The sequence below is a fragment of the Homalodisca vitripennis genome, chromosome 2, assembly GCF_021130785.1.
Source record: "Homalodisca vitripennis isolate AUS2020 chromosome 2, UT_GWSS_2.1, whole genome shotgun sequence".
In the NCBI taxonomy this organism is placed as follows: domain Eukaryota; kingdom Metazoa; phylum Arthropoda; class Insecta; order Hemiptera; family Cicadellidae; genus Homalodisca; species Homalodisca vitripennis.
This window is the reverse complement of record NC_060208.1, coordinates 176,620,054-176,680,509: the sequence shown is the minus strand read 5'-3', so window position 1 is coordinate 176,680,509 and position 60,456 is coordinate 176,620,054. Positions and strand designations below refer to the sequence as shown.

The window sequence follows — 60,456 nt, the reverse complement described above, 5'->3', positions numbered from 1 at the left end:
CTGTTAAATAAATAGCTCACAAACCATTACTATGACTTCCCAACCAATCCATATTCTTCCAGTTTAGTTATCAAATGTATATGACTAACTTTTCGTTTTAAACCTTAGAAAAGTATAAATAGATGACATCGAGCTGCACTGTTTCATTAAATACTTCCATGACGTCATTCTGTATGGATTACAAGGTTGCTGATAGTTGATTTCCCAGGAGAGAAACAAAACATGGGAGGCTAAATATTTTGAAAGAATGGTCTAAGCTGAATAAGGACTATTATGCTTTTCAAACAATTATGCCAACGCTGATTGCATGACTGCTGGTCTATATTTCACTACATCTTTTTTGAAACCAGACTTATGAATGTGAACCACTAAATTTTCAGTTCATCAAGAAATATGCCAAATTGAAGATACGCTTTAAAAAGTTGGGCAATAGAACCACATACCTATCAAGACTGCAATACTACAGTATAATAAGAGAAACATGTCTAGGCTATTGTTCTTAAAGCAATCTATTTCACCCTCAGTTTCAAAGACCTTATAACCTCCGTGAAAGATAAAATATTCAAAGAATTTTGTGTATTACAATTATGGGCAGGAGCAGTCACTGATGGAAAGGCAAACACTGTAGAGAAGAAGTGTGTAAAGAACTGGCTCATCTGTTCATTATCTGCTGTAGAAGAGTCACTTTATGTCAGTGAAGAGTATGTTACTTGTCTTCCAATATTGTTCACGAAGATCCAGAAATTCATGTGCAATATATCTTGGAGATAGTTAACGTAGTTGTTGAAACAAGCTACAGACAAGAGGCGACTATTACCTCTAACCCGTGAGAAATTCACGTAGTCTTGGCTTTCAAGGGTCTTTTTATAAAGTATGTGTAGCCTTTTCTCAATAACAAATTGAATTAGCTCTGCAGAAAACCAACATGGAAATCTGGAATTTCCCACTTTCCTACTGGGAGTATGAGAGAACGTAAGACTGCACTAAAAGACGTATCCTCATTTAACACTGAATCTACATGAGCAAACACAATATTTAAAAGTATACGTCTTGAATTAAACACCCGATTACATTGTATAGTTTTAAACCCATCAAACATCACGCGGATAAAACAGTAGAGGTTCACTGGATGCTGTCCAGTCAACATGAGGACTATTTTATATTAATATTAAAATCTCACACCAACACGACCTCTTTATACTGTTGAACGCTAACAACCTCTATTTGGGAGATTTGTCTCCAGGCAATGATCAATATTGGTCTTAAACGATTTACTTAAGGGAGTATAGACACACCTAACTAAGCAATTTACATCGCCTGTAAGATTTTAAGATATGTACAGAGATTGAGGCACCTGATTAGTAGAACTAAAGTTTTTGTCAATTACCACAACACCCCTCGTACGCTTTCCTCATAGCTAGTTTGGGTGGATCTGTAACATCTTTAAATGACACGATTATAGAAACCAACCATTGGAGTGTGGGATTCGCATCCACCAAAACCTCACTTGCCCAGGCATTTCTCATCTCGGGACTACTTTCTGCATTATTGAAAGAGGGAGCCTAATTAAGCCAACAGAGGGCTACTAGAGTATCATGCAATCCGCGGTGCAACACCGAGGCTGTCACCTTTCTTCTTATTTCTTGGTTTTCAACACTCCCTCTACATAAGCAGAGGCAATATTCCAAGTCTGTCTGCCAGAGACCATTTCCTGAAATATTGTGTCCGATGAGAGTTAGCTCTCAAGTCTCCTTCTATCGTTTTCCCACCATCTGCAGAAGAAGAACGTGTTGTTGGCGTCGTCGTGTTCCGCACCCCTATATAGGCATTCTAAGCGTTCAAACTTACCCGTGTTAAACAAGTACGCTTGAAAGTTTCCATAACCGGTGATGAACTGGTGAAGGTAGAAATTTACCTCCCCATGTTGTCGCTCCACCCATTCTCTCATGTCTTCAACCAGTCTGGCTGTCCAACGTCCTCACAGCTCTAGCAGCCATCGTTCCTGCCAGTCCCTCATGGTGTGTTCTCTAGCCTCGGTGCGAGTTACCACACCGTTCCCTTCGTATAGCCAAGCGGTAAATTATAAATTAATAATTAATTGCCGGGGAGGAGGAGGATAGGAAGCTCTTTCGAAAGCTAGCAGATAGATTGGGATGGACTCCACTACTACGAGTTCGGCCGGTTCGAAGACAGTTTGGTAAGCACTCGCGATCCGGAGGGCCGTTTTCTCTGTACTGCCACTACCTTTTGCCTGTAGGACACTTGACGTAGAGCGTCCGCCCAAATCTTGCACCCGTATAGGAACATGGAGTGCGTGACCGATATGAACAGCCGCCGCTTACTGACCGCCGGTGTTCATTTGTCGGATCAAAGAGGCGGCAACTACTACCACCTCGTTTGCCGCCTCAGGGATATAATCCCTGAACGTGAGCATGGTATCAAGCGTCATGCCAAAATATTTCACAGAATTTTTTGTCTCGATAATCTCATGGTCCTCCTTGACCTGGACGACGGTATCAATCCTTCTTCTGGTGAGAAGTACGATTTCTGAGATGTCTTCTCCGTCGCCAGAGTTAGGCCTTGCTCACCCACCCAGGCCAACACTCGCAGCAGAACTTGGTCGAGTAGCCATTGTGCTTCATCTTAGGTCCTCGCAGTTATGGTGTAGGTGTCTGTGATATCGAAATTATATAACGAGTTTATTTTGATCCTCTTCGTCTATAACTTTTTTGGATCTCTTCTGACAAACATGACTCCCGATTTCAGGTCAAAAGTTAAACAGACAATAGTCTGCCCTAATCTTATCTTACAACCAAAATCTCAGGTAAAGTAAATAAAGTTATAAGGTCAATGAAAACAAAGATCTTTACAGCAGGGGTTCTCAACTTTTCAGGTTTTATGCCTCCTTTAGTATATTGAAATTTGGTCACACCACCCCTCTACCACCATCACCTTTTGTGGTCAATGCAATAGTAAGATTTCAAATCATGTTTTTAAATAGGGGAAATTTTAGATCTGCATGTTTTAAAATTAAATGTTTAATAATGATTTTCATGAAATGTTTAATATTATCTCAAATACCTTTTTAAATAGTCTTTACCTACACTTATTACTGCCAGTAGCTTTTTTAAATAAAGAAATAAAGCACAGAAAGAAAATGATTTCATTTTATAAAACTTACAAAAGGTAGACAATAATGTTATTATGTCTATCACTTTGTAACTTTGTCCTAATATCTGATAAATAAATTTCCAATTTAATTTTTAAGTTAGACCATGGTACAAGATCTTTAAATTTGTTTATAAATTGCAGCAGTAGATGTATCAACAGTTTTCACATTTTCTATTCGACAATTTCCAAAAACAGCATTGCACATAACACAGTGAGGTAAATTATAACAGTTTTTATTTAAAAAGTTGAAAATGACAATGAATCCATATTTAATTTAATCACCATTACACAATCTTTTCTTTTGCAGTGATCTGGCCATTTTTAGGCCTACTACAGCAATACTCCTCTATCCCACCTTTTGTACTGGTCCAACAAACTGCAATATACTACACTAATAAACCTTGCAAGCATCAAGAATTACTCAATAAAAAGACTGATGAGCATTACTCCATATCCATATTTAATATAATCATCAGTATACAGTCTTTTCTTTTGCAATGATCTGGCTATTTTTAGACCTGCTACAACAGTACTCTACCCCACTTTTTGTGTACTGGTCCTTAAACTGCAATATACTACACTAATAAGCCATCAAGAATTACTCAATAAAAAAACTGATGAGCATTACTAGAATCACTCGCAAGCAGTATTCTTCCACCAATTTTTCCTATTATTGTAATACACTGACAACTCCCTCAAAAATCTTCTACGCTTCCAGAAGGAAAGTGATAATGTCGCCACCATTACACCAGTAAAAGTTTTGAATGTTATCTAATGTAAAAATAAATTATATATCTTATGCTATTTGGTGTTTTTAGCTGCAATAATACAGACCTATTCATGTGTGTAATAAATAAATAATATACTAAACTGTGTCATGCATTAATACGCAATATTTCTTTTTCATTTATCAATATAATGTTTGAATAAAAACAGAGTTATTATTCTTGACTTTAGTGAAACTTGTATTCAGATATCACACCATAAGACTATGGAATTTGTAAAATATAGAGGTTTTATTATAATGATAGATTACCACGTTTTGAGAAATAAAATCTATGTATTGTAATTTAAATGTTTTCAAATTCTATTGATTATATAGCACAAGTCTATAAATTGAATACAAAAATTTCGCTTTGTAAAAATACACATATTTTCACACAAACAAATATTTATATTAATTATTAAATATATTAATATTAATTAGAAATATACATGGTTGGATTAAAATAGAATTTTCACTCTTTAAAATTTAGTAAACAATTCGGTTATTACAAAAAAAAAAAAAAAAACAGTAATATTATTAATCTTTTTCTGAACACAACCAAAAACAGTATCCGGTCCCCAAAGGATCAATACATTTGTAATTTATTGTATTAAAAACAAAATGTGGTAAACTTAATTTTAGTACATAGGGAAGAGGAAGTTGTGTATCAATTAAGAAGTTAAGGTTATATATAAAACAAATGATTCACAAATAAAATTTTATTTAAAAACCTGTCAACACTTGATCAGTTAAGAATGTAATACAAAATGACCTAAATAATTCTAACTCTTACAATCAGATCTATACAATGTTGCACAAGTACGGTACAGTTGTGTACATACTTACTCAATGGTATTTACAAACATATCATTGTACACAACATGTGTTTAATTGACTAAGCAAGTTGTGCAATGTTAAAAGCAGTTTTCTAAAACACCATTCACTAAAAAAATAATCTAAAAAGTTACAACACATCTGTAAATCTATGGAACAACACTCTACACACATACATTACACACACACACACACTATCATACAACAATAAGGCAATTTAAACTATTTGTTCTCGATACAACTAAACCTTATTTAAATATATAATTTAAAAATTATTTATTGTATAAAAACAAAATAAATAAATAAAATATAAAAGTTAATAACATGTAATCACTTGGACGGAAATACATGACTATGAGAGATGATTTGGTAGTTAAGTATCAAAGCTTTTTATAGTTTGAACAAAGATAAAATTATACTTATTTAAACAATGTTGTAAATTTACCAACATGAGTATTAAAATTACAAAACAATCCCCTTTTCCCTTTATTAAAAATAGGCAACATGACCAATAAACAATGCTGATTCTTTCTATAGATTTGATTAAGAAGACAAGTGAAGATTCAACCATTGTGCTATGTAGTTTTGTAATAATGTTTTCGTACCATATCTCAAAACAAGCAAATTGTGTAAATCTGTTTGAACAAGAAATTTTTTAAGAGCTTTGTCCGAAATCATGGTAGGGAAATGGTTACTACGATTAAGTTCAAATATGAAACATTATAAAACTGTTTCCATTACAAATAAATGTCACCAATTATGATTTGGTATTATTTTCATTAAATCATACACCACAACTGCTAAGTAGAAAAACACAGTAATAGTATTTAAGGAAATATTTGTAAACTGTTATCAGAAACAATAAAAATATATTACTTTATTACTGTGTTAAACAATGAGATGGATTTTTCAAACTTATTCTATAATGATTATAAAATAAGTATTTAAATTATAACAATAACAAAATAACAGAAAATTCATATATTTGAACAAGGAATATTTAGTAAAACTAAAATTTAAAACATTACAATAAAAATCATCGCATTTTTGGTCCCTGACTTTTATTGCTTGGTTATCTTGATGAGGAAAAAACAAAGTAAAAAGATCATAAACACCCCAAATATTAAACAAATATCAATTCCAAAAAATAGTTAACTTATAATAATATCAGAAATATAAAACTTATATAAGGTATAAAAACTTACACTAAGTGAAATCAGGTATTGCAACATATAAAAGTACAAAATTTGGTAATGTTTCAAGTATGAATAATTAATTATGTACTGTGTTTATGACAATGAACAATTAAAACAAACATAAAAAACGGAAATACTGTAATGACTTGAGAACAGACAATTTTGAGGAGTTAGATTATTGTTACCAATGTGAAAAGTTTTAAAATTTGATACAATAGTCTAGAAAAAATTTAGTCTTGAGACATATGATGTAGACAATCACTTGTTTATAATATTATGTATAAGTATTTAGATAACTACATATTGCCTTCAAACCAGACCATTTTACATCAAATTTTCTTTTCCTTTCAGTGGCACATACAAAATAAACAATCAATTTAAAAAATGTTTCAAGGAAATAGTAGTAAAATTCAATTCTTACCTTATTTGGTCCTATACAGATCAAAGCAGATAATTTAAAATCTTTGATGACTTTTTTGTCTGAGATGATCGGAACTCGAAACACATCAAATTATAAATTAGGTTTTTAAAGAAAGGTCAATCTCTTTTTTAGCCGTATTCTGCCAATACTCAAGGGCCACTGGCCTGTGCTAGGATCCAACATTACATAGTACAAGGTCAACATTACTGATAAAAAGTGCTATCGGCATAGATAAGATTTAAACCACTACTTCTGAGATCCAAAATCCAATGCCTTCGACTATGTGGCCATCAGCTCTCACTTTCTCAACTATAGCAACTTTTTTCTGTAAACATGATGGAATTAATATAAAAGATGAATTTGTTTATAAACAAAGCTCAGAAGGGATGGGCCGATAAATGTGTAATTATTCTATGTTAGCAATGTTTCGTGTTCAGGATAAACACAATTCTGACAGTTCTATTACAATCTGCACACATATCTGATCACTGCTTTCACAACTTTTTTTCTTACATAAACTCAATTATGAGAATGTGCGAGAACTTAAATTCATGGGTGAAATCCAGTGCGCTCATATTTGCTCAGTCAAAACAATGTATGCACATAAAATCCAAGTAACAAGCATGGAGTTAAGAAATGATTTGATGAAATCCACCGGAGAAGAATTACTCAGCTCACAACCAGACTGAGGTTTGAAGTTAAAATAGCAACTTTAAATTTTAGTGGTCATTGTCAATGACGACCAATCATAGAAGAGCTGAATTTTACCATTCTATGATTAATATGAGGCTGCCACACGGATAAGTGGAGGAGACCAGTGTGTGAATTACATGCTGTAATCTGTTCTCTTTTTGTTGTTTAGCTGCTTTTATTTCTGTTAGCATGACACAGGAATACTGTGAAACAAATGATCTAGTCTTTAATGAAGACAAAACAAAGCAAAAGAACTTAGGATGACTAAAGATCTAGTATCGGAGCCGCCTAACATACTCATGACAGAATCAACAAAGTACCTTGGAATAATTCTGGATGACCCATGTTGGCCTCTCATGGAATTCTCATGTTGACTCGCTGTGCCAAAAACTCAGCGCTGCAATTTTCATGCTAAAACGGACCACTAGACCTCAGACATGGTGTAGTACTATGGGTTGGTTCTACAAGTTATAACATTCAAAGAGTTCTCGTCCTACAAAAACGTGCACTTAAGACCTATGATGGGGTGGTGCAGGATGAAAAAATCAGACAAGTGTTTAAGGACCTCAAGATCCTTACAACAATAGGGATCAACATTCACGAACTCATTCTTCATACTTCACTTCGGAACTAGAGCAGACTCGGGGATTCCATGAACATCATACCAGAAACACCCAAGACTACAACCTGCCAATACACAGGATGGAAATTTACGCGAAGAAGCTGTCTTATGCGGAAGCTAAGTTGTTTAATATGCTGCCTGCTGAAATGAAGAGAGGAGAGAATTTGACCCTGAAAAGAAGACTGTGTAACTAGCTGATTGAAGAACCGATCTACAGCTTGGATGAATTTATCAATCGTTGCTGGAACCAACGACTTATCTAATGGACTACATTCACAAGACCATTGGATAAATCTGATGACTTAATAATTTACAGTATTGTAATTTGTTGTTTATTGTGTACTGATAAAATTTGAATAAAGGAATTATGTATTGTTTATTAACTGAATACAATTTTTTTTTAAATCCACAAACTATGTTTACAAATAAAGCGTTAGTGTATATAAAATGTTATGGCAAATTGGTACTGAAGTACAAATGATATTTTTATTCCAGTGATAAAAGTCTATTATCCTGTGTCCACGTGAGCTGACCAACTGTAGGCAGGAGCAGGATCTTATAATAGGACCATAGAACCATAAAAATAAATGAGATATGTAAGATAGCTTTCATAGTTACACTAATATAAAATTTGTTTTACTTTTAAGAAGTGTAATTATATTTGTGCTACAATTTTGGGGGGATGACACCACATCACTTGAACCGAACAAAGAGAGCCCTAAATATAGGGCTCATAATGATGAGCAAATTTTAAATTCCACTGTTTTGAAATTTAACTAGAAATATAACAATTTCTGAACATGACAGTCTGAAAATGACTTTTATCTGCTATATTTTAACATCAAAGATGAGAGAATTAGAGGAAAATTACTACTACATGAGATCTGGAACACTCCACCCTGAATTAGGTTGATGTTTTAGTATTGGACTTCAAATAAATTAAGTTTTTAGCTTTATGAAATGGAATAGAAATGCTTTAAATATCTATTAAGTAGCTTGACAATCATGGTTAGGTATAAGTAAAAATATAAGTATTGTAATGTTACTTAAGTATGCAGATACTTAGATGCAGCAAACTATTCTCAAATTAATCTATCCACCAAAAATAGAGGTGTAAAAAACAAATCAATGCAAAACTACCATTAGTTTAGAAATTAAAATTAAATTAATTAACTTATTTTTAACATACTTATGATATTGCTATTATTAAAATAAAGTGAAAAACAAAGCTGAATGTTTAACTTTTCAGGCCCTGCCTATAAACTCTCTGTACAACAAGACCCAAGTCTATACATGATTCTAATCTAGCTGTAACATTTAAAAATATTTACTTATATTAGATTCAAACAGCCTATACATGTGCTTTGGAAATCTTTGTACGTTTCCAAATGGATATATCTTACACTTAATTACACTGTTTTTATTTATCAAAACTTATAATACAAACTGTATGAATGAGTTGCACTAAGATATAAAATAATACTTGCATTATTAGTAATACTATGAATAATATAAAAATCTAAATCATCTAAGTATATTTTGAGAAAGGATGCCTTGATGACAAGCAAATGTTTCTTTATAAAAATTATTCAAAGTGAGTAAAAAACATTATTCTATTGAGAAAATTAATTTATGTTTACAAGTAGATTCAACTACGGTTCATAAATTTTAAAATGTTCAACAGAAATATAGTATAAAAGTAAACAGAATATAGGGATGTGTGAGTTTAACTTATTCAGTTTAAGATAAGGTCAAATTTTTCAAGTACCTGTTAATTGAAATGTTTTGAGCCACATTTACATATATTATAATTAGTTAATGCTTTATTCAAGCTGGAGCAGACACAATCATAAAGCTTCTACGAGCTTCTGCTAACCAAACTTAATTTTTTCACACAAAGGAAAGCTCAGAATTCTATATTACATGAATGGAGATTGTTTGATTAATAAAATAAAATTACAGATTTCTCATTCTACATTATATCTGGCAATATGTGTTGTAAAATAAGTGTTGGCAGTTCATGTTTTTCGAAGCTTAAACACTTTTAAAGTATATCTTAATAGTTGGAAAGATCAAATGAAAAATAACTCAGATCTTCTAACACTCGCACATCCTTAGTAAAAACCATAGACATATATTAGTAGATTGTAATTACAGTTTAATATTTTTATTTTGCATTATGTACTAAAAAATTAGAAATGTCATTTAGACACAACTAAAAATCAATGCACTAGTTAAAGTGAATTTTTATACTCTTTAATAATGATCAATTTAAACTAAACTATTACTATTACAGAATTAACCTGGTCAACTGTTACATAACTTGTATTTAATCAAGCTTGTTTAAAATGTGAAGCAAATGGAAATTAAACGTCACAACCCTGTAAGAAATAAAAGTTACACAGACACACAAACTCATTCTGTACAATTTAAAAATATCGGATTGGTGGTCAGATCTGTACAAAGTGGTAAGCTCACTGGAGGAGAGAGTGAGCATGGGTTGTGAGCACCTTGGCATCATATCGGAACAGTGTTGAGTGTCGTGAACACAAGTGGTTTATGTGGCGTAGTTTGGTCACAAATGGTGGTGCCATGGCCAGAGGACAGCCAGTGCCACTGTGACCACCCAGACGGCGTATGAGACATGGAGCAGTGTGGCCACATTGTATATCGGACAGTAAGGGCACTGGCTACTGCCGCAGACCTCGCAGATGTTCAGCACGTATGTAGACGACGCGTCGAAGATGCTTTCATTGAATCGTTCTGGAACAGAACAGTTGGTGAAGACAGTACAGAACACAGTCAACGGTTGATGCTGATAATTAATGAAACTAATTTTATTGGATCAACAATAATTTAAGGATCAATTGTAAAAATAATAATTAAATAAGTATACTGGAATATTAACCCAGCCTTTTCTGGACAGCAAATAAATGATTCAATACTTCCAAACATTTACTTTTGTACTACACATTTATTTATTTGATGTGATTCTTTATTTTACTTCTCAATTAAGTAAATATTTAGTAACAATTAATTATTTTATTATACTCTATGAGCACTAGAACTGTTAGAAGTGAAGTGGTTAGCAATCTTGTTCCCAAAACCAGCAAAACTACTATCATGTACTGTCGGATAGACAGTATTAGTAGGATATTATTTGAAGTCAATGTCTTGGAACAATTATTGTCTACTTCAAAGACCTAGATAGTTTTTAAGTCATAGGTTATCCATATAGACACAGTTATGTACAAAACTATTTGATAATAGACTACAAGTAAACAAAAATTGTTAATTTACATTAAACCCAAAACTATTTACCTGGTGCATAATAATCGTAGACTCTGACAGGTAAGTATCTAGACATATTAGCCACAGGATACCATCTCTCGATTGTAAAGTTAACACATGTGTCCGTCTCATCCAACTGAAACAGATAATTATCTCATTGTTTTACAAACATAATAACCATAGACTCTGACAGGTAAGTATTTAGACATATTAGCCACAGGATACCATCTTTCGATTGTAAAGTTAACACATGTGTCCGTCTCATCCAACTGAAACAGATAATTATCTCATTGTTTTACAAACATAATAATCGTAGACTCTGACAGGTAAGTATCTAGACATATTAGCCACAGGATACCATCTCTCGATTGTAAAGTTAACACATGTGTTCGTCTCATCCAACTGAAACAGATAATTATCTCATTGATTTACTAACATAATAATCGTAGACTCTAACAGGTAAGTATCTAGACATATTAGCCACAGGATACCATCTCTCGATTGTAAAGTTAACACATGTGTCCGTCTCATCCAACTGAAACAGATAATTAACTCATTGATTTACAAACATAATAATCGTAGACTCTGACAGGTAAGTATCTTGACATATTAGCCACAGGATACCATCTCTCGATTATAAAGTTAACACATGTGTCCGGCTCATCCAAAGAAAGAGCTATATCCCACCTTTGTCAAGAGTTCTGCTGCGAAGCGGCTATGGTGTCGGTAGAGTAAATTGACAAAAACATACACATCCTGGGAGTGTACCGATCACCCAGAGAAAATACAAGGGCTAGTATAAATGTTCTGTCAAACATCCTAGACTACACACAAGCACACAATAAACACATAGTGCTGATCGGAGATATTAACATAGACAGGATGAAAAAAACCATAGGCAACACAATCTTAGAAACTGAACTGCACACACACAACATCAAAAGATTGCCCTTACTTGCCACCCGCATTACTCATGACACAGCCACCTCAATTGACTGTATATGCACCAACATACCTGAGTATAACATTGACACAGTCATTCTACAAACAGGACTTTCTGATCATACTGCTCAGATATGTCAGATAAACGGCTATGAAATAAACACTGCCGCAAACTTCCTACAAAAGACAATTCAGTCCAACCAACCTAGATAACTTGAAATCTCTTCTGATGAACAAAAAATGGGATACTATCAATCTTGCCCCTGATGCTGACACAGCTTACGATATCTTTCTGGAAGTCTTGAAATTATCCCTTGACATTGCTTGCCCCAAGAAGAAAAGTAATAGGAAAACAAACAAAAAAACTTTGTGCTATGACAATGAGACAAAATACCTCAAGGATATTTTCTTAAAGGCACTTTACAAATATGAAATGACAGGAAATATCCAAGATAAAGCAGTTATGGTGGAAAGGAAAAAAAATTATGACAACAAACTTAGAACCCTACGACAAAATGCAAACTCACACTTCATTGAGTCAGCTGCAAACAAAACCAAGGCCATAGGGACAGTCATTAACCATGAAAGAAAAGGACAATACAAAATCCCATCTCAATCCAGTATTATAATAAATGACAAAGTCGTGAATAACCCATCTGAAGTTGCAGAACATTTTAACACTTTCTTCTCTCAAGTTGCTGAAACGACACTAAAACTTAGCAACCAGAAAACAATTGGAAATCAGGATAACAATGAAAATGACCAGTCTATAGTAGACAACTGCCAAACTGTTTTTAACTTAGGCCCCACAAATTTCAGAGAAGTAAGAGCTGCCATCTATTCTCATAAATCAAATCCATCCAGTGGAATGGATGAATATTCATAAAAAATTGTAAAGTATTGTGCTGATGAGCTTATACCACCTCTAGTCAGCATAATAAACAAATCTTTCAGACTTGGCCAATTTCCTACTGCATTAAAACAATCTGAAGTGTATCCAAAACATAAAAAAGGACCAACCACTGAAGTTCAAAATTACCATCGCATTTCACTTGTTTCGACATTTTTAAAAATAATAGAAAAAGTAGTACTCAATAGACTTACGACCTACCTAGAGCAGCATAACATAGTTACTAACTACCAAAATGGATTTCTTAAAGGTAAATCAACAACATCAGCTATCATCAGCTTAGTAGAATACATAATTGACCAAATAGACAAAGGAAAATACATCTCTGCCCTCCTCCTTGACTATAGCAAAGCATTTGACTGTTTAGGACATGACCTCATATCAAAAAAACTTAAATCTCAAGGCATTACTGGCATAGCAAACTACTGGTTTATGAGTTATCTGTCAGGGTGAACACAGGTAGTTGAAATACAGAACATCACACTTGGCCATAAAAACACCTACCAGTCAAACCCACAACCAGTCACACGTGGAGTGCCACAAGGATCAGTCCTGGGCCCAGTCATCTTTGTCTTATTTGTCAATGACTTCCCAGCATACATCCAAGATCACAATACCAACTGTGTAATGTATGCTGATGACACAACACTCTTAATAAGGGATGACACTGCAGAAGGAGTACATGCAACCACCTGCAACTCCCTCTGTAAAGCACTAACATACTGCAGAAAAAATGACCTGGCTGTTAAATCCATAAAAAACAATACAGATTAACTTTAGTAAAAGAAAAGATTACATTCCAAAAATATCTGACCTAGAAATTGAAAACCATGTTAAATTCCTTGGATTAACCCTAGATGGAAATCTCGGCTGGACAGAGCATGTGGATGGCCTTTGCAAAAAAATCAGCATAGGTATTTATGCTGTTCGGCGCATAAAATGGATTGGAAACTTAGAAAATGCCAAAACAGCCTACTTTTTATTAGTAGAAACCCATATGAGGTATGGGATTGCTGTATGGGGCGGATCCTCTGTCGGAAACCTCAACAAGGTGCTTGTCCTGCAGAAAAAAGCCATTAGAATCCTCGCTGACCTTGAACCTCAACAAAGCTGCAGACAAGCCTTCCAAACCCTCGGCATAATGACCGTCACTGCTCTATACATCCAAGAAGTAATTCTACATGTGCACAGCCTGCGTCTTCAAACAGGGAAAGACATCCATTCATACAACACTCGCCATGCAGCCAACTACATTCTGCCTCCACATCGCACAGCAATTTATGGAGAAAAACCATCTTATATCGGCCGGAAGTTGTGGAACGCCCTCCCAGAAACAATGAGAAGATTGAAGAGGAGTGCCCTACAAGGAAAACTGCATGACATCCTAGTAAATCAACCATTTTATTCACTGGACGAGTTCCTCAACGCCTGCAATGAAACATGGAGATTTCAAAATGTACCTTGACTTTTTTTTAACTGAAACACAAATGTATAAACATTCAACATCCATACTTATGTAATAATATTATGTGACTCTATAACTGTTCTTAATGAATATGTAAATAAAGAAGTTTGTCTATTGTCTATTCAACTGAAACAGATAATTATCTCATTGTTTTACAAACATAATAATCATAGTCTCTGACAGTTAAGTATCTAGACATATTAGCCACAGGATACCATCTCTCGATTGTAAAGTTAACACGTGTGTCCGTCTCATCCAACTGAACAGATATTTATCTCATTGTTGTAGAAACATAATACTCATACTCTTACTCATAATTACTTTCACAAAACTAATAACAAAATCTTGTTCCTAATAAAACTATTATCACTTTTGTATCTGATTTTTTTAGAACAAAATATTTACTACCATTAAAAAGGAGATTGATGTTGGGATAATGCAGTACCATTAAAAATAATGTTCTATTTCCTAATGAGAAATTAACTATTTCACAATTCTTGACAAGAAAAGGATGAGTAACAATATAATATAATTTAAATTTTGTCAATATTTTGAAATGTTAACTGATGCCTCAAATATCTTTTATATATCTATATCAATATATCTATTTTTCTGTGACATATATTACTCAAAGATTAAATTTCATCACGTCTTTGTTAAAAGACATGTTTCATACCGACACACACCATAAAAGTTGTGTATTTAACCCTTTTAACCCTGGCAACAAATTTTTGGGCATACTGAAAAATACTAGACATATATTGTAAGGTACTGCGAAAAATACTGGGTCAAAATTCGTGTTTTTGTAGATATTTTTTTCAAAAATCATAACGCCTTTATTTTATGACATAGGATCATAACCTTTTTTTATTTTCTTACAAAATAAAAGTATTTTACATAAAAAAATACTTAAACGCAAAATTAAAAGTAATAAAAATATTTAAAAAAATAAATAATGCCAAAAAATTTTTTGTTTTTTTAATTTTTTTATTTTGAAGCATAAACACTAGTTTTCATGAACACATTTCATTAGACAAAATTATATTCATAATCATCACAGTGTATTTCTAAGGTAACATACAAAAATTCAGACACCTAACTTCAAAAACTTGGAAGAACGATGAATTTTTCAAAATTGTGGTAAAATCAACAATTTGTCCATTTTACAAGTCAATAGTGGTTTTCTGTGTCTTTGATGCACTTTTACAGTAAATAACACAAATTGACTATTGCAATAAAAAATGTATGTTTATAAATCATAAAATAACTAGAAAAATTAGAGTTCATATCTATTTACATATTTACATAATTTACGGTAAATATGTTGGGAATCTGTAGTAGACCAGTACATCTTTATTGTGGGTTTAGGATTGAGTCCCATGTTCAAGAGAACAATAATAAACGCTTTCTTTCTGGTAAAGTGACGTTTTTCCACATTCTTGCACTTGAATTTGGAGCTAATGTGTCATAATGTTTACTAATGTACTCCCTAGCATATCTGTTTGTTTCATTTACAAATGTGGTAAGAAGATTTACTGTAAAAAATAATGAGAAATAATCAATGGGTTTTGAATTATGAGGAGGGCAATGCTTTGGCCCAGGTGTCTCAAAGAATAGAATATTATTATGGTCATAGCCTGTGTCATTTTTTTCATCACAAACAGTCCAATCATCATTGTCATCATTATTTACAGGGTGTAAATTATCATCATTTAAATTTTCTTGAATAGCGGGTAGGTCTAGGTTTTCTGAATTAACGATTACATGTTCAATTGTATCACTAACATTGTCATGAGTCATATTTACTGGTATGTTTACAGTTTACATAACCAATTCACATCATAAACAAAACTAAACTGCAATCTAGTTTGTTCACCAGCTGGACAGTCAGGTGAGTCATGTAGTCAGCTGACAGATGACAAAGCAACTTTCAAAGCAGTCTGCTACCAAGACAAGTCTTCAAAGATTTACAAATTATATATTTCCTTGTTTATAATTTCATTACCTAACAGCTGATTTAAAATTGGTTAGACTTAGGCAAAATTAAAATACCAATAAATAAAAAAAGTGAAAGTCCTATATAAAGGACGTCGGTATTTTTAGCAGATATGAAGGACGTCCTACATGTAGGACCTCAGTACTTTTGGCAATAACTCAACGGTCCTATATATAGGACGTCAGGGTTAAAAGGGTTAAATAGATTTTAAATATGAGTTTATGTATGCTTTGCAGAAGAAACTTCAAAGTTTGAGGTAATGAATGGAAGACAAAGTATGAATGAACATACATTAACCCGGAAACTGATACCACTAGTTGCCAGAACAATAAAATTATTTATACAAAAATATATGTTGAAGGCAATACATGTAGTTTGACTTTAGGCAGTCATTTTAATCAACATGAACTAAAGAACACATACTTTTTACAATAAAAGATGCATATGTATAAAAAAACAAATAAAAAAGTTAAAAATATTTAAAATAAATATTTTGTACTTTTCACGCCATATCATAAATGTTTTGAAGCTTTAATATCATAAATGTTTTAGCTACATATGTATAATAGAATTATAAAAAAAACGTTATATACAAAAACCAAAAGAACATTAAGTAATCTGCAAGAAAACACGTTATGTTATTTCATAATCAGGTAAATTAATTTTGCCACCAAAAGTATCACTTTCCCTTGCAAAATATCTATAATGTCTTTGGAATGACACGATTCAGCCACATTAAGCGATAATTAAAACAACAAACAAAAATTATAAGAGTTGTAGCACTAAGAAGCAACAATTAAATGCAGTCAACTTGATACGCAGTGATACTTTTATTTTTATTTTATCCATCACTTTTTTTCTAAGCTCTGCCAACTTATCTGTCATATCAATGTTATACAAGTGACGTATTACTTCACATCTTATTTAATTTTTGTTTAACTTTGTTACTGTCAGATACTGTAGTGATTGTTGATAACAATAACAGTAATTATAAAATTTAATAGGCAGTTTTTTTATGTTTAAACATTTAAATAAATACATGAAATCACTTATTTGCTTGTAAATACTAATACTGTACAAACTTTTCTCATTAACAAACTAGTTATATTTAAACTTATTTTTAGCTGCTGGCTTTGATCAGAGGTAATTCTAACTTACAAAGTCGAAGTAGAAGAGGACTTTGCGCTCCTGGAACCTGGCTCGCTGGAGGTTCCTCACGCTCTGAGACAGGATATATGCGTCCAGCTTCTGCTGCTGGATGATGTATCCTGTTGGAATAGTGATGTCCAGGACTGCCATTCCGGATCTTACAGACTCATTCAGGTTCGTCCATCTACAATGTAAACATACGTTACAAAGTACCACAACACAGGTTCTAAGGATGGCCTATAATGGCATTTTATATCCCCATTTTACCTACGGCATATGCCTTTGGAGTGGATGTGCCAGGATCAGATTCAACAAAGTTTTCAGGCTTCAAAAAAGTCATTAGAATGACTTGAAAATTGCTTGACGTGCAAATTGAAACCAAGAGAGTCGTGCCGCGATGCTCTCAGGGAGCATGGTTTTCTGACTCTACCCTGCCTCTATATCTTGGATGTAGCTTTGTATTGCCGATTCCGATGTGAGTTAGTGCAGGGCAGAGACGTCCACAGGAATGATACTACAGGATGCAACATCATAGAACACTGGCATCTGAACAACTTCCTTCACAAGCTGGTGTCAGATTAATTAATTATCTCCCTGAGAGCATAAAAAATGTCAACAACCCAACTCTGTTTAAAGCTTGATTAAAGGAACTTTTAGTGTCTGAACTGTTTTACTTTGTAGATGAGTTCATGTTACGCCGCTGGGACCACAAATTTTCCTAACTTAGTACCGATACTGAAGGCATGTATGAACGAGAGGAAGAATGTAATTTTACGTATGTATGCGTGCAATGAATGAATCTTAGAATAGCAAACTGCAGGATTTTTAGCTTTATTTATTGACGTTTACAAATGCAATGTAAAATTGTTTAAAAGCAATAAAAATATAATTGATTTAGGTACACTTACTAATTGAATGTTAATGACACACAGGTTGTCACCTCTTTAGACATAATCCTGAATCAAATCTTTAATAAAATTCTTTAAGCCTAATTGTCAAAAGGTCTTCTATAAACTAATATTCTTACTTACTTGCCATTATTTTAGTAGGTGCCATTGGTTCCAAATAAAACATACTGTACAAATTAAACTAACCAAAAATATGAAATCAATAATTATGAATTCAAACATCGCAACATTAATGCAGCTGAGAAGCAGCAATTTACTGATCATCTAATAATTCATTATTGTATTAACTGTGGTTTGTAGTAATGTATATATTTGTTAGTTATTCACTTCTTTTATAATGCTTTCTCATGGTTGAAAAGGAAGCAAAACTTATTCTTTAGATGAAATAATGGTTAGGATAAAGAAAACTAAAATATCAGAACAGGTGTAACTGTAGCCTCCTTGATTAATCTAATGCTTTTACTTTACCTCTGACAGCTGTGATAGGAGATATGGGACTGATTCCTGCCTTGGAATACAGCTTGAGTAACCAAGGAGAAAGCCTTGACTGGGGGTTGAGTCTGGAACATGGGTATGTCCACATTGTACTGGACCGACATCTGTAGGATACCATAGCCAGCTCCCTTGGCTTGAACCTTCACTGTGCCCCAGGCTTGTGGAATCTGTTCGGGACAAGCCAAAAACTTAATGAGCAGTGCTAAAAATAGGCTGTACATATTTTGAGCCTTGAATACAGATATTAATATACAACATTTTCTTTAATAATAGTCTATCTCACTACATTTACTATCACATTTTACTTTAAAATTCATAACATAAGAGGTTTAATAACAGCTTGTAAGTCTTTAAAAATATGTTATTATTATTTTAAGCACTTATCTAGGTTCTAAAGAAAGGTAGTGAACAATTTTGAGATATGAGTCATGCTATATGGCAAAACATTTGGTTTGCTTCCATATATCAAAATAAATTTTAAAATTGGAAATTTTGTTTAAACCATATAAAAATCAACTTTTATTAGTCCCAGTAATATAAAATTTTAATGTCGGTTGAAGCCTATGATTTCTACTGCTTCTTCTCTCATCCATTCATTACATATAGTACGTACTCAGGTCCCCTGATCTCACCCGTGCAACAATATTAAGAAACTAGTTCAATGGTTCTGAGTTTAAAAAAGTAATAATAAATAAAATTTTTAAACGATTAAATCAATTGTGAGCATAAAACAAATTAACTACTTCAAAATAAAAGTACTTCAATAAATATTATTTCTAACATATTTTACGGTATCTATCACGAGATATCTTAGCACTGCAAGGTCAGGTACAGTTTTTATTGAAAGACATCTTACATACAAAGTAATATGAACTCTGATTGGTTGAAAAAGGTTATAGAAACGATACCCGCATGCACTAGCAATATTGAGTCACAACCCATGTTGTAATTTGTCTCAAAATCAAACAAAGTGTAAAAAGTTTGGATCTAAAGTATCTTTTAATAAGTTTATTAGCTAATCTATCAAATTGCAGATGGTGCACGAGTGCAAATATGTATTGTTTTAAACTTGAAGAACGTTTCATGGACACCATGCCAAAACCATCACCCAAAATCTATTTAATCTCTCTGTATGGTAGTAGGCTATTTTCCAATACAGCTGAGATCTGTGAAAATCATTGTTTACATTGAAGTTACGTCACCTAATTTTCTCTGTACCAAACATTACATTCCCTATCTAAACATCTCAATCCCTGTATGATTAAAATTAAGGTTTTGTCTCTACAGTCACTATTTTATAATTCAATATTCAGAAGCTTTCAACAGCTGTTTAGATTGTCGTAAAAAATTTTAATGAATATTTCGAGTTCTCAATCAATATTTATAGTTGAACATCTTTCTAGAGATAAACTTTAATAAGACTGATAATGACAAGAATCAAGTGTAATATACTAAATTACTATATTGTGAGAAAATGTTACTGCTATCTCAAAAGGTTAAAAGATTTTGTTCAAAAAATGTCCATAAACATGAATGTTTTAAAAATATTAATCCAATGAAATTGTTAAAATTATCTATTGTGGTCTAATCTCTCACTATTTACTTTATGCGATAAATAGATAGATAAAATAGCCAACAATACCTCAATCCTCTGGAGGTGAGCAATGTTGGACTTGTCGACATGGAGTGTCATCGTTTTGCCTGGCAGTGCAGTAGCCTCGACGGTAACGGTAAGAGACAGGACATCCCTCAGTCGGGCTCTGTTGGTGTACTCGATCAGGGCCTTCATCGCCCAGGCTGTATCCTGTAACATAGCAAATTTGTGAGTGATAAAATCAAAAAGCTTAAATGAAAATATTAGAGTACCACAAATACCTATATTGAACACTTAATTTTTTGTCATGTAAAGACTGCTCAGCAATCAAGTACAAAATTCAAGTTTTGTTACATATTTTTCAACTTTATTAACCATGTAATATTTCCATTCTTGTATCATGAATAAAAGAATTTTCAATTTGCTTTTATACTACTGTTACCTTACCTGAGTGGAAGCCCAACCGCCGTCTGTGAGACGCTGTGCATTTAACCATTTGACAATGGCATCTATCATTAGCTCCTGACGAGACACGTAGACCAGCAGTGCATAGGCAGTCGTTTCAATGTTATTTGAATCGTATTTATATGGCAGCCTTGGCAATGAGAACGGCTTCTGATTTTCACGTTTTACTGGTGGTAATGGCACAGACTCCTTGCCCCAATACATTAGCCCACCTGTGGGGACATAATTGGATTTTGATTATGCCGTAATACGTACAAAAAATTGTTTAAACTAATTGGAAAAGAAATTTCAAACACAAATCAAATAATTAATTTGACTCCTTTAATACAGAGTTAGAATATTTTATAGCCCCAAGTGTACTGAAGAAGAGAAAATAAAAATAACACACAAAAGAAGAGTCCAAAAATCACAAGATTCGTCTGGAGACCAATATAAGAAAAAAAGAAGAAGTCCAGCAAACTTTACAAAGCTAGCAAGATATCTTGAAGTGTGAAAAGTGAAACAAGGATGTTTAGCATTTCAAAAAATAAGCAAACTAGTTTTTAACATCAGTTGAACCTGATTCATGCAATTCTGATAACACCTACCTTCTATCCGAGCATGTTTAATGAGCAGACCGTATGCTCGCTCGGCCGATGAAGCCTTGTTGACCATGAGAGCATATGCTACAATGGCCACTTCATAAGGTTCTCCATGGTCCTCCAGGAGTTTCATATTGCGCTCCAACCAGTGTAAAGCTCGACTCTGAGCTAAAGACACATGCGATCCCAAGCCCTGCACAGACAGATTACACAAGATAAAGATCTAATGTGTTAAGGTTTGATTCTCCTCTTGGCTACTTATTCATGGGTTTGTTATGTTCTCGATCAACGTGTAGAAATTGGAAGCATCTAGGATAGTAGGAAAGTGTTATTTAGGATTTATTTAATGTAATATAATTGATGATGGACGATTTGAATGGATAATAAGGTTGTATTGCCGTGTCCAATGAATGTAACGAAATCTCACTGACCATCCTGCTAGTTGATGTTGTAGGTTATCACCTCAATTATTCTTCATTTCTAAAATTTTCAAATGTTGTTATGGTAGAATTAATTCCTTAACAATATCACACTTTCTTTACCACCAGACCTAAATTTAAAGCTCCAATAGTTGTACATTTTTGTTTTGCTTTAAAAAAATATTATTAGAAACAAAATACTACACACACAAACACATGGATTAATTCTATCATTAAGAACGCACAGAAAGTGACAAAAAATGGGCTTTAGATATACTTCCAAACAAAATTGGTAGAATAAACAATAGCACAATACAGGATTGAGGATATAGTATCGGCAAGAAACTGTGTCATATACTTTAAATTTTGTACAGAACCTTTCAGCAGCTCATTCTGTGAGTAGGATAATTTGAATAATGTAATTCGAATGATTCTTTTCTTCTGCGTTAAAATGGCACATTAAAGAACAAGTAGTTCTGAAGATACAACAAAAAACAGTTGTGAAACTTGAATTAACGAGGTTTTTATAAATTTCTTATTTTTTTAGGTTCAACCATAGAAAAAAAAAATTGTACCCAGGGCATCCATACTCACTCTTACATGATTCAATTACATTTACTTACAACTTGTGTTTAATTATTTTAAAGTAAGAAAATTAAATTAAACAACAAAACTAATGGACATTTTTTTCTGTAATTAAATTTAAAAAAGAAATCAAAAAGAAAAACAACAAAATTAGCAGTGTGTTTATACATATAATTTACAATACAATAGTCAATAATTTTGTAGTAAGGCAATCCAAAAGACAGCATAAACCGCTTTTACACATTTTTTCTCTCAGCACTTATGTGGAAAATTCATGAAATTTACAGTTTAAGAAATGGATGGCAGTAATTAGAGATTGTGGCTGAAGGGAAGTTGCCTCACATGCACGCACGCCCACACTCAAGAGCGTAGACGGTTGGGTCCAACCTGGTACTTGCTGTTTTCTGTCCCGTGTTATTCAGTACCATCTAAAGATCTATGAGAAAGCAATACTATGTTTTTTCAGTGTATTATACATTGTTTGGTATAATTTTTTCATTACAATGTTTAATATCTATATATACTTATCACTTCAGGATAAAGATTCATGTAATTAAAATCTGGGTTGGATTGGGGAGGTGCATTAGGTAACAAATAGGATGGAAATGCAGCTAGTCCTAATTCCCTCCACTTGTGTGTGGGGGAGGGGGGTCTGTGTTGTGTGTTGGTGTAAAACTACTTACACCACAGCCGCAATCACTATTTGCTACACTAAAAATTAAGAATCTCTCACTTAAATAACTCTAAGTGTTTGTATCAGATACAGTGTCACATTTTCATGAAGATTGTAAAACCTTCATAGCGTATAAGAGAAAATGATTAACACAGTGAAAAGAAAAATGAGAAAAAAACCCAAGAGGAAAATTTTAAAATGTTAAATTTACATTTAGGCATGAATTATGGAAAACCAGCAAAACCATGAATAACCAAATTACAGAGACTGTAACCTAATTACGATTTAGGAGAATGATAACTCAACACTCAACTGACCCCTGGCAGATCCTTGACTTCCGATAACATGATGAGGACGTGTGCAGTGAGAGAGATGTTACGGAAGCGGATGTGGTGGTAATCGGAATCGGTGTAGTTCTCGGACCAGTTGAGTGAACTATTCATCTTACGGTCTGGAAGCCAGGTCACCTCATAAAATGCACCTTCCTGGGTCTGGTGTTGCAACACCCACCACACTGCTTCTCCTATAACCTGTATACCAACATAGCTTCACTTTAGTCCAACAATAAATAGAACAAAACCAACAAGACAAAACACTTTAACAAGATAAAAAAATCAAAAAAACATTTACTCTAAATTTTTCACTTAACAATGCCTGCCCTAAGAGAATGATTTTGAAATGATTCATTAACAAATTATCAATTGGTTTATAACAACAAAATATTTTTAGGCCTTGAGTTGAATTACAGTACAGATAAATAACAAAAAAGTATAAATTGTATTGCTTAATAGTAGACTTAATGTTATTGCAGCTTATTTGGTGAACATAAATACTACAATTGATCCTAAATCCAATCTACGAGGGGTATTAGAAAAATAAGGTTCCCATGATTTTTTAAAATAGGTAGCTCTATATTTCTACTTAGTGTTATACATCAATTTAAAACTTAAAACTTAAGCTATTTTTTCACATAATCACCGTCTCTGTCCAAACACTTTTTTAGACGATGCTCCAAATTTTCTATCCCCATGTTGTAGAATTCTGCCGCCAATTCTTTGAGGAATTGAATAACCTCTTCCTTGACTTCATCATCGGGACTGAAGCGTTGGCCACCCATGTTCCTTTAATTTTGGGAATAAGTGATAATCACTTGGGGCTAGGTCTGGGCTGTTGGAGGGATAGGGCACAATAGTCTAGCCAAAATTTGTCAGCAGTTCTTGAGTTTGACGTGAGACATAAGGTCGAGCGTTGTCATGGAGAAGTCTCACACCACTGGACCATCTTCCTCTACGACGGTTCTGGATCGCGCGTCTCAGTTTTCTTAATGTGTCTTAATGTTTCCCTATAAACTTCGATTCACTGACGATGAATTTCAATAGGTGAAATCTGTTTTGCATTTAAAAACGTATCACAGCACGAATTTTGCATCTGGCGGTAACAAGGATAGGGAGCTCCATCTTCGAAGGCAGCTAGACCGGCACTGTTGGACGTAGCGAGGCGCGAATGGTATGGATAGAGAGAGGGACAGCTGATGAGTAAGACAGTGTTACCAGATTTCTCCCAACATATTGCATTCTGTCTCAGCGGCATAGGGAACCTTACTTTTCTAATACCCCTCGTATTTACAGGGTTTATGAGCAATGAAAGAGATTCAGGATGCTTCAGTTGCCAGCAGTACACTCCCTACCAGCACGATTTGTGAAAAGGAGGAGTCTTAAACTTAAAAGTCTTAAACTTAAACTTAAAAGCTGGCTATTGTGTAGGCCCTTTTATTCAGTCGGGGAGTTCTTCGATGCACTATCATAAGCCCTGGCGCCATGTAAAAATGTAAATATTGTAAATATTCTAAAATTCATTTTACTTTGACGCTGTCTATCCAGTTGTACTGGTCATCGACTAAGGTGGAGGTAATTAAGGTAATTAAGGTCTAAGCTCAGCGAAGGGCAGTCATCTGTGACGTCTGACGCAATGAGGATCTCTATTAGGAAGAGTGAAAAATGGTGTTTACTTGAGCAGAACTATGTGATACAATTTTTCTTTCACCTGAAAAAATTAATTCCAAAATGCTTGCCTTTGTTGAGGTGACATACAAAGATGACATCTCTTAAGGGCTAAGATTTTCCAGTGGTTCGATGATTCAAGTACAGACGGAGAATCATCCTTCGACATATGCTTTAGACAAAAATGTAGCAAAAGTAAAGAATTTTACGAATTCAGACATTTATTGGAAGAATTACTAAGAACTGTTGCAGTTGTACTCACCTGGGGGTCAATGTATATGTAATTCTCCCACTCGTAGAAGCTGGCCTCTTGGAAAACTCTGATGAGGTAGCTGGTCAGCCACACACTGGATGATGATGTGTTCCTGAATAAATTGCCACAAGTCAAATATACTGTTATTTACTTCATCAAGATTAAATTAAAACATACTAGAGTAGCTATGCATGTGATTAAATGAATGTGTTTAAATAAGCAGACAGTTCTCTTAAAACCCCCTTGAGCCATGTGATCTGTTTTTCTTATAGATAATCATCACTTCCAATTCTGCAAAAGGTAAAAAGCATCAAAATGGAACTGACAACTCCTTGAACAGAACACAATGTATTTGGCTAATTTACAAATTCAACTCGTCCGAATGCCCCTAATTACCTACATCTCCTATTTTTCTTTTTCTCCCAAAGTCAACTGAAAGGAAGCACATTTAAAATTGTTTCAATTATTTGTATCAACAAAATGCTGTTAGTTGACATCCAATCCCCTTCAATGCATGATGTTTTGTAAGTACAATAACTTCATAACTTGCTTCAAAATATGAATAGTGTTGGGTGAAAGTCTAGTCCATACGGTTTTTGTTTATTCACATAGTATATATTCAATTATCCTCTGGGGTTTTCCTTTAAAGAAAAATCTACAACGAATTTTTATTTTCCATAAAAGAGCACTCAGATATATTGGACAATCTTAAATGCAACGAATCTTGTAAAGATTCTTTTCCAATCAATAAAATGCTAACAGCCCCATCAAATTATATACACCAATCACTTATAATTTATACAATAATTTTTACTGTCCAAATTATAAATTTTTATTTATTATTTAATTATATTTTTTTAATAAAAAAAATAATTGAAAACAACAGTACAACACTCACCATAAAAGTAACTTTTCAGAATCACACGGTGCAACATTGTAAGAAACTAAATCAAGCTATATAGGAAAACGTTTTCCAAAAGCATCCCCAGCCATTGAGAAGCTAAGAAAACACAAAAAGATTCAAAACCAAGTTCACTGATTGGATATCAGCCACTGTATTACAGTCTCAAGTAGCTGCTTGAATCCTAAGAGGTGGTTGCTATCTTATGAAAATATCCTAACTTGTACCTATTATAAATTGCTGTTGTTTTATATGAAATATGCAGTTTTATTTATTTTAATATCAATCATATTATGTGACTTAATTTTATTTTAATGTTTTATAACCTTGATAATGTAATACAATAGGAATAGAATATTTAAACTAATCACTGTCTTAAGATACATCTGTATATTACATATTGTATACTGTTCATATCAACTCGGGCATTTATACCCTGAAACGGGGTTTGTGTAAGAGAAATACATAAATAATATTTATAGTTTTAATGACTAATTTGTAAAATGAGCTGGAAAAATTAATAATTACAATACTAAAAACTGAGAATTGTTCACTCCATGTAAGTGCAATTCAGATCATAAAAATTAACAAATATTTAGTATTACCAAATTCTAAATTACAATTTATGTCGACATTAACAGTTATGAAAAAAAAAAAAAAACAATTTCTAACCAGTCATTTCGGAAAAGCCTGAATGAGCCATCAGGAGCTAAGAAGGAGAGAGCTCTTTGGTACAAGATGTTCATGTGGTAGAAGGCTTGTTTCTCCATTGTGCGGTTTCTCTGGCTGGTCAGACGCATGTATAATGTGGTGTAGAGATTGGCTGCGAAGCTGAACACAGTTTGTTCCGCACAGTCCTACAACAACAAATTATTATGACAATTTAAAATTTTACATTATATTACATTTTTATTATTATATTTCTAGTCAGTATCTAGTATTATTTTAATTTATATACAGAATTTAAAACTAAACAAAAATTTAAATTATTAAAAAATAGAAAATAATAATTCCATAAATGGCTGAAAGTAAAAGATTATTTTACTGTGACCTCAGGCATGCTTAGTGCCCTATCAATGAAGTGTAGTTAGTAAAGTTTAGTAACACATTCACTGCCAAATGGAACTTATAGAGCTTATAGCTAGCTAAGAGCACTAGGACCCTACTTGGGTGGACTAGGCTTGGGCTGTTTAGCTACCTCAATATGGGAGAATGGGCTCCATCTTGGTTTTCTCCTGTTTCATCTCATTCTATTTTACATTCTGGTTACAACTTATGGTTATTTTTTAATGTTTCTTTTACTTCACAAATTCAATAATTGGGACATCCACGGATATTTTTGTTCTTTTAATTATACAGAAATCATATTTGTTTGTTACGTTTGAAAGATTCTATACTTTCTTCTTACTTTTCATTCAACCTTGGTACTGGCAATAAACTTTAGTACTTTGAGCAATTCCTATAATCTTCAAAGCAGTTTTATTAATTTCCTGCATGTACTCCTATCAATATGTGTATGTCAGGGTGTACATGTAAATACAAAACCACAATAAAATATCTTTATCAGGCTCTATTGTTGGTGTGTGCGCAGTGTTGTGGTGACTTGTTTGTGCACCTAAATACTCCCCCTCCCCCACCACTGCAGGGATGCCCAACAAAATATATTCTATTGTGTAGAATTAGACCCACAACTCAGAATACTAAATCGAGAAGCATAAGAACGCAAGAAAAGATATCGTAATAGCCTATGTACCATATAATTGTTTTTCTGAAAACAGAAACACTAAAAATATATACTAGTATATATAGTATAAAAGTGTTCAGAAATTATGTATCCGTTTATTATTAATAATATTGATTTGTGTAATAGATATTATCGGTTTATAGTTATTAATCAGGACAAAGAAATATATAAGAGATGTTACATACATGGCTCTAACTCAATTTTCTATCGCCTGAGCGTCCAATAGGAGGTGTCAGAGCTGTGCCTATTGGTTTTAAAGCTTTCTCATGTACATAGAGAAAACACTCAAAGAAAAACTTTGACTTGTAGGAAACATAGAGTAAAAATAGATCAAGCTTTAAAAAAATGAAACAAAATACTCTATCATTATAAACAACTAACTACAAAGTAATAGAACTAGGAAATAACAGTCTTAAAGAAAACAATATACAAAGTATAAAATGTTATTAAATCATTCATGTTACCATTGGTAGATCTATAAGTGTGGTGGAGTTGACAGGCATGGTAGGGAAGATGGGTCCGACGACATCACCCACAATGGAGATGTATGCCTTGTTGGAGCCGAAGACATAGTAGCGGTTCTCGTCATATGGAATGATGGGTGTTTCTGTGATGTTGACATGCATGTACTGGAACACGTAGGCTCGGCTACTCAGGTCCAGCAGGATGGACTGGTGTCGGTACTGAGGCAGACCGTCAGCCTACACACAACAACGTATATTATATACCACCATTACATTGTGTAGAAAATCTACTTTAGACATATAAATTCGTTTTGGTTGCAGTCAAATTGTGTCAAGACATTACTGATCCAGAAAAGATAGACACAACACTCACTGACTAAGAACATCTGACCATTCACTATAGGATAACAAATTAAGTACAAAATTAATCAAATTCCTACCGTTATACTAAGTTCTTTTGATTTGGCTATTGCAATATAAATTTTTGTCCTTAAAAACAGTCCCACGCTGTTACTAATACAGTTTTAGATAGATCTGAAAATTATTTACTAGGCGTGGCAATTGTTTATGGCACTTCAGATTGCTTTAATGAGTTAGATGGTGTTGCTTATTGGCTAGGTCTGCTGTGTAGAAGGGATGATGGAAAAATGGCAAATAAAGTGGAAGGAAGAAGTGTAAATCCATATTGATGATGCTAAATTTGTAACTATATAAGGCTTTATGTAAAAAATCAGAGAGATTTAATAGTAGAAGTTGAAACATACAACCATAACTTAATTTTCTCCTTTATTAAATGAAAGAAACATCAATCATCTTACAGTGCCCAATTTTACAATTATTGCAATGTGGTTGATTTGTTTCTTACCTTTTATTTCAAATTTAAAACACTGCACAAAGTGTAAACAAGCCTTGAGTGTTTCAATTGTAGTGATACTCTGTTTGACAACTCATATGAGTTGTTTGTGTGGATTCTTTACATTCACTTACTTTAGGACTAAATCTAATAATGAAATTTAGACAGTACTCACAAGTACATGAAGGTTCCTTGTGACAACGTCTTTGCCAATGAGTGTGGACGCCATGATAGTGACAGGAATGTCTCCAAGCCTGATGGGCACTATGGGTACATACACCACTGCCGCGTCCTGAGCCTTGATGTAGATGAAGAACTGATGTTCTCCGAAGGATGTGCGAGGATTGTACGATCTCACCTGTCAAAATTTGAAATTTAATCAATCATGTAGGGGCCATTTCTTGAATCTTCAAATTTTGTGAAAAGTATTTAGATAGTTTTAATTCTAACTTATAAAATAATACAATCCAAGCCCTTTATCTCTCATCATAACTACACAACACATATATTCTTTCTCTTCCTGTGCCTAAACACAGAACAACTATTTAAAAACATCTTTCTCTTACAATAGTCAGCAATTGTTTTAATAACTACTCCCTTTAGCATGGAGAGAGATTCGTATATTAAAGACTTAAAAAATCTATTACAGAATATATGCTTCAAACTAAAATTTATAATTTTGATGATTTTTTTTTTAACTCGCCAGAAAAAATTAAGGTGTGAAATATCATACTTCACCTAGTTTTAGCTACATGTTACTACTGTGTTAGTTTTTTATTGTTATTTAGTGTTTACTGTTTCATAAGCCTTATATATAACAGTGTTTTTTTCTACTGAGCTAATAAATTATTTCATTTTATTTCAGGCAGATTTGTACAGATTCTTGATGCACTTATCATACAAGTTACATATTTAAGAATGATACACCATTTCTCCCTTGCTACTAAAGTGAATCAAATTAACTTTCAGTAACTAAATGTAAAGAGATAAGTATTACACAATTAAAGAACAAACCCTTAAAACAAATAGTTCAATATTAACTACTTGATTTATTTAGTGCTGACTTCTTTGTTTCTCACCTCTTAGTTCAAACGCATTTCCAATAATTTACTTATCTTGGAATAATTGTAATGCTAAAATTGTGTTAATCACTAAAAGTGAAAAGAAAAATAACTGAGGTAAACCTAATATTTACAACCTCTTTACATTCCTACAGTGCTCTGTGCTCATAAAAAGAAGGTGTGATATGGTCCGTGATTAAGTCACTCACAATTCCATTCATCTCGACGTGAACAAACTTGTAGCTGTCTGAGCCGGCCAGTACGACCACAGCTTCGATATCGTTGGTCATGTAGTTGAAGACGGTGACCCTCACACCGACCTGCTCACCCTGGTGACTCACTGTAGGCATCTCCACGTTGATGAAGAATGGGAGCACTCCCACATACTGTGGAAAACATTTCTTGTTATAATGTTTACTGCTTAAAACATAAGAATACAATTCTGTACACTGTTAATTTTAAATTTAGGAGGTTAATAGTTCTTGACTGAAGTACTTAGGTGGAAAATCAGTGTTAGATATTGGATGCACACAGAAGATATAATTCAATCAACTGTCTGAAATTTAAAACACATGATACTTTCTCCATTAACATCCTAGCTGTCATTTACCTGTCACAGTGTTAAATAACAAGTACATATATTACATGTTTTAATAGTGCTGGCCAGCTTCAAAGCTACCAAAATTAACAACCTCTATTTCTTCCTTAGACCCAGTTTTTTAGAAATATTTTTCAGAATTACTTGTGACATTAAGGTTCCTTAGAAAGCATTGTTTTAATGGAGATCTGTGTGATATCCTGACATATTTTCTATACGCATGTTAAAGACTACATGAGACTGTCTTTGACAAGGTTATATGATGGTGAAGGCAATATTAATGTTTAGCCTAATAGCTAACCAAAACTAATCCTACCTTTTCATAGCAAATGTTTTTTTCCCAATTAACCACGTTAATTTACCTAACTGGGATTGTACCACCTGTACTAAACTAATATAGAAACATGTTATAGTGTCTGCATAATATCTCAATTATGCAACAATCATTGAACCCATTAAGCTGAAATTTTATGGGGATAGCACAGACTTATTGGTTTTAATCCACCATTTAAGTGAGTTTAACATATCAATCATCTCAATCTGTCAGACCCACGCCGCTGTTTGCAGCTGTTATGTTATACATAATATATCAATTATTGAAAAGTCTATCAGTTATTAAATATTTCCCAATGGAAGAGACAGATTCATTTACTAATTCATGTTCACTATTGAGTAAGCATATCAAACACTGTACATTGAGTGGTTTCTTGAGCATGCCGAATCCGAGCTGCGGACTCATACTGAAGGCCGACACGATCCAGTGAGCAGGCCTCTCCGGTACCGGCATCTCGAAGATGTACCTTCCGTGAGGTCCAATGTTGATGTCCTTCCACAGCCAGACATTCTCATACTGGCGCTGGATGTGATTGAAACGGAATTTGCGAAAAATCTGAAGCTCTGTGTGGTTGAATCCTGGACCTGGAAATTCCCATTAAAATTTTAATTATTAACATACAACCAGAAAATACTTTCAGTGATTCATTTTTTTAGATGATAAATGGCATGTAGATTTGAATTTGAACGAAATATTTGACTTGGTTAACGATCAAAATACTACTTCTAGGTTATATGGGAAATCACTGAACACTTTACATTAAAAATCTACTTTCATGTGACAAACCTCAAGACAGTCAACAGCTAATACTTTGTTTCTTACAGAGAGAGTGCTGTGCAACTATAACCTCTAACGAGTTTTAGCAATCAACTCGACCATGTCTATAGGCGCTAGCCGTGGTTAAAGGGTTAAAATAATTATAATAATCTGAAAGGATATCAATTTTTTCCGTTTGATATTGTATTACAAAATAAAAATAAAGAAGTACGGGAATAATATAATCAAATGAAGAGTGCTGATTTATCGCCGCGTTTTGGAACTGATTTTGCAGTGCCGAGACCTCGGTTCATGTCCGGTTTGGAAATATAATTCCAGAACCAGTATATCAGCCCGTGGCCGTTAAAAGGTTAATATAAGTTAACATTTTTGCTTCCATAAGTAAGAAATAATGAAAAATGATTATTGATGCTTTTCTAAAGTTTCTTTAAGATAGTAGGATTGTGAAAGTAATAAGATTTTTATGGATATTTACCATTATCAAGTGATGATTTTCTTGTATTCACAAAAGTCCTGTGACATTCACAAGTATTGATGTTTATTTATATTCTATGATTAATTTTATTAGTTATAAATAAAATCTTTGTATAACTTAAATGCTAACCAAGTCAGAAATAAAATTAGTCTTGTTAAGAATTTTTGTGTTAAAATTATTTGTTGAAAACTCTATTTACGTATACAGTAGAACCTCTCATATCCGGCCACCACGGGACCGAGCCCCTGGCCGGATAACGATTCGGCCGGATAAACCAACCTACAGTACACAGCACTTGAAGAAACAAAACAATTGTACTGTACTGTACTAACCGCACTGGAAATAATCAACGAACTGTTTACAGGTTAAACCTATTAGCTCAACTGAGGACAACACTGGAAAATGTAAACAAATAGATACACCAAAATAACGCAAGAGTCGTGGGAGACTAGTGCGTGCAACTGCGCGTCTGCAAGCCGTAGTAAATAAATTTCGATATTGGCTTCCGGGAAGTGGCCGGATAAACCGAGGTGCGGTAAAACCGAGGCCGGATATGAGGGGTTCTACTGTAAACCACAACCTAAAAATCGATGTGGTTCACATTTACAAAGTCCTAAATTTGATTCTGCATGTTGGATATATCTGAAATATGTTGTCTATAATGAAGATAGCCTACAATCCTAACTGTTTCTCAAAGAAAATATTTTATACTTTAACTTGTTATGGTTTGTTTTACAAATAATGTTTGTAAGCAGTCAATTCTAAGTCATCTCTGCAATGGACTTAAAAGTTAACTGAAATTGTTTCATGCCAAATCATTTATCCAATGCCAAATATAACTAAAATTATATATTTAAAACAGTAATTTTTGCATGTCTGTTGGTAAAACTCACAGTTCGACTCATCTGTGCCATCTTCACAATCCAGTTTGCCGTCACATTTCTGTGTGGCTTTGTAGCAGCGACCATTGAGACACTCTGCAAATCCTTGAGTGGCATTGCAGAGATTCATGCGGTGAGACACCTCGATGTCTGAGAACACCACAAGACCAGAGTACCTGCAAGGACAAAAGTTACATTCCAATACATTTTTACATGATTATGTAGCAGCAACCGTTGAGACACTGCAAATCCTTGTGTGGCATTACAGTTACTTTGAGGTAAATGCGGTGACTAACTCAATCAGCCCACACCTTAAAATCAATCTGAATTTTACAACAACAATCAGGCACAGACGAAATTAACTAAGTAAACAATATTGCACTGTTTTGATCCATGTTTGAATATGTGTATATGAATTTGAGTTTGAAGTGGAATTTATAAGGAAATTTTATCAAGTGTTTGTATTCGAGTGAATTCATAAATAATCAATCGAATGTATCTTATCAAGCAAAAGAAAATTTGATCAAGTGTTTGTATTTGAATGAATTCATGAATAATCAATCAAATGTATATTATCCGGAAATGATAAAAATAACCAGTTTATCTTTAATCATTGAGTGATCCATGTTTTTCACTCAATAAAAAAGTAAAAAAAATTATTATCACAGATACGCATGAAGTCAATAAAATGGAAAATAGTATTTTAAATAATTTAGCAAAATCAATTTCACACACACATGAACTTTATATACTAATATTGGAAATTACGTACTCAAATGTTCTATTGGCGTCAATCCCATACGTGGAGGACGGAAAGTATACAATATCGTCGGCCATACCCTCACGGGAAAACCACATCTGCGTGAAGGTGCCATTCGTCTCCTCATCAAACCGAGCCATCCTGTTCAGGACCTGAGAACAACTCTCATATTAACCTCACATCAATATATTACTTTGATAATACTTGAGATATTCTACAAAATATTTAGTTTCATAAATCTCAAAAAAATTATCTTAATTATTTATTTTTAGATATAATGAGAGTTTAATATGAGAGTGAGAGAGTATATCAAAATCCAACTTTCTTAACCCTCACTCAGCCTAAATATGCCTCATGATTTGATAATGATCTTGGCTTAATGTTGTAACCTGGCAATTGTTTTTCATACTTATTAAAACCTGTTCTAATGCTAATAATATTTGTGAACCAATAAGGTTCTTATTCAAGCCTCAGGGGGCCTGGGCCAGGCACCGCCACAAGTCTATTGAACTTTGTCAACAGAACACGCAGTGGCAGGGTATGACAAGGCCCACCAAAGCTGAGTACGGCCCTCGAACCAATTGTTACTCTGTTCTGTTCTGCTACCTAAGATACATATGAAAATACTTGGTATTTAGTTCCAATTATAAAAAGGAAATTCACTTTGTAACATTTAGAGTTGAACAAAATTAATCATAAGCAAAAATTACCCTTGCGTAAGTGAGTTCGTTTCCAGCTTGCATGCTATAAAACGATCGGTCAATGCCACTGAGGCCCACGTACACACCAGCCTCTCCGTAGATAGCCACCTCCACTTTCTCTCCTGTCCTGGCTTTGCGGTTGTTGATGAACACGGTGAACTAAACATAGAACATAAGCAAGAATTAACCAAGAATTGGATGGCTCCTTTAAGATATAAATGTAATTTGCTAATTAGGAGAATATGTAAACAAGTTTTCATTGCAGAAAATTTTTACATAAACCTACTAATCATTTAAAAGCCAATTATTAATAAAATTAATATGAGGATTTCACAGAATTTTGTGAAGTATCTATGAAATAAGCTATAGTAGATAACATCATAAAGTTTGCTCAACATTCAATGGGATTTCATCACAGCTATTATTAGTGTGTCTTTTTTTATGTAAATTCTTAATACACATTTCAAATTATTACATTGATTACTAAGATCTTAAATAATTCAAACAATTTCTAAAAATTACAAATCATAAAAATTGAAAACTCAACATTGAAAAAAGCAATTTGTAATGCTGTTATTGAAATTTAAAAGCATTATCAGTAACTAACAACCTTCACACAGCCAATTCGTACATATTTACTTGTTCTTATATTAATACAACACTAACATTGTTACGGGAAATGCCGTTGACAGGGAAGGTGAGACTGTCCGCTACGACCTCGCTGCGGCGGTCTATGTTGTAGACGAGCACTGTAGCGACTGGGGCCATCTCAGCACTGAGAGTGATGGCGAATGTGCGGATCGTGTTCTGCATTGTCTCCTGTCCAGCCAGCAGAATGATGCCTTTAGACATCACAATGTAGTTGAAAGTCTCCATGAAGAAGTTGCTCTGCACGTGGAGTATCACGTATTCACCCACCTGCATAACAATAACATTTCTAGTTATTATTTTATTTTTTAAAAATAAGCTATTAATGAATTTATAAGTGAGGAAATTGAGAAATATAACACATCTTTACAATATAATTTTCTAGAAAATAGAATACAGATGGAAACTATTACAATATAGACTGCTTGATATTGGTCAATATCTTTTTGATTTCCAGTTTCACAAATATTTTACTCCAGTGCTAATTTCTTCATACCAGGAATCTTCTGACTTTCACAGTTATTAGAGGACTCAAATATTTAAAAATTAATTGAATTTAATTTTCATGACAAGTAAAATGATAGTTTATACAAAATCACAAATATCTGATTCTGAAACTTATTTATTAACAATATAATGTCACCATATAATTCAGTTTCTTGTTACTGTTAACTCAATCTTGAACTCTGTTGATTAAAAAGACATTGTTTTTATTTTTTGTTTTTATTGAGCCAACCAATGAAATTGTATAAAATATCTGTCTTATTTCTTAATACTAAATTTATTTAGTTTTAAATAGATCTGGAATGAATGGGTGAAAGCCATAAATTTCCACATACAGAGTTACTTTAATAGCATGATAGTTTCTAATAAGCGCTCACAAGGCATGAACTACACTACCAACAATAACTGTAACTCTAACCAGATCAACCTTAAACTTAACAAAATCCGTTGAGTTATATCAGACATATTATTAAAAAGGTACGAGGAGAAGAACTAATATTGTTACCTGTGGAGGTCTATACATCTTCCCTAAATTGCCTTATCAAATTCGTTTACTACACCTAGGGAGTCAGTTAAGTTTACCTTGGCATTCTTGGTGGAAGTGTGCACCTTGATGTGGTGGCTGTTGGGGGAGTAGTGAGACAACAGCAGCAGCTCTGTCTGTGACCTGTCCCCTGTGGGGTCCTTGAAACTGGCAGTGATCCTCATCGACTCTATGTCCTTCAGCATATCTATGGCTCGCTTGTTTTCCTCCAGACCTGTATGGTGACATGAGAAAACAATATTATAAACTGGGCAAGAAAAAAGGCTAATGTTATAGTAAGTATTATGTACATATTTTTAAAATTCAATACAAATATTTTAACCATTTAGGAAGTCTCTAATAGAGCAAACACACTTGAGTTCAAATGTACTGTATAACATAAGACTTCTCTCACTGATTTGTGCAAAATTCAATGTCTAATTATAAAGGGTGTAGTCCTCCCCAAATAGTTTGAGGAAAATAACAAAATATTCTATTAAGTCCCTCTCAGTGCTATTTTTATAAAAACATGTTTTCCGACATATATCTGATTTATTTTTTCCATTCCAAAGGTCATTAACTGCTTTTAGTGGTGGTGTTCTGAACTATGTAGATTATTCCCTAGTCTTTGTTAGCAGCCTGGTAAACACTTTTATAACCATGTCAACAGCAGAGTCAATTGGTGTTGGTATTAGCAGTATTTCTAATTCAGTATCTGCCATTCACAAACTCAAAATCTATATACAAACAATCAAATACCAGTGGTGAAAATATAAATATTTATTACAAAAGCTCTGGTGATGTAAATCAAAGCCAACTTGGTATTTATACTACAATTATTGCCTGATTATATTTATTTATAAACACATATTTACAGCTTACCATCTCCAATTACTGTTTTATATTAATAAAAGTTAACTGTGTTTTGACATGAATTAAAACAATTGTTGAAACATTAAGACAAAATTGTAGATTTCACCTACACTGGCCCATGCAGGAGGTCCCGCGGTTGTCAATTTAATTGTGAGTGGGTTTGGCAATACGACACATGTTAAAACATCTATAGGAGCCAAGTGTTAAAAAATGTATAGTATAAAATTGAACATTTCAATTTACCTAAGCTTTAAAAACTCAAGTAAATTGAAAATGTTTATTTGAGAGCAATATATTTGGATTAGCTTCTTCCAACCAAACCAAAAACTGGAACAAAACTCTTTATAGCACCAATCAGTTTATTGGTAGGCATGCTGTATTTAATTGTTATTTGGAAGCAATATTAGAATAGTCATTATTTAGACTTGACTTTTAATTAGATAGTGAAAATTTCCTTCTTTTTTATTATAATCATACACATAAAAATATTATAGAAATTCCCAAAACTTAAACTCGAGTGACTTTCTTGGTAAGTATATTTTCTATGCGCTTAAGGTTAGGATTTTTATTAAAACCGAAACCCACTTAAGTGGTATTCTCAAAAAAGACAATTACTCCTATAAGACAAATGAAATATTTGTATGTAAATTATTAAGTAAAATATAAGTTATAATGGCAAAAAAAATAATTATTTTACTAAAATTCATTCCACGACTACTTAAAATTTCTAATCTAGGTTTTTTAAACTTTCTATTGCTTTGATGTAAAATATTTAAAAAAGGAGAGGTTATTCTATTCTCTTCTCCCTCATAAACAATGACTTATGAGTTAGTTGATGGGTTAGACCCCTCAAACCCAAAGTCTGGATACAATATTGACTACATCAATCTTTAGTAACATTCCTGTTATTCTTTCACAACAGCCTATAACACAATGCACTTAAAATGTGATTTATCAAAGTCATAATAAAATTGATTGTTGTGCAATTAAATAACAGTATTTTTATTTTACACAAATACACATACATTACTGAGCAAAGCAAGGCTCCAAAATTAGTCTTGTTACTTGATTATAATACATCCAACTTATAGTTTTAATCATGAATCACCAACATTTGACACATAAGCACTGACCGAGCTGTGAGCGAAGATCCACCTTCAACTCCCAAACACCGTCGTGCTCAGCTGACATCTTCAATACTTGAGGCTCGATGTTGCGTCGGCCGCCAGTCCTCATGCCCACATCTGCTGTCACTTCCATACGGCTGAACTCCAACTTCTTGTCCTCCAGTGGCGAGCCATCTTGGTATGACACACTTATCTGTAACAGAATCCAAGGATTTGGGTAACATTTAGTCATATATGAATAATGGACAAAAATCGCACTGCTCACATGAAATAAAAAGTTGCCCTATTGGATTTCCTTTAACCCTTTAAGAAGTGCGTGTAAACTCTACATAATGAGTAAGGATGTCATATGATGTATATTCTTATAGTAGCCCAAAGGAGTACGGATCTCATATGACGTTTAGCCTCTGTATTTTTGTATTATCGTAAATGCATTGCTATTACTGATTGCCTTTAGGTAGATTAGTCTGTAAAGTGGTTCCATCTATTGGCAATATACTTAACTTCCATATTTGTGCTCTCATTCACTTGTAATCTGATTTTACCACCAGATCGGAGTAGACACCTGGTAGAAGCCACTGACTCAAAGTCATGTCGCGCGCGCATCGCTTTGCTGTCAGAATATGTTGCCACATTATACTAGCCATTCCTTGTATACTGCATACTGGGGTCATATTTATCTTGTGAGAGTGACATATTTGTTGAGCAACCATCTAGTTTGATACTGTTGTCCAAATGTCAGACAATATTGATTGAGTCTGCCATAGTGAGGAAATAAGACATTTGATTTGGAAAAAGTGCTGAAATATTGACTTGTAGAACACGTAGTCCTTTTTTATTAAGCTTTCAAATGTAAATAAACATTTTTTAAGAGATTTTAAATATTTTAATTGTTTACTCCTTTTGGTAATTTTTTGGATTTTATCCATCACTCATTTCAGCCTATCAAAGGAAGACGTAATATGACGTCTATACTCCTAAGTGGCAAGCGACGTCTGAGACGTTCTATTTATGCCGCTATGACGTGGCAAGCGACGTCTTAGAAGTCGCTTCACATTGCCGCTTATTGCTAGGCAACCGATAATTATTTTTATGCCTAGTTTGCACAGTTGCGTTCACCACTAGATTTCAAATACATTTCATATAGCATCATCAACATCACGATGAAATAATCAATGGTACTAACTGAAATAATCCTAAGTTTTCTCCCGCGGTCTGTGGCAAAACTAGCTGAGTAGGCCTACGTGACTGTTTCGTTTCTCTTGGCTTGTACATATAGCTATATATTTTCTTTATTATTATAACATTGTCTATCTTTTTGGTTTGTAATCAATTTGGCATTGTTTTTACGATCTTGTGTTAGTTTGTTTATTCACTGTTACCTGGTACCAAATTTCATTTTCAAGTTTGATCTCAAACAAAAATAATAATTTACTGTAATAAACTGATCTGGTAGATCTGTAGAAAAACTCTTTCTCTTAAAAAAAAAAAAAAAATATAGTATGCAAAGATTCTACAGCATTTAGGTTGTTTTTTACCAGTTTCAACAAAACAACTTTTTTTTGCTATTTTGCAAAAATAATTTATTTTTTCATTTATTTTATTTATTTTTTTATAATTTTGAAACTTTTTCCTTTGGTATTTGTAGGTAATTATTGTTTCTACCTTTGGTATATAATGGATTTTCTGTAACTATGTTTTTATTATTTTTTACAAAGTGTCAAAGTTACAATTTTAGTTCGGTCAATCAACATTTTTTGGTTTTTCACATGATAAGTCCAATTCAGATTTCAAGAAATCATTTTATTTTGTCATAATATGAAAATTCAACTCTTTCTGAAGAATTCAGTATGCAACATGACTAGGCTAGAGTAAAAAATATATTTTTGGTGAATTTCAAAAAATACTCTGCAAAGTGGCCAAAAAGAGCTTGCCACTGTGGAAGTTTAGCATTGCCACTTCTAGGGTTAAAGGGTTAAACAAAATCATTCAATAATTTTCTGGGATTTAAGAAATTGACCATACAAACCTTTTACTTTGAACATTGTAATGGAATTGTGCCTTTCAATGTTACAGACCTAAGTTTTCAAAATATTTAGGTAACTGTCATACATATTGGAGGTATTACAAATTTTCTTGTACAAATGTTTTGGCATCATAATCTTGGTTACTCTTGTTCCATACAAGACTGTTCAGAAAATATAGAGATTGCAACCTTAAAACTATTTTGACCTACTAAAATATAGCACTTACATAGCAGTTGAAGGGCATGGCCGGCTTGAAGACCTGTGGGGTGCCGCCCATGAACTGAAGCTTGATGGTGTTGTTGAACACCCGAGCAGAGGAGTAACCCTCGATTACCTCATCCAGGAATCGATCACCAACGGTGGCTGTGACTAGGATCTCCATACCATCCAGGCTCGGCACATACTGCTCCAGTTCACTTAGCGGGTAGTGGAAGTTGTACACTCCATAGAACTGCACAAAGATAGTAATGTACAATAGTATGAGTCTACTGTTAGGGACCAAACTGTGTGCTGATTCTCCAATTTTCAATCTCACTGAAGTAAATCAGAACTATAAATAGAAAATTATAAATCAATAAAGTTAAGTCTAATAAAATTATAGATTTATCGTATAAACCTTTGTTGTCAAAATATAACGCATATTCTGATATAGCAAGAGGAGAAAGGAGATGAAGATTCCATTTATTGTTACATTATTATAATTAGGGTACTCTCAAACTAAAAAATTGTAAATAGCTGATTTTGTGTATATAATCTAAAACTTGTAAAATATGAAACAAATTTATCATGTACTTTACACATTCTATTATGGTCCATTAAAAAAAATGTTAATGGGCATAAAACTTGCACTGTGTTTCAAAGAGAAACTGGTTTAAAAGACCTGACCTGATTTGATGACCTGCCGAAAACTAAAATTTGGATTTGCCTAATAAGCAAAAATAAATTTAAATGGCAATTAAGAGTTTTAGAGTTGAACTAGTACATTATTTTACACTACATTTTATTCTATGATGCACTGAATCTGAGTTTATATGACTATTGAGCTATCTAAAAGAGAAATGTATCATACAACACAGAAAGACATGTTTAAAACAAACAAAACCTCAAGCCAAGAGGCTGTTTCAATATTAATTGGCCTATATCAGGGCTAAACAGTCCTGGTCACAACAAAGTTCATTATAGATGTAATGAGTGTGACTTCTTCCTTAAAGGTCATTCCCAGATGACAGCAGTATTTACCAGCCAAAACAAGTAAGAATTGGTGCTACCTGCTACTGAATACATGGTAAAGGAGGAGAGATCTGGAGAAGTAACATAGCCAAATTTATGTTGCTGTGGTTCTTAAAATTATTACCTTTTAAATGTGTCAAAACAATCAGACAAGTTTGGAAAGTAGTTAAACCTTTCCCATAAAAGAGGCCTGAATTGTCTTGCAGGCCACCTTCCCTATCTAAATCAGTCCACCATTCATAGCTATGCAATATGTTAGTTCCTTGACAAGTGCTGCACTCTAGATGAGATACTGAGAACTATTTGGACTAGTTGGTAGTTGCAGAACATTTCCTTGTTAATTTTGTATATTTCTCTTGATTGTTTACGTCTCTGCATGTGGTTATTTGCAGATATACTTTAGTACTATCACGAACATGGTGAGTTCAAGTCGTAACATAATTACAGTAAAGTAGATTTTGAATTAGACCGATTCAACATAAGTCAATGTTATAAGTATCCTGGTTTAAAAATTATTTTACTTTGTATTTTTGCAACTTTAACATTAAAAATAAAACAGTACTTCACAAATAAAGACGAAAAACTATAAATATTGTAATTATCACCTTAATAAATACTTTTAAAACCCAATATAGTACTTTAGTCAGTGTTAGTTTTGAAAGCACATTTTTAAGGTAGGAAAGCTAACTTTTGTATGAAGTAAAAAGTTTACCACTACGTTTTTTGCTTGAGCACCTGGATAAATAGGTCTCACTAAGCTGCATCTGCACTACTTAAAGCGTACGGGAGAGGGTTATGTATAAAAAAATCACTTATAACTCAAGGGTTAAGGGATTTACTCAACTTTCCATTCTGTTATAAAAATAGGGGAACTTTTATCAAAATAACTGTTATCAGAATAAGGGGGAGATTCAATACAGTACAAGGTCCATGGCACTGATAAAAAGTGCAATGTCACAGACAGGAACCTGCGCTATCTCTAACTCAGACTCAAAGTCAGTTACACAGTTACAACAATGGCAGCTCAGCCATCAGCACTCCAAACTTATGTTTACATGTTTCAAACAAGGGAACCAAATAAAATTTATGGTTTACAAATATCATTCAGATTGAATATATTATGTGTTTTAAGAAAATTTGTTTGAATACAAACTTTAACTTGCTATAAGAATGTCTAAGTCTAGAAAGAGAGAATAAGTAATGAACATTGTAATGCATTCACTAAACTACGAAGCGTGCAATGAAGAATGAAGCAAAAGCAAGAGAGTATCTTTTGAACTTACGTATTTCAAATGTGGGACAGTTCTGCTGCTGTAAGTTGGGGCAGGAAACCAGAATGGGAATGATTCGTCCTGACCAAGACAATAAAACATTTACTAAAAAACCACTACACATAAAAAACAAGAAAATCATAAAAACAATCAACACCAATCACTGTGCCACGACAATTAATCAAAGCTAACATCCATACATTATAAATGCATTCCTGGAAAGGAAAGAGGAAACTTCTTTTTATTCTAATAAGCTCCATTGACACAAGCATTGATTTTTTTCATTTTAATTTGCTTCAACCTTTCTGGTCTAGAACCCTTCTAAAACATAAAACAATTTTGTTCTAATAGAGAAAATAAAAGTTAAATTTTTGTGAGCATTTGTTTTATTACCAGACCTCCAAAAGCAACAATGATTTCTGGAGTTACCACATAGTAGCTGTGAGGTACCTAAATATAACTAATGCGTAAACTCCATATTGTATTTTATTTAATACAAAAAACATATGCAGGTAAATACATATAAACATGTTTTATATAAAGATAAATAACATTTACAAGCCTTCACATGATCGAGTTTGAATTTAGGTACTATCTCTAGATTATTTTCTTTTTTTGCCAGATCACGTTGGACGATCTGCCATGTAATCTAAGGATGGGAAAGTACTAATCAGTAATACCCCTGGCCATCAGTGCAAGCTTTGGAACCACCCCACACATCTGGCTAAAAAAGTAAAACGTCCCTCAAGATAGTACACAAACTCCAGCTTTGAAGATGTGATCGATTGTAACTTTAACTTTGATAATACTAGTAATATATTTATGATAACCTGATATAAGCCTACTTATATAGTGTGATCCCTGAAATACCAAACTACTGAATATGTTTAGCATCAAATAGTAAACTACCTAGAATGGACTAAAAAGTTCTGATTCTGATAGTATGGGAGTGCTTCTTCATTTGATATAATTATGTGGTATTCTTAACATATTGGTTGAAAAACACACCGTAATGTATTCAACATAATAAATATGTTTAAAAAAACACCTTTTATATTCTATATATTATTTTTTTATAAAAAAAAACACACATTTGAACAATTTTCTGTATTTGAACTTCTTTAGTTCAACTACTGGCCAGCCAGCTGTGAGACATCAACACCAAAAGGACTAGAAAGTCCATGTGACTGTGAATGGTACATAGTTATGTCCTTTATGATAAATTACTGCCTGAATTATCATACACATATTGTGTATTACAAGCACAGTCAAAAAGCAAACAAAACATATCAGACTAATATTGTTTGAGTAATAATAGTTATTATTACGTAAATTCAACTGAGGAAAAGATAAAAAGAACATCTCTTGAATTAGTAACAAATTTAAATTATCTTTTGTGAAGTAGCACCATGTAAAATTTAAAAAAATTATGTGTAAAAATTCAGAGCTTAATACAGACACCTATTTTTCTTTAAGATAATCTGAATTATCGGACAGTAAGTGTACTCAAATAGAATAAGCTCAAAAAGTTTCAGATCCTGCCTAAAGATTGAACTATGTATCAGGTGAAACATTAATATGCTGTAATGTTGGTGTGACTGTACAGACAGACAACCGCAGTGAACATGTCATGTACAAATTTCAAAAGGTACAAGGAAACACTATTTATCAAAAAACATTCCAAATCTAGTAACAAATATTTATTGACATTCCCGGAAATTGAACCCAAACCCTTTCAATTAAAGAGATGCAGCCCTACCCCGTTACTATAGTGAAGTAGTCGGGGATAGCTTCTACTTAATTATAACTATGCTTAATGAACATTTTGAAGATTCAAAGAAACATGACAACATCCACCACAATGCAAAGCACAGTCTACAACAGCATCGAGAAACGATTGCATTTCATTCGATACTTTCTACAAGTGAAACAGTAGAATACTTACAAAGTTGAAGTAACGAACCACATCCTCTCTGGGAGCCTCCACATTGCGGTAGCCATTCTTGACTGGGCGTATAGTAGCCTTAAGTGTGAGGTTGCCCTGTACCGGTGCGCCGCTTGTGTAGTTCGCCATTACCGTTCCAGTCAGGTATCGATCGGTCAGGAAGAAGAAGGCTGGCATTGTTACATTTACCTGGTGCAGTGGATTTCAAATTAGAACGTTCATAATGATAGTATATTTAACATCCCGAATCAAGAGATCAATTACTATGGATCGAGTTTTCATTTTTTAAAGACATAAACACAAAATATACATAAATCATAATAGAAATTCCTAATATGCCATGCACTACATTACAATCCTCACCTCAAATCTGGTTTGGTAATACTCTTCTACAAGGAAACTAAACTCCTCATGTTGGTTTTGAGCGACAACTTGAATGGTCCAGTTGCCGAACACAGGTTGGTCTGACAGATGATAGTCCAGGCTCACAGAACCAACGTTAGACTAGAAACCACAACATTCATACAGTTAAACTTAAGATTCAGAACTTATTAAATGATTTACGCTGTACTGGCATTCTGAAATGCACTTAAACGAGCCAAAACTAGGGAGAAAGGTGGGCAAGCTTGTACCGTGTGCATTAAACTAAAGAGGACATCTGGACTGAAGAAAATGTCAAGTCTTAGTAGATAACGATATAATGCTTTTTCCTAGTAAAATAGCATTAACCCCTTGAGTGTCACAGCAATAAAGTGAGTGAATATGACAAACATTCTGTTTTTGTAAAACAGAAATAAAAAACATGTTCCAGTAAAAATATCCACACACTTTTTAAAATTAAAAGTCGAGTTCAAACCAATTTTCGGTGTATTAAAAACCTATATAAACTCACGACCTAGGAAAATTCACAAGCCACCAGCATTTTATACAATTAGTTTTTTAATTTGTCTCACTTATTTTATTGATTATAGCTTACAAAATAAAATACATTTGTGGTATTCAATATTTTTAAGCAAACAAAGGGTCCAAAAAATGTTATCTTTTAACAATTTCATGTATTAAATAAATAATATATGTATCAAGACCTGTGTGCTCTATTCAAAAGACTTTATTCGGATATGTTGTGCTTGTCTTGCCTAGTGTATCTGTTGAATTTTTAAATGATTCTTTATCATAATGTATTATTTTGTTTGTATTTATTTATATAAATGCTAAAGTATAATTGTGGGATATGATACAAGAGATGTAACTCACTAACCTGTCTAGACAACCATCGCCTCATGATGTGTCTGTTAGGATCCAACATGTACACATCTACTGGTCCCTGGAAAGCCTTCAGTTCTGTGTTGATTGGAATTGCCCGGAATCGTACTAAAATATAAAATAACAATTTACCAAATTTGATATAATATCAAACATAGTAATACAAATTAGCAATTGTTTCCTTTATGTAGTTTACATCGAACACCCTTACAATCTGTTGAAGATTTATAAGAAATATGTTCTTATATTTTTTAGAAACCAAATATATGTTATGAATTCCGAAACAATTTTTTAAACAGTAAACAAATAATTGAAAATAAAAATAATATTAACAATGTCTGTGATTTACTTATTTTTGTTCTAGAAGGGTGATTAATGAATTATGACTATAAACATTTTAATAAATACAACAGAACTCTGCTGAAAATCCATTTGGATTTCTGATCTACAGATGTAGAGAAGGTAAGTCTAAAGTATTAGCTAATATTAAGTTGATCAGTGGATTGAGAATAACTGTCTGAGCATCGCAATTGTTATAGTAACAAACGGTTTTAAACAAAGCAAAAAAACTCGCATAAGATTATCATTGGAAATTTGGAAGCCTGTGGGGCAGAATCTACACAGCCTAATATATCAAATCCACAAAGGCTCATCTAGTGTGTAAGAGCTATCAATTGGTATCAAATCTGTATCAATAAAATAGTTTTAGACAAGTACCTGAAATCGCATTAGAAAAATCAAGAAATTCTTTTTATAATATAGATTAGGACGGTACAAAAAATTACATATAATGTATAATTAGATAATTATTATAGTAATGTAATGATTTTAATAATTATTTATAACAATATTTTTTCAGCACAATTCAACTTCTTAATAAGAACTGTAAGATATTGAATGAATTGAGATTTTTTATTCAAAATCTTTTTATGTGGATCCTTGAGTACTTAAAATTTTTTTTAAATGTATGTTCCACATTATGTGACTAAACATCCAATGATTAATACTGTATATCTCATACAAATCAAAACATGATTAACAGATGGTTACACCATTTCAGTAACACCCACCAGTTTGGCCCTGCATGTACACAGGCTTGTCGGTCTGGATGAAAATTGTCATGGATCTTTGTGAGAAGGTCAGTTTAGTTTCGTTGACAAAGGCAGAGCCCCCAAACAAGCTGTCGTACAGTCCCTCCACTCGCAGCTTGTAGTTGCCAGCAACACTGGTCGAAGGCACCTGTACACACGGTTGTTGTAAAGTTAGACAATTTTTGTAATATAGCAATATGTTTTAGAATGAATTGATATAACTATGGTACCATGCAGTTAAGATGACATATCTAGAGTTGAAAAAGAGTAGTGTTTGGAATGTTGTGTACATTTAATTAAGTAACCGATTGTTTTGCAAAACATTTTATGATCCAAAGATCCCCATGTTAACCCATTCGCCCAGACTTACAAGTAAATTCCATTTTTCGGTACGTGGTCCATTTCTAGACAAATGGAACTATCCCTGTTGCGATGAAGAAGGTTTTCTATCTAAAGTATTATACAATTTAGTTCAAGGCATAACCACAAGAGTGCAGTGGAATTCACTTGACAGTTACTGTTGTACTTTGGAGTAAAAGTTTGGAAAATAGCGGAATTAGTAGCTATTATTTATGTTGTTAGTGTTTTGTGCTGTTTCACTAAGAATTTATACTGATCTGTACAAAAACGCTGTTTATACTAACATCAAATTACAGCAGATAATAATAATGACAGTTATATATTTTATGAACATAATACAACTTTTTAATAAAAATAAACAAATTTCAATACTGATTATACTAAAATCAAGAAACTAAAAATTGTTTTAATTTGACAAAAAACGTTACCCACACAAATTTGAAAGTGGCACAATTAATTCTATCGTTGGCAAATTTTGATTTTTCAAAATTAAAAAAAATTTAAGTTTGTCCATTTCCCAATTTTTAAGTTAACTTAGTATGTGCATTAATCACAGCAAACAAACATGTTTAGTATGAAAATTGTTGTCAAAGAAAAGTAAACACTAAAACAGGAACTGATTATCATTTGAATGATATTCAAGTTTCCTAACGTACCAGAATAACATTCCAATATAGGAGGGAAGTTTGCAACAAGAAGTGCAGACACATCCAGGCACAATGCGGGAAGAAAACTTCAGGGAGAGTGTAATATATCTGAATGAATTTATCATCAGCTGAGTTTCCACTCAACCCGTTTCCTTGCTCTCATAAAGTATTATTGCTTTTCTGTTTTATCCCATACAAAAAAAGGAGGATAAGCATTTTTGTTGAAGAAATTTTACAAATAATATTAGAAGTTGAATACCTTCCTTTTATTCATCCTTTTGAGTCCCAAGAAGGCGATCTGAACAATAAAACTATATTTTCTATGTGATTACTTGATTTTTATTATTTACTGAGACATGTTTCAACCATTTGAATATAGGTCTAGAATCTATGTTATAGAGATATCAGATGTTTTCCATGGATTTGTTCAGTGATAAATTAACTATTACAAATGACTCACCCTGAGTATGAGTGTCTCCGGGATGCCCTCCTTGACCAGCTGACTGTCCGCCCCCAGCTCCACACCATTCCGCTGAATGGCGGCTCTCACAGTCAGCTGGTGTTTGCTCTTCAGTACACTGCAGGCCACTTTATATATCTGACCAGGTCGCACCATGCGACTCGCCACGATGAAGTATGTTCTGGAGCACAAAACAAATTACATAACAAGAGTCCAATGATTTTTCAATACAAAATTCTGGAATTGTTTATTAATTCCTTATAAGAATAATTTGTATTTCTATGTATTTCATAATTATATTTTAGAAAAACCTATAGTATATTTTATTTAATTACTGCAGACTATAACTTTTTTATGTGACATTGACTCATTTATATTAAAATAAATGTTATGTTTGGTAAAATAATGCTCAATTAAACAATAATGAAAAAGAGTAAATTATTGTAATAGTACAATTCATTTTAAGACTAGATGATGGACAGCAATGGCACGCACATTTCTCAAAGTTCCGTGTATGTACTTTTTTGTATTTTTAACAGTAAGTAATCCCAATGATATAAGGAGAAATACTTAAAAATTCTACATTATTGAAGCATGACTTACTTACTTTAGGAATGCAATAAAATTGGAACCTCTCAATGAAAAATTTGTCTGAACTAAGCTATTTTAGTTATTAATATCCTTCATAATAATGATTTATGAAAATAATTACTGCAATTGTTTAATACATTGCTTTGCCATACCATTATTGATCCATTAACATATAACTGATCTTGAACACATTGGATATTTACATTGACTTTATCCCAGAGAACACGGATAGTTATTTGAGAGTATTTCTATCAGGGATGACTCTTGATGGGTTCTTTTATGGTTCAGAAATGTCAAAGTTAAATCACCACCAAACAAAATTTTCAAATTTAAAGCTCATAACAAATGAAAAAATTGTCTAATAGTAACAAAAATATATAATTTTATGCTTGCCAAAATGATCAAATTGGATGTTTTACAGACCAATAATGTCAGTAAACGTGTCATACAAAAAGTACTGAGTTACATCACAAAAATGCAAAAAACTACATCTGTAATCTCAAAAGACATTAAATCTTAACCTTTGATGCTGTACCTACCTATATTTTCTTAATAGGTGGATGTTTGTTTGTCAGGCTAAAAAAAGTATTTTCCTGTATGAAAATTGTGTTACAACATATCCTTTCTCTGAGCTATGTGATCTTTCATTATCAATTTGTATTCTAGTACAATTTTGTTTTATGTGTGTACTATTAAAAATATTCTCATTAAAATGTTAATCAAAACACTGCACAGTTACTTGTAATAATAAATTTATAAACTCCAATTAGATAGAGTGTCTATTTATTGTTAACAAGACAAAGTTCAAATGCTTTAGTAAGAATAAAAAACAAACTGGTCAAAGTGGAAACACAATGCTTGTGTGCTGTGTACGAACACATAAATGGTGCTATTGCTATCTACTCAAACTAAAAGAATTAAGTTAAAATTCTTATAAGGGGTAACTAAATAAGTATAACCTTGAATAAAATACGTAAATCCAGATTAAAATGTTCTCAATATCTTCACTCTAAATTTGACTGCGGAATAAATATGAAAAGTTTATGTGTTTTCCTAGTATAGTTATATATGAAATTTGGATAGAATTACAAATTTTATTTGATAGAATATCTGAAAATAAAGCTAGTTAAGACGTTTCTTGTTTCCTGCCACTTGCATGACCCGAAGAATTAATGTTATTTTTTTTTATTGCACTAATATTATTAATGTTATTTTTTTAATTGCACTAATATTATCATTTCAGTGTAGAATTGCATATTTGCTTAAGTAATCCCTTTATCGATTCAAATAATAAAAGAAGTCCATCCTTCGTTCTTCTTCTACTTCTTTTTGTACTTTCCAATTCCATCCACTGGTATGACATAAATAGTAGATAAATCAATGTTTTATTGAGAAAAGGAACACTTATATTATACAATCAACAAATATTCATAAATCTGAGGGAAAGTAGGAGTAAAGATAATTAATTAAGGTATCATTGATTTAATGACGACTAAAGCTTGACACTAACATAATTATTGTAATGAACAAATAAATTACTATTAGCACAATTATTATAACCCTTGCGAATTATTACTACTCATTTTTAATAATTTAAATGACTATGCAATATTGTTTAATATTGGACAACATATAATTCTCTTATTGAATTATCTGAGGAATAGTGAAATGGAGAATGTTATTATTTTCATTTTATCTACATTCTAATAACAATTAAGTCTGAGTATAAATGAATTTCCACAATATACGGCTTTACCAAAGTTATCTGAAATCCAATTTATATGTGAGTTATACATTTCATACTAACCAAACGAGTAGAAATTTTCTTTTTTGTATGCTTGATGGAAGTGATTAACCGGTTAGGGTATAATGTTCATCATCATCAATACTTTTGTAAGTACTTTTGAAAGCGCTTTTGAAATTGAAATTTGTGAAAGTAATAAAAATTACTTTTATACTAAAACAGTATAAATGAGTTGTTACATCTATCTGTGAGGAAGGGCAGTATCAATGAGTTGGAATTGTATGGAGCCCAACTCCGGCTACGACTGTGTAAGTTTAGCCATTTCAACTTCCAGTCTTGGCTTCGGCTTGGACAATAATCCTCATTTCTTTACGCAACCACTGCACACAACTTAGCGGACCACTTTAAACTTTTAACCAACTGCTATTGCAAGTGTATTACATAACAGATTGAACTTAATGACTTTGTAGTTTAATGGTTTTTAGAATATTTACACAGTTTAACTTTCTTGTTGAATTGCAGAGTGCTTCTACTAACTTAACTCCAGTGGATTAGTGAATAAACCAAATAATAAGTACGGGGAAATGTTTTGGCAAACTGTTTACAACATCATCTTGGAATATTTCAAGAATATTCCACTTTAAATAAAAATGTAGACAATACATGTACAATAAATAATATAATTAATCTGGCTAAATTACACTTAAAGTGATATACTACACTGTTAGTAGAAGTATACTGTTATAAAATATCTATATTCTCAAAGCAAATTAATAGATTAAAGTATTAATCATGTAATGAAAAAAATTTGAAGTCGTTAATCAAACTCAAGGAAGTTTCAGCCCACTGAATGAAACCATCTCCGTACGGAATATCCAGAGCTAGATGGAACTTAACAAACAAACCAAATCAACTGTGTCTAACCCAGCTATATTGTGTGTCAAAACTTTACAGTTTCAGAGCGTTAGACAGGTTTCCTCTGAGCTGACAAATCTGAACCTCTTCAACTCATGTTAAACTTATCTTTATGAATAATCAATGGATTTAAATTGTTTCTTGGAAACTGCACAAAATACCTATGCTGTTCAAGAGACCTTTTCCTTAAATATTATTAGGAAATATGTAAACCTTAATATTAAAATATGTCGAAACTAAACTCTCAAGATCACATTGTCATTGTCAATTGGGTCTTATTCAATAGAACAGAATCAAGGATTAATCAACATTATTACCTACTGTATATACAATACTACAATACTAGTATACAACAAATTAATAGAGTTCTTGCATCAGTATTTGTCTTTCATATCACAAGAAACAAATTTTACAACATTCTAAGAGTTCATATTAATTTTATCCTATTATTTTATCCCTTCCTTTCCCTGTCCTACACTGAGCATACTTCAGAATTTGTGAGAACCATATCACATATGGCCTGATTGCATGGGGAAGCACATCTAAGACAGATAAGGAGAGAGTTCTGATTTTACAAAAACAGGCATTAAGGATCCTTTCCAACCTACAGCAATTAGAAAAATGTCGAAATGCCTTCAAGTAATTATGGATTGTTACAGTTGTTAATTTGTACATACAACATGTCATCTTATATGTTGACAACAAAAATAAAAAAAGAAATGACAATATCCATAGATATCAAACAAGATGAGTATACCACTTTGTGACTCCAGACACTGAATGACACTTTTTGAGAAGAAACCTGACTATACTGGCAGTAGACTGCATAACCACCTCCCAGACCATCTACATTGGATACTAATTGGCTAGACTCTGAAGAATAATTTAACAAACTATCTTACGGAACGATCTGTCTACACTTTGGATGAGTTCTACAATTTAAGATGATTTAAGTATGATTATAATATGACACCATTGTTTTCCTGAAAGAAAATACAAAGAAAAAGATTCTATTATTATTGTATTCTGAGTTCATAGAAAATATGTACTATGTGTAAATAGAATAGTAAATAGTAAATGGAATTTGTACTATAAATCTTAACAGGAAAGCTGAGATATTCTAAATAAGTTTGAAATATTTTAAAATTCGTTAAACAAGATAAATGTTATATGGAAATAGAAAGCATTCAATTGTCAGAAGAAGAAATCTTAGGTAGTAAATCTATAATGCATTTTAACTTTGTAAACACAACTATATGTACTCTTGTGCAAACATTATTATTGTAAATATTACAAACAGACATGACATTATTGTAAACTGACGCTATACATTTCTCAAAGATATTGTAATAAAGAGTTTCTGATTTCTGATCAAATCTATACTTATTTAACAATTTCTTATAAGCAACTTTAATGACAAAAATATATATAGATAATTAGTTCTATATAAGTAGTACTTCATAACTTGCTCAATACATATTGAAGGTTAGAAATTCTAAGATTGTGGTCGTCTCAGGTGTTGCTAATTCCTTTCTGACATAAACTTAAACACGGCTGGGGCTGTTTTCGGCTGTTCACCCCCAACTGTAAATCTCAGCAAGGGGAGGCCAGGAGCCCTCCCAGGGCCGCAGTTAGTGTAGGGCACAAGCAGTTTGTAGTGTGCAAGCTCCGTTTGATGATTAAAGGAAACATTTACCGCAACCCTCCTTAAACACTGGCCGTTAATAACATTCCACGCTGGTTAGCTCTGTGAGTTCGGCTGTTATCCACTCTAACAAGTAACATTGGATCTGTGGCCAATCAAAATATCCTATTAATTGTTTCGGTACGAACAATATTTTTTTACTTAGTAATAGAAACTTTAGTCATAGTCAATATTCTTTATTAACAATTTCATTGATAAATGCAACAGTGTCATACATGTTAATACAATGTTAGGTCACTCAAGTGAAATACGATATACAGAATTCCAGTAAGTATAAGTATTTTGTGTTGACAGGAGTATATCTCTATGTGTAATGTGTACACCCTAGGTACCTGTTTTGAATCCATCCAGGCTGTAGATTGGATCTGTAACTAGGCAGTTTCGTAATCATGTCTTCAGGTATTTGAAGGCCTCTCTCTTGAGTTTAGGTGGTGCAAATTGAATAGTTAAAATTTATGATACTTACTTATAGAAACTAGTTTCGGTTGGTTATGAATTTTACATCCGTTTTTGTGTTTAAACATTTTGTTTTAAGTTAGTGTTTAGGATTATACAACCAGAATAATACAAACAATTATTAATTATTCTCTTATAAAAAAAGAATACATTACAAAACAAAAATATTATTAATTAATTAGTCATGTTTGCTAACATTGAAATTGAAATAAAGAACGCTTTGCTACATACCACAATTAATTGTTTAAAAAATGATTAAAGTTAATAGATGTAAAAAACATATACTGCTTGATAAAGTTGTATTAAATGAAAAACTGAACAAGATGTGTGTGATCTTTAAAAAAGTGGGAAGAAAACTCTGAAGACTTTTCAAACTGTACTGAGAATACATACAAAATTACAGATCACAATCTCCTGTTATTCTGGAATATGTTATGTTGTTCATAAACTAATTGAAGTTACAAACAGTTAGAGCTGTTCGCACAACTTTCCTACAATCAATTACGATTCTCAATGGGGCGACCCTTCTCCATCTGCTGATTAATTAAACTTTATGCTCGGTTTGTTATTAGCTACTATACCTTCAAACGAGATGAATGGAAGCTAACGAGATGATAATAACTGTACCATTTAAAATATACATTTCATACTTTACCTAAAAGGAAGACAAGCAGAAATAAGTTTAAATTATTTTTCCTAAAAAGATGTTTAATATTGGATAAGCGTTGCCTCTTTGTACATTTATTGAGCAACATATGAGAAATACATGTCTTGACACTTACGCCTCCTGTATGATGATATTGTTGTCCCAGTTGCCATAGTTGGTGTCCCAAGGGAGACCACCACCACCACCTTGGCGGGAGGGCCAGCGGTCCTGCTGGGTCTCCGGTTCCACTGGCGGGTTCTGGGGGAGACATGGCACTGCACACAGTCCCACCAACAGCAGTACACTGGGCCATCTGCTGCTTCTGCAACAACAAAGGACACACATTTAGCTACTCAACAATATCTGTTGTCTTCTGATCCTGAAGGTTTATCCGATGCTAGTTGGCTGTGGTAAAAGAGGAGCTGTGAAAGACTGATGAGTGACACCACGAAAAGTCTTCTGTCTAATATAGGATAACCATTGAGAGTGGCTCTTTAACAAAAGTACAGAGTTGAGACTAATAACAATGTCTCTTCATCCTACAATATAAATTAACACTGAATCTTTTAGTATTAGAACTAAAGTTCAATGGTAAGAGAACATTTCCATAGGAAACAGGAAAATCCATTACTTGCACATTATATGATAATAACTTGATAACAATTCATATATAAATTGCAGTGACTAATTAGCAGCCAGTTAGAGACAACGAAGACTGTTATAAAACAACTTATTGTTAAGGAATACAATAGAGCTACTCATCAATACTTACAGTAAGAAGGTATGAGTTATAAATGCAGACAACAGTTTTAATTCCTCTACTTATTATGGATCATGCTGGGCGGAAGGATTTGTTCTCTGCTTCCCTTCTCATGCAGGATGAGCTATTAACTTGCGAATAAACTTTTAATTTCCAGAACAACTAATGAGGAAACCGTAAAAGCAACTAGATCTTCCGTGTAGCTATATTACATTTAACACTATCAACTAGGGCATAAATACGTAATGTACTAACAGTAAATTTGTATAACCCGCTTTGGTCTCCGATAATTGATTCTTGGTTAAAAGAAACAAGAATAGGATTAACCACTCCAAAGTGATACCAATTTTGTTAGGCAACTTACAGAGAAATGTGACTATTGTATTCAATTCCAGGACAGAATGCTCGAAAAATAGGTTGCATATCTTCACCAACCATGACCTTAGTTAAAAACCACCCCTGATCCTTATTATTTACATGCAGTATGAGTTAAAGTATGGATACATTCTGTTTAGTTTTTGATGGTTAAAGATGGAGGGATGGATCTCAGAAAGAAAGACCCATTAAGTTACACCTTATTTGAAAGCTCTTGATAAAAAAAGACGAACAGTGGAAAATCGACCTTTCTACCTCAACCAAGTACAAAATAGCGGCTCATTGAAATGAATAGCCACTTCATGGGTATTAAAATTTTTTAAATGTTAGCCCCTCCCCCACAAAATCACATTTTGGGGTAATATGCAGAGTTGTAACAGTGAATAAAAAGTTCACTTCTATTTCCTAGAAAAATCTTCTGAGTTCCATTCCTCCATCTCTATCCATAAAAAGATAAACCAAGTGTATCCATACTTTTTACATAGCCTACACACTGTATGTGTAAAATAATTATCATATACATAATACACATCTTGAATACGTTCGCTATGTTTACACTTTGCACTTCTGAAAGGTTCTTGTGTGTAAGAAATCGAGAACAATTATACGACATGAGCACAATATCAGCAACACGAGTAAACACAACAATCATCATAACTTTGAAACAATTCAAGCAAAACCTAGATTAACTTTAAAGACGCTAACAAGCCCGTTTACATTTTTGTGAAACGTTCTTTTTGGTTACTATGTAAGGTGGACTTTCCAACAGAAATTGCTAATGATTTTATATGCCTCTCAATAGTAGTTCTTAGGCTAGGTCTGTGAAATGTCCTCCAGTGAGACCATCATTTCCGTGATGGTAGCCGTACACAATTTTAAACACTTACTATTATCATATCTTGGGAAAAGATTCATAAGAAGATCATTACGTTTCAAGATGGCGAAAGCCAGATAACATTTTAAAAAATTTTTTAAAATACATTAGGGAAGGTGATTCAAGAAGATCAGATGTCATAAAAGATGACGCCAAACATTATAGTTAATATAAGGTAACGAAGAATGATTATAGTATTTTAAATATGCATTAAAAATGTTTGCGAGTCACCTTAATTTAACGTCTTCATTGCCACAAGAGACATGGACCGATTTCAGGACAGCCGACGGCCGGGAAGTAGTAATCTATGTACGCCTTCACTGCCACACGAGACATGGACCGATTTCAGGACAGCCGACGGCCGGGAAGTAGTAAGCTATCTACGCCTTCACTGCCACACGAGACATGGACCGATTTCAGGACACCCGACGGCCGGGAAGTAGTAAGCTATCTCCGCCTTCAATGCCCCACGAGTCGTGTACCGATTTCAGGACAGTCGACGGCCGGGAAGTAGTAAGCTATCTCCGCCTTCACTGCCACACGAGTCGTGTACCGATTTCAGGACAGTCGACGGCCGGGAAGTAGTAAGCTATCTACGCCTTCACTGCCACACGAGACATGGACCGATTTCAGGACACCCGACGGCCTGGAAGTAGTAAGCTATCTCCGCCTTCACTGCCACACGTGTCGTGTACCGATTTCAGGACAGCCAACGGCCTGGAAGTAGTAAGCTATCTCCGCCTTCACTGCCACACGAGTCGTGTCCCGATTTCAGGACAGCCGACGGCCTGGAAGTAGTAAGCTATCTCCGCCTTTACTGCCACACGTGTCGTGTACCGATTTCAGGACAGCAGACGGCCGGGAAGTAGTAAGCTATCTACGCCTTCACTGCCACACGAGTCGTATACCGATTTCAGGACAGCCGACGGCCGGAATAGTAGTAAGCTGCAAGCTGCGTCCACCGCAGTCTATGTGTTATATACATAGATTACAATAAGACCAAATAGATGGGCTATGCCTATCTTGCTAACATTGGGGCAGGTGAAGCCAGGTCCGCCATGTTGTCGTGGGATAGAAACTCAAAACTACGCTCCGATTAGTGTAAAAATTCAGTTCTCCCGTTTCAATCAACTCGTGATTTACCCTACTTAGAATAAAGAAAATACTTTGAAACTTTGTATGAGTGAAGTCAATAAGCTATGGATGCCTGTGGTATCATTCAAATGTTCAAAAAAATTAGTGTTGCAATTTAAATAATTAAATAAAGTCGAGAATTATGTTTACATTTTAAAACTTGACATAAAAAAGTTAGTCGCCTGCTACTTTTGCCGTTTTTTGGTCAGGCAAGTTTAAAAACGGTGGAAAATGTTGTTGAATAGTTGAAGTTTTCAGAACATATTTTCGTTTTTAATTAGCTCTTATGGTTTGGCCAGAAAGTTATTGTTTGTGAGCCGTTAGTTTACGAGTGCCGCGACCGCTTGGAGCTCAACGCTCCGTGCCGGGCCATCTGTTTCCTCGTATCGTATATTATAGCATATTTATAAAAAGTGAGTAGAACACCCTTTATTTGTACTTGTTTACAGTAATTACTTCAAATAAAATCACATAAGTTATGTAATTAAGGAAGGAATTCAATCTGAGTCAATACTCTAAACTAAGAATAACTACGAGTTTATTTGCTATTTATTTTTTTGCATATATACTATAATATGAGCAAAGTTTGTATATGCGGGTAAATTATTAGATGAGGGAAACATGACTTTAAACCTTATAATCCTTCAGCTCAAAATATCCCAAAATACAATATCTAAAGTTTATGTTTACATATTGTAACAAAGTGTATAAAGGTTTAATAAAATATTTTGTTAAGTCTGTAAACATTTATTATACAATTAGTAAGGCAATAAGTAAGATTTATAGATGAATTATAATAAATTATGGAAAATTACTTAAATGTACAATAAAATATAGTTTCAACTTTACAACTCAGTTAATTAATTGTAACTAATCTGTAATACTCAGTTGAGAAGAGGAGGAAGTTTTAAGTCATATTATAAGAATGTTATAAATGACATGTATTATAAATGTTAGTTTATTGACGCTTTATCAAACAGTCCGAATTCTGAGAAATTGATCCTGAAGGAACAATCTTCTGGTTGAAAGTTTAATATTTCCTTTTTATTGAAGCATCCAAAAGCAACACATGACATAGGCATTGTGTGTTTGTGAAGACAACATCATCCACAACATAAACAAGTTAAACAAGAGTAAACAACAAGATGTTTAGCAACACGCCGGAAGCACACGCGTCAGTAAGCAGAGTGTATAGCAGGTCACTACAGTAAGCTCGACAAGGGCGAAGTGAAGAGCGGGGGTGTAAGGTGACGCTCCTCAGTAGGGTGACTCACGCCCGCGCCGCCATATTGTTGAGTATTAGCCGCTCCGCAGTGGCTTCACCTGCGAGCACCCGATGTCCTATCTATTGGTCTTATTGTAATCTATGGTTATATAGCGTACTATGGGTTCATCGCTAGCAACACAATACTTGTTAAAACTAAAAATTCCATTATGGCAGCTTTTTTACATGTATGCAGATGTTTCTCCTTTTATTCAAATACAGCCAATTGAATGAAACAAATTGCAATTTAAAAATATTTATATTTAAATAATACTTTAGTTTACTTATAACCCCACAGGATAAGTAAAGTACTGTATTCCAAAATCCCTAAACTGTTGAAAAATAATGGTATGATCATAACACAGGCCTAATACCCTATAAAGTGTAATGAACGATCCACTAGGCTTCATTATGGAAAATGTGTAAAATTTCATCAATCAAACAATCGCTGTAACATCTACTTTATATGAATTATGTAAACTATCGTATATTCTGAATCCGATATTTCAAGATGATTACCGTGGACATATAGGTGTTTGTCGAAGATGCCGGAAGGGATTGAATTGCTATTTTACCCCTTCCTAAAAAATGAAATAAATAAAATCTAATTAGAACAATTCTTACTTACAAGCAACATAATAATCGATAGTTAAACCAAACGTTTTACTACAAAATAACACTAAAGTGCACATTAAAGAAGTGTTTAGCTGAACAAATACCACAGCCTACATGAAAAAACCAATTTCCTTTGACAGTGAACATTTTGTTTCTGTCAAAGAGTTAGTGTAATGAGTTATTGATTTATTTTTGTAAAGACAGCACGTTGCAGGGTGAATACAGGGGACTGCTGGAGTGAAAGATGATGCCAAAAGACTAACAAGAGTTGCCCCTTACTCTAAATAAACTGAGGGGAGAAATAACTCCTGATCACAGACTTCCTACCAAAGGCAATTCAATTTCTGCAATCTGATTCAAATTTCAAAAGCAAGGAGTTAAGTCTTCTTTAGCCATTAGAACTAATTTAGCTGTTTGAACATTTCATTTT

The 60,456-nt window shown here is 33.3% G+C and overlaps 1 protein-coding gene across 4 annotated transcripts; it reads right to left on the bottom strand.

Moving 5' to 3' along the window:
• Positions 1–4,641: 4,641 nt before the first annotated feature.
• Positions 4,642–55,364, bottom strand: LOC124355082 (CD109 antigen). 4 transcript variants are annotated; one of them, XM_046806016.1, is made up of 28 exons: positions 55,141–55,364; positions 48,948–49,128; positions 47,460–47,628; positions 46,385–46,497; positions 45,490–45,630; positions 45,127–45,315; positions 43,194–43,262; positions 40,907–41,131; positions 38,660–38,846; positions 36,713–36,888; positions 35,645–35,896; positions 34,988–35,137; positions 34,290–34,429; positions 33,530–33,693; positions 31,745–31,968; positions 30,662–30,838; positions 29,567–29,749; positions 28,539–28,775; positions 27,003–27,187; positions 25,439–25,541; positions 23,494–23,706; positions 21,506–21,692; positions 20,901–21,130; positions 20,502–20,663; positions 18,833–19,026; positions 17,466–17,640; positions 11,025–11,130; positions 4,642–10,466 (listed from the first exon to the last, which is right to left on the bottom strand). In XM_046806016.1, the coding sequence occupies exons 1-28, from the start codon at positions 55,347–55,349 to the stop codon at positions 10,279–10,281; spliced, it is 4,929 nt and encodes a 1,642-aa protein (XP_046661972.1). In that variant the 5' UTR covers positions 55,350–55,364; the 3' UTR covers positions 4,642–10,278. The 4 variants fall into 4 exon arrangements, with proteins under 4 accessions (XP_046661972.1, XP_046661973.1, XP_046661974.1 ...); XM_046806017.1 differs by lacking the exon at positions 43,194–43,262; XM_046806018.1 differs by lacking the exons at positions 4,642–10,466; positions 11,025–11,130 and adding an exon at positions 11,395–11,529.
• Between the last annotated feature and the right edge of the window lie 5,092 nt (positions 55,365–60,456).

What these genes read in the sequence shown, in the direction of transcription:
- LOC124355082 (XM_046806016.1), bottom strand. Translation starts at nt 55,349, where the DNA reads ATGTGTGTCCTTTGTTGTTGCAGAAGCAGCAGATGGCCCAGTGTACTG. An exon ending in TGCTCAAGAAACCACTCAAT is followed by an intron (nt 30,839 to 31,744) that starts GTACAGTGTTTG and finishes TGTTTTCCACAG; the next exon opens with TATGTGGGAGTGCTCCCATT. An exon ending in CAAGGAACCTTCATGTACTT is followed by an intron (nt 28,776 to 29,566) that starts GTGAGTACTGTC and finishes TGTTGTGTGTAG; the next exon opens with GCTGACGGTCTGCCTCAGTA.